The sequence below is a fragment of the Panthera tigris genome, chromosome B4 (genome assembly GCF_018350195.1).
Source record: "Panthera tigris isolate Pti1 chromosome B4, P.tigris_Pti1_mat1.1, whole genome shotgun sequence".
In the NCBI taxonomy this organism is placed as follows: Eukaryota; Metazoa; Chordata; class Mammalia; order Carnivora; family Felidae; genus Panthera; species Panthera tigris.
In genome coordinates, this window is record NC_056666.1 from 37,104,900 (window position 1) to 37,174,677 (window position 69,778).

At 48.8% G+C, this 69,778-nt stretch overlaps 2 protein-coding genes and 1 long non-coding RNA gene across 9 annotated transcripts in view; 2 read left to right on the plus strand and 1 right to left on the minus strand.

The window, feature by feature from the left end:
- Window positions 1–2,585: 2,585 nt before the first annotated feature.
- Window positions 2,586–10,991, minus strand: LOC122240275. Its single transcript, XR_006219748.1, has 2 exons — window positions 10,906–10,991; window positions 2,586–2,772 (listed from the first exon to the last, which is right to left on the minus strand). It is a non-coding gene; the product is annotated as an uncharacterized LOC122240275 (long non-coding RNA).
- Window positions 7,565–41,433, plus strand: SLC6A13 (solute carrier family 6 member 13). 7 transcript variants are annotated; one of them, XM_042991543.1, is made up of 16 exons: window positions 10,932–11,011; window positions 12,632–12,792; window positions 13,081–13,199; window positions 19,572–19,706; window positions 22,339–22,479; window positions 26,464–26,548; window positions 27,229–27,361; window positions 28,264–28,398; window positions 34,920–35,023; window positions 35,922–36,046; window positions 37,528–37,640; window positions 37,966–38,103; window positions 38,875–38,977; window positions 39,427–39,527; window positions 40,516–40,686; window positions 40,982–41,433. In XM_042991543.1, the coding sequence occupies exons 5-16, from the start codon at window positions 22,359–22,361 to the stop codon at window positions 41,102–41,104; spliced, it is 1,452 nt and encodes a 483-aa protein (XP_042847477.1). In that variant the 5' UTR covers window positions 10,932–11,011; window positions 12,632–12,792; window positions 13,081–13,199; window positions 19,572–19,706; window positions 22,339–22,358; the 3' UTR covers window positions 41,105–41,433. The 7 variants fall into 7 exon arrangements, with proteins under 7 accessions (XP_042847474.1, XP_042847475.1, XP_042847477.1 ...); XM_042991545.1 differs by having other exon boundaries at window positions 10,947–11,011; window positions 12,637–12,792; XM_042991542.1 differs by lacking the exon at window positions 10,932–11,011 and adding an exon at window positions 11,146–11,406.
- A 6,413-nt stretch (window positions 41,434–47,846) lies between these two features.
- Window positions 47,847–69,778, plus strand: part of SLC6A12 (solute carrier family 6 member 12) — a 25,832-nt gene continuing 3,900 nt past the window's right edge. Inside the window, exons 1-13 of the mRNA XM_007092839.3 lie at window positions 47,847–48,253; window positions 49,194–49,278; window positions 51,328–51,602; window positions 57,581–57,715; window positions 60,750–60,890; window positions 61,713–61,800; window positions 62,777–62,909; window positions 64,363–64,497; window positions 66,242–66,345; window positions 66,661–66,785; window positions 67,169–67,281; window positions 67,743–67,880; window positions 68,593–68,695. Of these exons, the coding sequence (XP_007092901.2) occupies window positions 51,389–51,602; window positions 57,581–57,715; window positions 60,750–60,890; window positions 61,713–61,800; window positions 62,777–62,909; window positions 64,363–64,497; window positions 66,242–66,345; window positions 66,661–66,785; window positions 67,169–67,281; window positions 67,743–67,880; window positions 68,593–68,695 (1,429 nt within the window). The 5' untranslated portion in view covers window positions 47,847–48,253; window positions 49,194–49,278; window positions 51,328–51,388. The remainder of the gene's footprint in view (window positions 48,254–49,193; window positions 49,279–51,327; window positions 51,603–57,580; window positions 57,716–60,749; window positions 60,891–61,712; window positions 61,801–62,776; window positions 62,910–64,362; window positions 64,498–66,241; window positions 66,346–66,660; window positions 66,786–67,168; window positions 67,282–67,742; window positions 67,881–68,592; window positions 68,696–69,778) is intronic.

Sequence of the window (69,778 nt, forward strand, 5' to 3'; positions counted from 1 at the left end):
CACAGCCATCCACCTTAGTTTTAAACACTCTAACAGAGCAGGCAGCCTCCTGAGCTGCTGAGATCTTAGTGTAAAAAACAAGGGTTAGCGACACCTCAGGGAGGTCATGCTCTCATAATCCTTGCTTTCCTAGTTGCTCCAAGGCCCACGGAAGCAAGGTTTTCTCCAGACTCCATGTTCACGCATTGTGATTTCATATTCTGAAAAATTTACATATTAATCTGATAGAAGAGTTGAGAGGAGAATGGCCAGATGATGTCTATGTATTCTAGGAAATTTTTCTTTCCTTTTTTAATGGAAGAAAGAGGAGAAAGATGCAACAAGAGTGAAGAATGTTGGGGTAGGGCTTCCTTCGAAGGCCAGAGAATTCCAGGAAATGGCAATGGAGAAGCTGTGGCCAAGGCCTTTGAGAGGAAGGTGGGTTTCCTCCTCTCCGCAGAGTTACCAGCTCCCGCTGTGTCATTTCAGCTCTGCGAGGCTCTGCGTGTGGCTACCAGTGAGAAAAGAACCCCTGTGACAGCTAAGACCTGCATTAGCACTGCCAGAACCTTGGCGTGGCTAGGCCTTGACACCCACAGTTGGGCCCCATGTTCTCCTGTTGAACATAAGTCATTTCCCACATCATCATCAGACAAGGCCACTTTGTGATCATGATGGAAAAGACAAAAATAAGACCACTCTGTGATCATCTCTGAAAAGAGACAAAAACATGAACGTTATCCAAATCACAAAAAATGGCCAAACGTCTCCCTATGCTGGCTAACACAAATGGCCACTGCTTCCCTACAAATTCCCATTTTTAGCTTTGCTTCATTCTTCCTGGTTTCTAGATAAAATTTAGCAAGAAATCCGGTCAGAAAATTATCTCTGCTTCCTAATAGCAACCAATCCACAGCAAAGCTCTGCTTCCCGAACCATCCTCAAAATCACCTAACACAAATTCATTTTATAATCAATCCTCTCTAACACCCTCTTACTGAGATCTCCCACAGTCCTGATGGAGCACATTCTCCCTTGTTGCAATGAGTAATCAACCTGTTTCACTACTGGTGTGTGCCTGGTGTCTTTGGCTGGTTGGCATTGCTACAACACAGTTTGGGTGTGGGCCCTATTCTTTTCTAGTTTGGGAGAATAAGGATGGAGGAGACCCATATAGTCACACTCCTTTTTGGGGCCCCTTCTCCCTCTCTGGACTAAGGAAAGAGTCATCAGCAGTGACACATGAGATTATAGGCAGTACCTTGAGTTCCATATCCTCCAGCTAAGTGATCAGTGCATCAATATATGTTCTTGCCTATCGTAAATAAACTCCTGTGGTGGTATTTAAAAATGGTTAGCCTAAAAGACTGTCCAAAGGTTGAAACTGTCGTTTTAACACGTTGCCACTCTGCCCTCTCTCACCGTAGCTCTGGGCTGTAGTGTCAGGGTGTGGAATCTATGTTGAGAATTTCTCCATTCACTCAGAGCCGCTTATCGCTCTCGGTTAATCAGCCAAGAGTTTCCTGCTGAGACTAGTTAGTTACATAAATGTTGCAAACTCTCCTCTCTATTCTGAGAATGAGACAAGAAAATCAGGGGAACAGAGATCAGAAGAAACTGCATACAAGTAGAAAAGGACTACAATTAATTTTCTGGAGTTAAAGAGAAAAGTTATGATTTTCCTTCCTTGGTAGGGAAGGTAGAGTAGTGGGGCAGGATTGTCAACACGTCGGGATAGGAGACAGCCTCTAATTAGATTGTTAAAATATTCTTCAGGACTGATGAAATTTTCAGTGAAAGCAACAACTTTTCTTGTCATTTCATTATTCACCTCTTTCCTAAGAAAGCTATGTTTAATCCCATGGGCTAGCAACAGCCCAAATAAACACAGTGCTACAGCTGTGCTTGGTAGCCTTTTTCGTGTCTTTTTTTCCCCACCCCTCCTGGAGTTAAAGTGTAGCATGGTATTTATAAGCAGTGGACTTTGAAATCTTGCAAGCCTGAGTTCAAATTCTGCCCTACCATTTCTAGGTACGTGACCTTGAGTAAGTTATTTACTTCTCCCTAAGCCTATGTGTTCTCATTTTTAAGAAGTCGAAATAGCAGTTTCTCCCCCAAATGTGGGGCAACCCGATGGGTGGAAGCTTGCAGCACGGGAGGTGAAAGAATTCACCCGAGGCAGAACAAGGGAGATAGAAGTTTGTTGAATGCACTGGAAGGGAGCTGCATGCAGGACAGCAGAGCAGAGACTGTTATGAGGCAGGGGTGTGGGCTGTATTTTAAGGGGAGGAGGAGGAGGTGTGGGAATATATGTAATTTTCCTTTTTTGTTACCTGTGTCCGGGTTTATGTAACCCATTGGTCAGCTAGGGATTATGGATACTTTGAGGTGGGTCACCTGATGGCCCTGTCTGTATTCAGCCAAGAGGCTGGGGTCACCTCACTCAGGCTTGCATCGGTCAAGCCTGTTGCCCAAAAGGGGCCTCTACATCTGTTTCATAGGCTTTCTCTGGGGGTAAAATGAGATGGTGCACGAATAGCACTTACACGGTGCCTGGCACACTGGAAGTGCCTGATACAACTAGTAATGGTGATGATTGACATTAATATTCTTTGTCATTAGTTTTATTTCTTTAAGACCTTGGGCTGACAGAAGTTAGGCTATCCCATGTGGAATCGAACACAGCATAGTGAAGAGTCATCAACATTTTCAGTATCACCTGTGTTACCAGGGCTTTTCACAACAGGGTCAATCAAGTACTTGAAAAGCAGTAGTCAGGGAGCAAACGACAGTCTTTGGGGAAAAAAAACAAAACAAGCTTTTTATATAAATTAGTTTTAGACTTAAAGAAACATTGCAAAAATAGTCCGGTTTCCCTTCACCCAGCTTTCTCTAATGTTAACATCTTACCAAACCGTAGCACGATTGCCAGAATCGGGGACGTAACATCGGCAGAGCACATTCAAAACTAAGTCCTTCTTCATATGCCACCAGTGTTTACACTAATGTCCCTTTTCTGTTCTAGCATCCTACCTAGGATCCTATGTGGAATCCCAGGTTACATTTAGTTATTATTTCCTTCAGTCTCCTGCGGCCTAAGACAGTTCCTCATTTTCCTTGTCTTTCGCGACTTCAATGCTTTTAAAGAGTAGTAGTCAGTTATTTCGTCCAGTGTCCCCCACTCTGGGGTTGTCTTATGTTTTTTCGTGACCAGACTCAATCTTTGGTGAGGATACCACAGAAATGTTGTGTTTTTCTTAGTACATCATCTCCTGTGGTTCGTGATGTGGGTATTGATAGGTCTTATTATGGGAGATGTTGACCTTGGTCACTTGGTTATGATGGTTTCTGTCTGATTTCTCCACCATGAAGTTACTGCCTCTTAGTAGTTAATAAATACCTTGGAGGAGATACTTTGAGACTATGTAAACTCTGTTCCTCCTCAAATTCTCACCCACTAATTTTAGCATTCATTGGTGGATCTTTTCTCCAATTATTACAGTGGTATTTGCCTAATGGTGAGTTTCTATTTCTTGCTTTCCTTCTACTTTTATTAATTGGAATTCTACTCTATAGGAGAGCTCTCCTTTCTCCCCCATTCATTTACTTCATTGATTATATACTTATATTAGCATGGACTTGTGAATATATTTTTTCCTTTGGGTTAAAACCCATTATTATCCTTATTCATATTGTTGCTTGAATTGTTCCAGTTTTAAAAAAAACATAATTCGTTGTCTAGTTTATTCACTACTTCCTTTCTTCCCTTTCAGGGTGATATTTGAAGAGATCAAAGAGGTCAAACAGTTCCTCACCCCTGTGGTTAAACAGAACTAACTATGCCTATTAATTTAAAGATTTCCAGAGGAACCCACCACTTCTCTCACCAACCAATTCCAGTGTTGACACTGGAGTTGCTCAGAAATATTCTTTCTGAAATGAATCATGCTCCTTCTAAAATTTATTTGCCCTTGTGTCACTCCTAGTAGAGACAAAAAATTGCTGGGGGAGTATATCATAGCATATTGGCATTTAAATATGCCCAGGGTCAATTGGATAGAAGCCAAGACCTCCCAGGCCCACTTTCTCCATCGTTCACTTTATTTCATGCATCCTGTTTGGGGAGCACATCCTCCCATTATCCTCACTAACAGGCCTGAGTGAGTCTTAGAACTTACGCAGACTCTTGAGTGAGAATTCTGGAGTACTGGTTCTAGTGTTACCTTTTCCCAGATTCCCTGACCCAGGAGACAAAAGGATAATGGCAATGTGAAGGAGATGCAAAGATAGTCCTGCCTGATTTGTGCTTAACCCCAAACAGGGAGTTATGAAGAATTGTCATGAACACTCATTTACCAGTGGTTTTCAAACTTTTTAAAACTTTGGTCAACCTAAACAAGGCAAATGACCTACAGCATTGGGGCGCCTGGTGACTCAGTTGGTTGAGTGTCTGACTCTTGATTTCAGCTCAGGTTGTGATCCCAGGGTTATGGGATTGAGCCCTGCGTGGGGCTCTGCACGGAGTGTGGGGTTTGCTTAAGATTCTCTCTCTCCCTCTCCATCTGTCCCTCTCCCTTGAGTGTATTCTCTCTTTCTCTCTCTTAAAAAAAAAAAGACCTACCACATCAATTCCTACTTTATGGAAAAAAAAAAAGAAAGAAATTGAGGGTAACAAAGATTTGGAGAGGAATAAAATAGCAAAAGAGCAATCAAAATGGTAATATGTGGGGCGCCTGGCTGGCTTAGTCAGTGGAGCATGTGACTTTTGATCTCAGGGTTGTAAGTTCAAGCCCCACATTGAGTGTAGAGATTATTTAAAAATAAAATTTAAAAAAGTGGTAATATGCAAGTGGTTATGTAAAAACAATAGGATCAACCAGCAAAACAAAACATTCCTTAACATGAGAGCAGCAACTCAAAACTAGCTCAGCCTGATCTTAATGATGCCCTGATCCCTGACAGTCTTTCCTGGAAACTGGGAACCCCGATTTTTACACATAGAGGACATAGGAGGGGCTGTGCAACATTGCTAAAGGCTGTATGGTATCTTTATATATGTGATGTGTATATATATATACATATATATATATCTGAGGCCTCAGTAAACTCAAGTTATCTGGTCTTTTTTTTTTCTTTTAATTTAGAGAGAGTGTGAGTGAGGGAGAGGGGCAGAGGGAGAGAGAGAATCTTCAGCAGGCTCCACGCTCAGCACGGAGCCCATGTGGGGTTGGACCCTCTGGGACCATGACCTGAGCTGAAATCAAGAGTCAGACGCTCAACCCACTGAGCCACCCAGGCGCCCCTATCTGGTCATTTTTGAATACAGATACCAGAGTTTCCAACCTAACAGTTCAGTTACAAGGTTATTAGTAAGTACCACTCAATGGTAAATAAAAATAGAAGTTAACAGTGTTGGCTTTGAAGACAGACTTTTTTGCAACCTCTCTCAGAGAAGATATTTGGTCTCTTGTTTTACAGTTAAGTAAGATGGAGGGATGGTTAGAAGGGGAGAGGAGACGGAGCTGCTGAAATACAGGAATAATAATCTCTGTGAGGCTCCTTGGGTATTGTCATAACGCGCTGCCGTGCCCCTTGCTGCCATCCCTGGAGGGGATGTCGCAGATGAGACAGAAGAGAAATAGAAACTGTGTTAGAACCTCGGATTTACCTTCTTTTCTACTCCTCTGTGTCCTTTCAGGCACATTTTTTTTGTTTTTAATCCCATTCAGTCATCCACCCCCACCGCATGACTATTTCTTACTGTCTGGCCTGACATTCAAGGCTTGCTCTGTATTAGGCCCTTTACATATGCCCATTTTCTCCCGAAACCTCAACTCAACCCTGCAAGGTAAGCACCTTTTCATAGATTTCTTGAAAACAAGGTTCGAGCAACACGGCCACAAACTGGAAAGTGATGGAGGCAGGACTCAGCCCTGGACCTCGGCGCCTAGGCGGTGTCCTAGCACTGCACTGCGCCCCAGCCGGTGGCTCTGGGGGGCTCTGCTGGCCAAAGACGAAGCCTGCCTTCACCACAGCCGGGCCCTGGGCTGCTCCTGCCCCGACACTGAGTGCCCGGGACAGCGCCCGCCCCCTCTTCGCAGCCGGCTCTTTCACTTAGGAGGACTTTAGGGCTTTGCTTTGTTGGAAAGTTTGGCACTTTCTTTTCTTATTGGTTTAAAGAGTTATTTCAAAAAATCAATTCTAGCACGTTATTGAAACATTCAAACCGACCCCAAAGCTTAAAAATTTAAGCAGAAGTGGAAAATGTCCCTTACTTCATTTTTCATTTCCTGACCCCAACCCCTTCTCTCCAGATAGAGCTACTATTAATTGTTTAGTGAATGCTTTTTCTGACTTTTCTTTTTTCTTTTTTTTAAGATTACTTATTTTGAGAGAGAGAGAGAGAGAGAGAGAGAACAAGTGGGGGAGGAGCAGAGAGAAGGAGAGACAGAATCCCAAGCAGGCCACCACACCACTGGCGCAGAGCTTGATGCGGGGCTTGAACTCACGAACCAGGAGATCATGACCTCACCTGAAATCAAGAGTCAGACGCTGAACCGACTGAGCCACCCAGACACTCCCAGCTTTTCTATATGTATATAAATGTGTGTGTGTGCATGTATGTGTGTTGAGGAAGTTTTCCTGGCTTCTCAGTTGTCTGTAATCTATATATCTTTACTTTTTTGTTTTTTAATGAAAGTTTTCTTTTATTGAACTTTATGCATATAATTTTGCCAGTAAAACAAAAAGTACAAAATAAAAAATAGATAATATGGTACAACTTTCAATGATCGATAGTTTTTTCATTCCATCAATGTATTTTTTTTAATTGAGGTGTAGTTGATTCACAGTATTACATTAGTTTCAGGTGTACATATGTATCTTTATTCTAATCACGGTCTACACCAAATCAGAACCTATAGAGGCATAAGAGAAATGTACACTAAAATTTTTTTCAATGGTTTGTTTGTTTTTTTTTTTTTTTTGAGAGAGAGAGAGAGAGAGACAGAGTGCCAACGGGGAAGGGACAGAGAGAGAGGGAGACAGAATTCCAAGCAGGCTCCAGGCTCTGTACTGTCAGCACAGAGTCTGATGTGGGGCTTGAACTCACGAACCATGAGATCATGACCTGGCCAACTGAGCCACCCAGGTGCCCTGAGAAATGTACGTTTAATCTGCACAGCACCCAACCCAAGGGACACCTATTCCTGATGTGTGTATAGGAGTACAGGAGCGCTGGGGCTGGAGAAAGGGTGGAAGGTGGGATCCCTCTAGGGTGACCCTGAGGTTGCCGGTGGTGGGGGGGGGGGGGCAAGAGCACATGAGCTCTGGGGGGAAGACTAGCTGCCCAGCCTCACAAGCAACTGGCCTGACCTGCCAGGGTGTACTCGCACTCCCCAGGCTGTGAAATGACTCCGGTGTGTAAGTCTGCTGCTCAGGGGGAGGGAAAGTGGGGTGGGGAGGCAGGAGGAGGAATGTGGGCAGGGCCAAGTTTAGAATTACAAGTGCAAGTGCCGCAGAGGAGTTGGAACCACACTTTAAATAGCCAGCACCTTCCCCTTCCCCCTTAGATAATTCTTCTCCCCCTGACTGGACCTCTGGCAGCAGCTGCACTAAGGTTCGTAATATGTTCTCTCTCTCTCTCTCTCTCTCCCTCCCTCCTTCTCTCATTTTTCTGTTTCTGGGTCTCAGACTATAGGATGGGATCATAGGACTTACAACCAAAGGATTTTTTGATCCTCCTAGAATATATGTTCCTGACATTCATGTGTGTACATGCAAAGCCTAGATGCTATATTCTTGGCTTTCTGAAACTGCAGTGGCTGTTGACTTAAGGGACAATGCGATTTAGAGAAAGAGAGCCCTAGATTGAGCAGAAAGGAAAGCTTTTTTCTCTGTGAAATGAGACAATGAGCAACTCTTTGACAGGATTGAAAGAAACTACAAATTTGAGTGCCTGTTATTCTGCTAAGTCCTTTACTTTATATGCATAACCTCATCTAATCCTCCCCACTTTTACAGATGAGTGAACGAAGGCTCAGAGTAATTAATTAACTTCTCTGAAGTTGGGCAGCGAGTGGTACAGCACAGACCTAAGATTTGTACCCGGCTTGTCTGACTCTACAACTCATAACCTTTTTGCTGCACCACACAACCTCTGAGAAACAGTACCCTAATGAAGGGACCCAGGATAGGGCTACTGTTTCTTCTAGGGTCTGAGAAGATGAAGGAGTGGAGGGAGATGGCATGCCATCATCGGAAGACACCCATCGGATGGTAAAGGGAGGCTGAGAAGCGGCACAAGACGTTAGACAACCTTCTCAAAAGGACTGAGGAAGCTTGCTTCTTGGGACCAGCTGCTTGGATTTCTCCTTCTCAGTGCACACTCTTTGGAGCCTATTCCCTGATTTATCAAATAAGCAAAGATCCCTACTGTTCCTTGACTTTCTGTCTAACTTTTTGAATCCTGAAGGTAGCCCCCGCTGGGGAAACTGAACCATAGGAGAGTCTGGCCAGATGGGGCTCCCAATGAGAAAGTTCTGTTAACATGAATTTTTCTTGAGGGGCACAAAAATGTCCATCTGCTTACTTCTCTGGAAAAGGGGCCACTGTGAAAAATCAGGGAGAGTCATTAGAAGATGCTTATTTAGACATGCTGAGAGACGCCTGGGTGGCTCAGCTAGTTGAGCATCTGACTTGATTTCACCTCAGGTCATGATCCCAGGGTCATGGGATCAAGCCCCATGTAAGGCTCTGCACTGATCGTGGAGCCTGCTTGCGATTCTCATTCTCTCTCTCTCTCTCCCTCCCTCTGCCCCTCTTCCCTGCTCATGCTTTCTCTGTCTCTCTAAAATAATTAAAAAAAAAAAAAAAAGACATGCTGATAAACCTGGGCAGCCAATTAAATCGAGAGATTTAATTGAAAGAGCAGGGACAGAGTGGGTTCAAGTCCCACTTGTACAAAATTTACTCGCTATATGACCACAGATATGTCATTTAACCTCTCTGAGCTGCCCCTTCCTTATTTACAAAGCAGAACTAATACTGCTTACGTTTCAGGGTGGTTGTGTGGATTAAGTGAAATAAGTATATGTAAAGTGCTTTGTAGTAGTTACTCTTTACGTGTGAGCCATAGCAGATCTTATCTTCAATCTCAGTAAGAGTCTAGAATAGGGCAGGGGGGCGTTTGGAACTGTAGCCCTTTATTCATTTCATGTTGTCTTCTCTACTGAAATAGATTCCCACATGTTTCATCACCAACAAAGAAAAAGAGCCCATAGTTCATCTTTCTCTTATGTTGACTTCAGAGAGAGGTAGAAAGATAGCTGGGAAGGTCAGTCCATCTTAATTCAGAATTCCAGGGCCCACTCAGCTTCTCCCATTCCTTTGGAAGGATTTCTTTTCTTTTTTTTTTTTTTTTTTTGAAAGAGAGCAAGAGTGCACTTGAGGCGGGGGCAGAGACAGAGAGAGAGAGAATCCCAAGCAGGCTCCTTGCTGACAATAAAGAGCCCGACTCAGGGCTCAAACTCACAAACTGTGCGATCATGACCTGAGCTGAAATTAAGAGTTGGACACTTAACTGACTGAGCCGCCAGGAGCCCCTGGAAAGAGTTTTTAAAAACTTGCTTTTATTTTAATGTTACAAAATAAATCATGTTCTTTGATGAAAACATAGAAAATAGAAATAAGGAAAATATTCCTATAATCCAACCACTGAGCGAGAAACATTTTGGTGGGTATCCTAGTCTTTTGATGCATACACTTTATAAAATGTTTTCCAAGCATGATCATATCATATGTGCTATTTTATAATTTTTCACTCCACATATCGTGAACACTTTCATTTCATTACACTTTCTTCTGCAACACAATTTTTCATGATTATATATTAGTCTGTTGTATGTATGGGCCATAATTTCTTAACCTGTGTGTGTTTTCTAATTTTTTGCTGCTGTAAACAATGAACATCCTCAGTGCCAAATCTTTATCCACAGTCACAATTATTTCCCTGGAGTAAATTCCTGCATGGGAGATTGGTGGGTTTGAGGATCTTTTCCGCTGTCCCCATACAGAATACAGACACTGGAGCACGTGCTAACACAGACAAAGCTGGTTGTAGGATGGCGTGGAGAACTTAGCCCAGGGGCCATGTGAACTCTTCCATGTCCACAAGCCCCAACCCAAGAGGCCCTCCCTAGTGGAAAGAATATCTATACTTCAGCATCAATGCTTTCTTCCTGAACAGTAAAGGAATATACATTCTTAGCAGGTGTTACCCAGGCTTTACCAATACGAGATGGTAAGGAGGACGTGGGTCTATAGGCAAGGGGGTAGGAATTTACTTTCTCCTCGTGCACTTATTCCCTCGGGAGTTTGCTGGTGAAGGAAGGGGAAGGATTTCCTCCCAAGGTTCCCAGCAGTAATAGAACACTCTGCTTGTTTTTCAGGTGGGATGGATAGCAGGATCTCGAGCACAGCCAGCAATGGGGAAACAAAACCAGTGTACCCTGTCATGGAAAAGACGAAGGAAGATGGTACCCTGGAACGGGGGCACTGGAACAACAAGATGGAGTTTGTGCTGTCAGTAGCCGGGGAGATCATTGGCCTAGGCAACGTCTGGAGGTTTCCCTATCTCTGCTACAAAAATGGGGGAGGTGAGAGCTACTGTGCCACCCCACCCATCCCTGGAAGGAGGATGTCTCCATCTCCTGTAATTATTGCCCCTCTGGGGACTCCCATGGGTGCATAGAATGCTGGAGTTGGACAGCCCCTTACAAGTCAGTAAGGACACTGCAGGAGACTGAGACCTAGAGAGATTATGTAACTCTCCCAGGGGTCTTTCTAGAATGCTATGGCATCATAGACATATGAACATAGGTTTGGAACCAGATGTATCAGAATTTGGATTCTGGCTCTGCTACTTACTCTCTGTGTAGTCTTGGGCAAGTTATTGAGGCCCTCAGAGCCTCAGCTGCTGTTCCTGTAAATTCAGATAGTAGTACCTGCCTTTAAGTTGCTGTAAGGATGAGAGGTAATGTGTGTAAAGTGCTTAATAAATGGCAGCTATGTTGAAGATGATGTTGATACTGAACTGTCCTGTGGTCTTGAGACTCCTTAGTCTTTGTGTTTTCCCTTTCTCTGCTGGCATTGTGACATTCTCTAAGCCAGTCATTACCCAACCCTTACCAGTGTCATAACCTTTGATACTAGTGGCTCTACCTTCAGAATTTCCCACTGAAAGTTTGTGTGTATGCAGTATTAACTCTAACTCTTTCCTAGGGCTTTTTTGGCTTCTCATTCCTCCTATCCCTTCCAGCCTCCTAGAATAACTTTGCTACCCCACAGCAGTGGTGGTAATTTTCCAACCAGTAACTCACTTTCAGGGAATCCCAGACCTCTGTGGGACGCCCTGGAGGGATTTCTCAGGTACTGAAGTGTTCTGGCTGAGCAGTGGGTTACGAACATCTCCTTGTTGATGGGTAAAGCTTATAGGTGTTGGGGCTCCCAGATCTGGTTTGGAAGTGAGGTTGCAGCCTGGGCTGCGGGAGGGGAAGTGCAGAGGTAGGATAACGCGGAGGAAATGCTGAGGGCAGTGGTTACTCTGGGGCCATGAGGATTGGAGGGTACCCTAATGTGACACCCAGCCTCGTGCAGGGGAGTCGGAGCCTCCAAATGCATTGAGCTCAGTCTCCGGGTGGTTTCGGACAGTGGAGGTGGGAGGGCCGTGGTTTCGGACAGTGGAAGTGGGAGGGCCGGAGAGGAGGGTACAGAGATCCTCTGAGCCCATGGAACCTATTCTCAGTATTGTGGCAATTGGAGGATTGGCCGTGGAGTTGGAAGTTAATTTGTATGTTTCCAGAGGGGTGGGGTATGGGCTGATGCGTCCTTTCTCCCCAGGGATTTCTGGCCAGCAACCTGAAATCACAGGACTTTGTTCCGTGTGCCCTGTGAGGGAAGGAAGGAGGTCTTTCCACTTTGAACCTAGTCCTGGACACTCCACACGCTTCCCTTCAGAGAACTGGGTGGAGGGACGAGGCTGGTCCAGGGAGGAGGAGGAATCTGGGGGCTAAAGCTGGCCACTGGGACTCTATATCTGGAGCCTAGTAACCAGCTTAGCTCCTCACATGGCAGGAAGATTAGGAGGTGAGCGGCTTTCCCCAAGCCTCTCTGGAATTGGGTAAAGGTTGGCCTGGGAATTAGCAGGAGTGGCACGAAGAGGTGGGAGGGAGTGATATCCAGGTCTGGCGCAAAACCGCTGGGCTGAGAAAGGTGAAGCGAAGGGAACCGTAATAGGAGCAGTGGGGGGTGTGGGCTCACCCTGTTGAGGGAGCTTGTCTGGCAGTGTTTGGATCTGAGCTCTGCCTTTGGACTCTGTGGTGAGTCTGTGTAGGCCTGGGAGTGTGTGACATTGTCTCCAGGGGAAATGCAGGCCCAAGAGGAGAAAAGAATCGGGGGCCCTTGGTTCTTGCTATGGGCTTGTGAGGGAAGAGGGTGGGTATGATGGCTGTGGCTGCTTCCTTCCTGTAGAGAGCCTGCCTTCCAGCATGCTGATTCCAATTGAGAGTGGAGACATTTTCAGGGGTCCCGGATCCAGTCAAACTCTCGGTTTAATCCCTAACACTGCCACCTACAATCTCTTCCCTTGATCAAGTGCAGGGTCTTAGGACTCCTCTTTTCCTTGATGGACGACAGCAGCTGGAGGGAAGTGTTCTGAGGGGCTTTGGAGCTAGAGACTGATGCCCAGGTTTGCTCTGAAGGGCATGAGTCACCCAGGGCCACCGGGGGAATTAATGGAAAGCCTCTTTTGCCAAGGTAAGGGGGACTAACCGAGGAGATGTGTGCTCATGAGAGGGACCTAGATATGCCTGGGTTTTGGGGTTCCCAGCAGCTTAACCTTTCTGTCACCACTCAGCCCCCTTCATCTCCCAGGAAAACAAAGCTCCCACAGAGAATGGGTCCCCACACTTCCTCTTCTCACCCCCTTGTCTGTCAAGGAACAAACTGATGCCTCTTTCTGACCCTTTGCTACCAGTATGGGGAAGGAAGGTGAGGAGAATGGAGACCACTTACATTGATTTGACCCTTTTCCTCCTGCTTTAGTGATTTTATTTAAACCCATGGTCCTCCAACTGGGACCTGGACTCCCAGGGGATGAGAGGAATGTTCTGAGCAAGTTCTGGAGAAGGATGCTGGGGTCCTCTGGGGTGTATCATGCTCAGGTAATGGACCCTATCGGCCTGCTTCTGGGCTTCTGGGCCCTTTCTTCAACTTCCTAGCTTTAAACAGCCACTTTTGTGCTTGGGGCAGGAGGGGAAGATAAGCTTGGCCTTTTATTATTATCAATATTTGTCTAGTGGTGAGGTCAGAGATTAAAAAAGTCCCTAAAATATAATTTTAGTTTTCCAAACTTAAGAAATACAAATGATGTCTTCTTGGGTTCCTTCTAGCCTTAACATTTGGTAGATCCAATTTGAAGTGAGTTCCAGAGCAGAGAAAGGGCTGAAGCAAGAAGATGATAGAAAAGCAGGTAAACTAGTTAAACACTAGAGTTGAAAACCAGAGAAACTGAGACAGTGATTTAAAGAAGCCCATCTAAAATCAGAAGAAACTGGTAGGCTTGTCAGAGAGATGGATGAGCGAGATGCCTGCCTCAATCATCTCCTAGCTGAGCACAATCCCTGCTGTCCGGGACCTGTGGCCAATCCACCCCCAGATATCTTTTTGGAGTCTCCAGTCTCAGCCAGTTGCCCCAGCACACAGCCCACCAAGCCCCGACCCTGCCTGAGTCATTCAACAGCAGTTACAGGGTACAAACCATCTGCCTAGAGTTATTCTAAGCTGTTGGGCTACATCTACAAACAGAACAGAACAATTCCCTGTCTTTGTGGGGCTTACATTCTTGAAGAGGGAGCCAGACAATAAACAATAAATGTAGTAAATAAGAAAATTATATAGCATATCAGAAGTTAATGGGTGCTGTGGAAAATGACCAAGTAGAGCTGGGAAAAGAGGATCAGGAGTGTGTGTGTGTGGAGGGGGCACATCGAGAACATTTGAGCAAGGTTTGCCAGGAGTGAGAGGGCTGGTCATGTGGATATCGAGGGTAAAAGTGCTCCAAGCAGAGGACACAAAAGATTTAACAGTAGTAAAGCAAGAGGCTGACTGGCTTATTTGAGGAGTTGCAAGGAGGGGAGTAAATAGAAGCTGAGGTCAGAGAAGTAAATAGGACGAGGGTGGCAGATCATGTAGGTCCTTGTCAGCTATTGTAAGACTTTGGCTTTTGCTCTAGTGACATGGGGAGACAGGGCAGGGTTTTAAGCAGGAGCGGCATGATCTTACATTTTAAAATAATCTCTTTGGCTGCCGTTGAGAACTGATTGTACACGAGTCAGGGCAGAAGCAGACCAGTTACGAGGCTAAATATTTCGGAGTCATCCTTGAGTCCTTCCCTCCCGCTCCCAGACTGTTAGATCTACCTAATTACCCAGATTCTGGGGGCTTCAGAGCTTGAGTCTTCAGCTGGAACCTCTCCAGCTCCCTGGACTCTGGCTGCCAACAGACTTGAGGAACCCAGAGTGCCTGGGACTGGAGACCCCACATGATGTATGCAGAATCTGACACCTCTTGTCACTTCCACTGCTGCTGCCTGGGCTTAGCGGTCCAAGGATTGCAGACTGAGCACTGCGAAGGAAGGAGTTGCCATTTACTGTGATGTGGAAGGCCATAAGAGGAGCAGGTTTTAAGAAGAAAATAAGGAGTTGACTTTGGGGAACACTGAGTGGAGATATCTGTTAGATATCAAGTGGAGATGTCGACTAGGCAGTAAAACATATGAGTCTGGAGTCTGTGAGAGAGATGTGGATGGGAGATGTAAATTTGAGAGTGATTAGAATTTTGATGGTGATAAAAGAGAGCAAGGACTGGGGGGAAGGGGAAGGACCATTAGGAGACAGAGAAGGAGAAACCAGTGAAGAAAGATGATACCAGGATGATGAAGTGTTTTGGGAGGCAAGCATCAAATGCCACAGATAGGTTAAGAAAGATATGGAGTGAGAATGAAGTGTTGGCTTTGGTGGAATGGATGCCTTTGGTGACCTTGTAGGAGCAGTCCCAGTGGTATGGCAGGGCAAAGACCGCTTGCAGTGGGTTCAAGATAATGGGGAAAGAAAATGATTAGAAATAGGAAATATGGGTGATTTGGGCAAAACTTGGGAGTGGGCAAAGTACATTTCTGCTGTCTGTGTTCTCCCTCCTGGGGAGGGATAAGCCAATATGAGTGCCGCGTAGTAGTGACAGTGTGCCCGTATGTCTGGCGGTGGTGGGGATGGGTCTCCTGACTGGCGAAGTGGCCAAAGAACTATTTCTCAAGCTCTCCAGCCTCAGTTCCCTGGAGGGAAAAGCAAACATGACCTTCCACCAGGGCCTATCCCTTAAAGTTCTAGCCATGCAGATGAAAAGTCTCTGGATAACTCAAAAGGCATGATGTTGGGGAAAGGTGGTAGGAGAGGGTTTTGGCAAGAGAATTCAACTCTACCACAAGGGAATTTAAGTTACTTGCCTGCCAATCTCAGCCCAGACAAAAAGACCATCTGCCAAACATTTTATGCTTAATTCCTTTTCTTTTTAAAGATTTTATTTTTAAGTAATCTCTACATTCAACATGAGGCTCAAACTCACAACCCCAAGATCAAGGGTCTCATAAGCCAGGCGTCCTTATACTTAATTTCATTTTCTTAAAGTAGGCTCCACACCGGCTGTGGAACCCAACACGGGGCTGAACTCACAACCCTGAGATCAAGACCTGAGCTGAGAGCAAGAGTCAGACACTTAATCTACTGAGCCACCTAGGCACCCTCACCCCCCACACTTAATTTCTAAGTCCAGGTTGCTGAAAACCAGGGGCAGAGGTCACTTGTGCTAAGAATCGTGGGTTTTTGCTAGTCATAGAACAGCAGCTGGAGATCAGTTACCTTATGCGAGGACAGGTGCTTCCTTCTTCCTTGTACCCTGCCTCCCCCCAGGCCCTCTCTGCTTCTGATCTTCAGTCCCCAGACACCCAGATCCTGGTGGCTTCAGAACATGGGCCTTCTGCTAGGATCTCTCTAGCTCCCTAGACCTGGCTGCCAGCAGACTGAGTTTCTCAACACCTGGGATGCCTGGAGACTGCATGTGAGGCTACAGCAGAATGTCCCGCAACTGGATCTCTAGGAATGGGGATCTTAGAGGAGCAGGCTGTGGGGGAAGGGCAGCTCTAGACCATAGGGAGATGAAGGCAAAGAGGATTAAATGGTACCTGGCCTCAGGGAGAACTGGTCACCTTGCTGTTGCTTGTCAGTACGTAAGAACAGAGAGAAGAGAAGAACACTTTTTTCCTCCATGTAACAGTAATAGCTATTTTAGTAGTGTGTGATGATTTGTTACCATTTTCAGTTAATTACTCACCCCCCCAGGAGTGGTCAGATTAGTGGTGACTGCAGCACATAACTGTTCATGTATGCTCACTGCTGTGTTGCTCATGTGGAATCTCATCTGTTTATGTTTTAAAATATTAGCTGGAACGTTACAGATGACACCACAGAGTGTGCTGCTTTTGTGAAGGGTGGCCTACAGAATGATTCCCCTCTAGGTTGGGCATGTGGCCTCTCCATCTCATGGGGGAACAGGCCAGGACCTTTTAGAATTTGGAGAAGGAGACTAACCCACAGGAATAGGGAACAGGTAACTGAACTCCATCCTCCACCTCTAGGACTAGCTCCATCTTTTAATGGTGGTGACTGGGGCTGTGGGGAAAGAGGCAGAGTGCCCTCATAGGACTCCCCAATCTGCACCTGGCTCCCTCTGGGTCCCATCCCTCTCCTACCCCTTCCCTTTGTAAGACTAGTGGCTCTGCTTATTGAGTGTGAACCTTGCCCCTTGTGGCCAGCTGCCCACGTGCTCAAAGAGGCAGAGGAGGAGAGGCATAGAGCTGACCATGGAACCTACTGCAGTTAAACATTGGCTTGGTTTATTGGGAAAGAGCAGGTAGCATAAAGATAGGGAGGTGGGGCTTGAGCTGGGCAAAAATTCTCTTTCTCTCGGTCTTTCTGTCTCTCCCTCTTCTCTCTCTTTTTTCTGCCATGCTTCCAACTCTGAGCAGTAACTGTCCATATCAGCTACTAAGTTCTGTCTTCCCTTATTTTCCTTTCCTACTCAACAAGTCTTGGGTTGACTTATGGACTTATTAGGCTGAGGTGTTTATGATCTTTATTTCTTTGCCCTTCTGGTAATCAGGTGCCTTCCTCGGTGCCTGACTTATGGATGTGTAGACTACAGGCCAGAGATTTGAAAGGTGAAGGACTGGAGAGCTCTATTCCCCATTAACTTTCATTTTAAACCGTTTCATTTCCCCCATCCCCAGGTCTTTGGCAACCACCATTCTACCCTTTAATTCCACAGATTTGGCTTTTTAATTTTTATTTTAAGTTTGTTTGTTGTTTTAGTAATCTCTACACCCAACGTGGGGGTCGAACTCACAACTCCAAGATCAAGAGTCACATGCTCTTCTGACTGAGCCAGCCAGGCACTCCAAATTTGGCTTTTTTAGATTCCATATATGAGAACAATCAGTATTTGTTATTCTCTCTCTGAAAATGTAATGTCTTCGAGGTCTATTCACGTAATCTCAAAAGGCAGGATTTCCTTTTCATGTGTTGATATTTAAAGTGCATTTTTTTTAAGCAACATGTAGCTGAACCTTGTTTTTATTTTGAAGCCAATCTGACAATCTTTGCCATTTATTTGGGACATTTAGACTATTTACATTTAAAGCAATTATTCATACAGTTAAGTTTAAATAAAATTATCTTGCTTTTTGTTTCCTACTTGTCTTATCAGTTCTTTGTTCCCCTTTTCCTATCCTTCTGCTTTCTTTTGAATTAATTGAATATTTTTTATTATTCCATTGTTGGCTTTCTTCCTTTGATGACTTGTTAGCCATAAGCCTTTGTTATGTTAGTTGAATGATTGTTTTAGGTTTTGTAGCATACATTGGGTTTTTTTTTTAATGTTTATTTTTGAGGGAGAGAGAATGGGAGTTGGGGAGGGGCAGAGAGAGAGAGAGAGAGAGAGAGAAAGAGAGAATCTGAAGCAGGCTCTGCGGTGACAGCACAGAACCTGATGCAGGACTTGAATTCATGAACTGAGAGATCATGACCTGAGCTCAAGTCAACCAACTGGGCCACCCAGGTGCCCCTGTAGCATACATCTTCAATTTATCACAATTCACCTTCAAGTAATATTATACCACTTTACATATAAGAACCCTACAATAATACATTTCCATCTCTCTCCTCCTGACTTTTGTGCTCTTGTTGTTACACGTTTTACTTTTTCATCTGTTATAAACTCCACCTTACATTGTGTAACCAGTCAGTTAACTTTTCAAAGAGATTTGGGTGATAAGAAAAAAATTCTTATATGTTTACTTGTGTATGTAACATTTCTAACATTCTTCGTTCCTTTGTGTAGATTCATATATCTCTCTGGCATCATTTCCCTCTGGCTGAAGGTTTTTCTCTAACATTGCTTGTAGTACAGATCTTTTGGTGATGGATTCTTTCAAGTTTTGCTTGTCTTAAGAAGCATTACTTCACTTTCATTTCTGAACAGTATTTTTATTGGGATTTTTATATTTCTATAAAAATTCTTGAGCTTTTCTCAGGACCAGTGAAGTTATTTGATACTTTTGGGTTTTGCTTCTAAGATTTGTTAGGGAGAACCAGAGCTGTGCTCAATCTAGGGCTAATCATTCCCCACTTCTGAGGAAATACCTTCTCTTCCCAATGCCTTGAGAATTCTGGGACTATCCAGTCTGGCTAGTGGGAGCCAGCACTCTTCCCAGCCCTGTGTGAGCACCATTACTCTCAATCTTTCTGAATGGTTCTTTCCCTTAGTTCGGGTCATTTCCTCCTATGTAGATGCTAAGCGGCACTCAGTTGAAAGCTAGAAGGGGACTCTCCGCAGATATTTGGATCTCCTTCTGTGTGCAGTTCTCTCTTCCCTGGTACTCTGTGAACTGCCCTATCTACCTTGCCAACAGATAGAGGTCCACAGTGGAGAAAATGCCAGCATTTCCAGATCAGTACACTTGTCTCAGCCAATAATTATGAAAAACAGAAGGAAAAAGGATTACTAAAGGGAAATCTGATTTCAGTCTGCTAAAAGTCTCTCTCTACCATTAAAAGCAGTCATTTCCTTGGAAAGAATTATAGTCTGTGGGCTGTGTTAATGCTCCTGGATGTCCATTATTCAATGAGCGCCTTGCTGTGGCCACAAGTTTTGTGTAATTAAAGTAATAATTGATGTTCGATGGGGAGCAAGCCTTGGTAGGTATAGATTGAAACTTTCAGTGATAAAAAGGGCTCGTTAGGTAACTTGGTGACTCTTGATTTCTGCTATGGTTCCAGATATCTGGACAGATGTCCCCTGCATTTTGCATGTCCTGCACCCCTGGGGATTCTGACTGGCAACATGGGGTGGTGATGGGAGGAGATGAATGTGGACTATGAGGAGGGTGGTGCCAGGTAATGGAAAGCCTGTTTCCCACCCCACAGGTGCCTTTTTCATCCCCTACCTCATCTTCCTCTTTACCTGTGGCATTCCTGTCTTCCTCTTGGAGACAGCACTGGGCCAGTACACTAGCCAGGGAGGCATCACAGCCTGGAGGAAGATTTGCCCCATCTTTGAGGGTGAGTAGCCCTGTGCCTGATTCCAGGATATCTGCATACATGGTTATAAACCTTATTTGGAATGACTGGATTTAGTAGCCGTGCTACTAACTTGGGATATATTAGAAATCTGCCAAGTAGGTCATGGAAATCTTGGGTCAAAGATCAGAGTGAAAATTCATCAGAATGGCAGGCAAAATGTCACAGACTTAAAGACTTTGTGTCTTTATGTTAAACCCCCCACTTGTGGATTTAGGGCTGAGCTAATCCCCTGGTCTCTGAGAGAATGGAGAAGATGGGGGTGAAGAAGGGAAAAAAGGCTTTAGATTAAATAAGTAGAGTGCAAATCTTTCTTAGCTATATAGTTTACACATGCATAACAATGATTTTGTATTTTTCAAAGCATATTTAATTAATTACAAAACAAATAAAGAGAATTTTAAATGGCAAAAAATATCATTAATAATTCTTCTGTCTTGACACAATTGCTATTTAGACTTGAGGGTGTTTTATTTCAATATTTCTCTTTCTATAGGACTTTCTTTAAGTGTCTATTTTGAAATAATATATAGTCACAGAAAGTTGCAAAAATAGTATGGGGAGGTCATATGTACCCTTCACCCAACTTTCCCCAAGAGGTTAAGATGTTACTTAACTATTAAAAAATATCAGGACCTGGAAGTTAACATTGGTACTATCCACAGACCTTATTCAGATTTCCCCAATTTTCCAAGCACTCATTTATGTGTGTGTGTGTGTGTGTGTGTGTGCGCGCGCGCGCGTGTGTATAATTCTGTGTTATCTTATCACATACGTAGATTTGTGTGACCATCACTACAATCAATATACATACTCTTCCATTATCACAAAGATCTCTGTCATGCTACTCCTATGTAGTTACACCTACCCCTTCCTGCCCCATCCTTAGCCCCTGGCAACCACTAATTTGTTCTCTATATCTATAATTTTGTCATTTTGGGAATGTTATATAAATAGAATTGTGCAGTCTATAGTCTTTTGAGATTAGCTTTTTTACTCAGCATGATGCCCTTGAGATCCATCCCAGTTCTTGTATAAAGAGTTCGTTTATTCTTTTTTAATGCTGAATAGTATTCCATGGTATGGATGTACCACAGTTCAGTTAACCATCACCCACTGAAGAACATTTGTGTTGTTTCCAGTTTGGGGGGTTTATTTCATTCTTTCTGTCTCTCTGAATAGAGCTAACATATCTGTTAATCTGGAACATACACGGTTTATGTTTCCACTTTTCAATTTTTTCATCCTCTACCCAACAATTATTTTATTTTATTTTATTTTATTTTATTTTATTTTATTTTATTATTTTAGAGAGAGAAAGCACATGAGTGAGGGATACAGGAAGAGGTTGAGAGAGAGAGAGAGACAGAGAGAGAGAGAGAGAGAGAGAGAGAGAGAGAGGGAGAGAATGACAAGCAGGCTCCACGCTCAGCATGAAGCCTGATGCAGGGCTTGATATCACAACCCTGGAATCATGACTTGTGCTGAAACCAAGAATCAGACACTCAATCAACTGAGCCACCCAGACGCCCCAACACAATAATAATTTAATGATTGCATAAACTTCAGTTGAGTGGGTATATCATAATGAACAGTTCTCTGTTTGGGGCTTTTTACTTATTTTCAATTACTTATAACATTTTTATATTCTGCTATCATGTGTATTTGTTTAGATAGCTTTATGCCTCTTTTGGGGGAATTATTTCTTTGGGATAAATTTCCAGGATGAGGATTGCTGGATCAAATGGACAATCAAGTTGATGTCCCTTGGTCTAGCTTATTAAATTGTTCTATGGAAATGTTATATTGACTTGCCATGTCATTAGATATGAGTAAGCATCTTTCCCCCTTATCTTTAATGACTCCAAGGTATTTGTGGTTCCCAAACTTGTCTTCAAGTTGGAATCACCTGGGGATCTTCAAAACATCTTGAGACCTGTATCCCATCTCCAGAGATCATGATTTAATTGGTCTGGAGTCTGGTCTAGACTTTGAAATTTTAAAAATATTCTCAGGTATTTCTAATATGTGGACAAATTTGGAAATCACTGAGTTACATCATTTGTAACAAATTTCATTACATCTGGCTATACAGAAAGGTACCTCATCATTGTTTCCTTTTGCATACCTGCAATTATTAGGAAAGATCTATTTGTATTTCTTCTTATGTGAATTGTCTATTCCTGCTCTTTTTTTTTTCCCAAGTAGGCTCTACACTCAATTTGGGGCTTGAACTCATGACCCTGAGATCAAGAGTCTCATGGTCTATGAGCTGAGCTCAGCCAGATGCCCCTGTTTCTGCTCTTAACATGTGTTTTTATATTTCAGAAATATATCAGCCTAACTCCAGGGAACATTAACTATTGAAAATCAGGGAATTTTCAGAACCAGCCAAGAAGAAAATTCACAGGAATCCAGGGCACAGCAATGGAAGGCAGAGAGAAAAGTCCCTCCTCACCTGCTGGGGAGATTGAGGAGAGAGTCAATGAGCCTGCACCCAGCAATGTTTTAGGGCCCTGACAGTGGAGTACAAACCCCCTCCTAAACTGGGAGGGGTGGCTTATGAGAAATCTGTCCACTGTCCTTAGCCCAATTCTGCAGTTTTCCCCTCCAGGCATCGGCTATGCCTCCCAGATGATTGTCATCCTCCTCAACATCTACTACATCATTGTCCTGGCCTGGGCCCTCTTCTACCTCTTTAGCAGCTTCACCATCGACCTTCCCTGGGGAAGTTGCCACCATGAGTGGAACACAGGTAAGGTCATCTCTAGAGAGTCCATTTCTAAACAGCACATTAACCAAGACTGAGATTATCCTTATGTCCTGAGTATCCCCAACCCTAACTTGGCACATACTAGAAGTCTGCCAAGTAGGTCATGGAAATCTTGGATCAAAAGTCAGAGTGAGAACAGCATCACAGGAAAAATGTCACAGACTTAAAAAAAAATTGTGTGTCAACTATACTCAAATTAAAAAAATAATAATGGGGGCACCTGGGTGGCTCAGTTGGTTAAGCGTCCGACTTCGGCTCAGGTCATGATCTCGCGGTTCACGAGTTCGAGCCCTGCGTCAGGCTCTGTGCTGATGCCTCGGAGCCTGGAGCCTGCTTCGGATTCTGTGTCTCCCTCTCTCTCTGCCCCTCCCCTGCTCATGCTCTGTCTCTGTCTCTAAAAAATAAATAAATGTTAAAAAAATTTTTTAAAAAATAATGCATTCAACTCATGTATTATGAAAGCATGTGTTATGCAAATAGAATTGATTCCTTTCTATGTAGTTTAGCCATTTACTTATTTCAATTTGAAGTATGATTACTTAGGTGTATATATGTATTGTTTGTCCATTAGTTTTCTTTTTCATGGCTTCTTTCTGATACTATCCTAGGTCTTTCTAACTCACAGTTCATCTGGACTTAACCAGAGAATAAACTGTTTTGTATGTCTTCATTACAATTTGTAGTAACAATTAATTTCTCCCGTGCTTATAAGATTGCATGCGACTCTCTCGTAAGACAACAAGAACCACCTATGGCCATAGAACTGCTGAGTCTATTTGACTGAAAGTAACAACAATTAAAAATCCCTAGTGCCGTCCAAGAGAACTTATCAGTGATAATGACAGTGTTCTCTGTACTATCCAGCGTGGTGGGTGCTAGCTACGTGCAGTTATTGAGGACTTGAAATGTGCCTAGTGTGTGTGAGGAACCAAATTTTAAAACTTGTATTTAATTTTAATGAACTTAAACGCGAACATCCACATGTAGCTGGAAAATACCCTATTGGACAGCACAGATGGAGAGCTGTCCTGCTTGGACCCTCAGCACTACAACTCTCAGTGCTGATACGTCACCAAGGCCCTATATGTGCCATGATTAATTTTTTGTTGTTATTCAGGTAAGGTAGTCAGTTCCGAACTGGAGTCTGAGTCTTTCTTGCCAGGGAGGCACATTTTGCAATGTTTAGCAAGGCCCCTCTTGTCCTCAAACTTTTGATCCCTTCCTAGGCATTCTTTTGCTGATCTCTGCCACCTTCATTCCACCATTTTGCAAGTGAAGAGTCAAATCTTGGAGCTTCCTCCCCTGATGCCCCAAGATTCAATAGGTTTCCTTTCTTCTTGGTCTTTAAAGTTAATTTATTTTTGAGAGAGAGAGACAGCAAGCGAGAAAGGGGCAGAGCAAGGAGGGGCTTGAATGAATCCAAGCAGGCTCTATGCTGTGAGTCAGACCCAGACACCAGGCTCGAACTCATGAACCATGAGATCATGACCTGAGTGGAAATCAAGAGTTGGCTGCCCAACCGACTGAGCCACGCAGGCACCCCCTGTTCTTAAATACATGTAGTATTACCTGCACTGAGCCCTGACTCTACTGTGGCACTTGCCTTACTTTTGGGCTGTTGGTCTGGTTTTCCCACAGGTCAGCAAGATCTTGAGGACAGAAAAGGTATCTTTATCTCTGTATCCTTTGTGACTAGCACAGTGCTGCCTACCTCATAAGCACTTGAAAAAATATTCGTCAGATCACTCCAATTTTATTTTTTAAAGTTTATTTACTTATTTTGAGAGAGAGAGAGAGAGAGAGAGAGAGAGAGAGTGAGGTAGGGGCAGAGAGAGAAGGAGAGAATCCTAAGCAGGCTCCAAATTGTCAGTGCAGAGCCTGATGTGGGGCTCAAACTCACAAATGGCAAGATCATGACCTGAGCTGAAATCAAGAGCTGGACCCTTAACCAAATGAGCCACCCAGGTGGCTGGATGAGTCCAATTTTAAAAACCTGTTTTATTCTAATATTTTCTTTATCATATATTTTTTCTTTCTTTCTTTCTTCCCTCCTCCCTTCTTTCCTTCAACCCTCATTCATTCATTCATATATTCTAATGACGCTGAAATCATCCTTGACAACCAGCTTGTCAGACAGTGATTTGATCCAGATTTCAGGGGAGTTCCTTTTGTAAAAATGTTGCAAATTTTTGGTGGCCTAGGGCTTTTGCTTCAGGGCACTTTTAGGCCTATATACCTTTGGGTTGACTGGAGGATCTCTGAGACAATTCTGAGGAAAATTCAATTCCTGAGCCTTTTGCTTGGCATTTTTGACATTTCTCCTAGTGAGTCTGGTTTTACTCAGAGCCTAGCATCTTTCATTTACAGGACATCTTGTCCTGTCAAGATGAAACAATACTTTTCTGAGTGTGCTGAAGCTTCAAGGAGAGAGAAAGGGTTTAGTGAAAAGAATGTTTGATTTACATTCATTCAACAGATATTTAATAGAGCTCCTACTATGTGCCAGGCTCTGTTCTAAGCAGTGGGGTTACGAAAATGCACAAAAACAAAGCTCCCTGCCCTCATGGAATTTTTGTTCTAGTGGCAAGACACATACTATAAACAAAATAAATGATTAATATGTATTATGTTCAAAGAAGTGCTAGGGAGAAAAGTAAAACAGGGAGGAGGGATTGGGAGTTTTAGGGTTGGGAGTTGTCATTTTAAATAGAGTCATCAGGGAAGGTCATACTGAGAGGACATAGGACTAATGCTCTGAAGGAGGTGGGGGAATCAGCCACTCAGATTTCAGGGGCAAACACTAAGTAGAAGGACCAACCAGTGCAAAGGCCCTGAGGTGGCCCTGTGCCTATAGCATCCAGGGAACAGCAAGGGGGTCGGTGTAGCTGGAGCATTTGACTGGGGGATCACTGGGAAAGGAGGACAGAAGTGATGGAGGTAGATTGAAAAGGGCCTTGGAGGCGATTATAGGGGTTATAGCTTTTTTCTCTGTATGGGATGAGAAGCTCATTGGAGAGCTTTAAAGTGAGACATGACATAAAGCCACTTAAATTTTAACAAAATCATTATGGCTGCTGTGTGGAGATTTGGCTAAGGAGGCAGGAGTAGAAACTGAAGGCCAGTCTAGGAGCCAGGGAAGGATGAAAACCTGCACTAGGGTGCTGGTAGTGGTAATGAAAAAGGTCAGATTCTAGGTAAGATTTTGAAGGTAAAACATACAATTTGCTGAGCTGGATTCTAGTCCTTGCTTCGTCATTTATGAGCTGGAACCGGCCATTTCTAAGAAGATTCACTTTCTTCATGTGTATGATGGGGGAAACACTATCTGTCTTAATATCTCTAGGATTATTATACTAACACAATGTATAAAAGAATGTGAGCCCCGTTGTGAGACTCCAATGTCAGATGCAGATAGTTAAGAACCACTACTTACTGGGCACTTTGCACTCGTATTTTCATTTAGTCCCCTGTCAATCCCACAACTGGATATCACTACATGCATTCTAGAATTGAGGGAAGCGAAGTTAGAGAGCCACATGGCAAATAACCAGAGGGTCAGGATTCAAGCCAGAACTTTCTAACTTGTGTCTGTGCTCTTGGCCACTCTGCTCCATCTTTTCCCTAGAAAGCACTTTTATGATCCCTCAAAGGTTGTACTTTACACAAGACAGTGACCTAGAAATATTTGTATACTTTGAAGAAGATGTCATGTGGAATATCTTTCCTGATGCCATCTGATCATGCTTTAGTAAGAATATGTACCCAAACATTTAGAAGCCCACACGTACAGTCCTGTGGGGGAAGGTGAAGTAAGCTTGTTGAGTTCGTCTTGTGTTTGAGGATGTTTTGTTTGGACAACTTCAGCCTGGTTCATTCCAAAGACCTTACCTTCCCCATGACTCTCTCTAGTCATGCCAAATATTCAATGATCTTTTTCTTGCTTCCTTCCCTGGGACCCACGGGTAGAATCCTGTGTAGAGTTCCAGAGGACCAATGGCTCCCTGAATGTGACCTCTGAGAATGCCACGTCTCCTGTCATCGAGTTCTGGGAGTAAGTGAGGCCCCTCTCCCCATCCCAGTGTGGGTTGTGTTCAAAAGAAGGGCACAGGGATGGGCTCATGCAGGGCTGACCCTCAGGGGACCACAAGAGAAGAATTTCCACGTCCTTCTTTGGTGGCCTAAGTGTTCACCTAAGTGGCCTTTTTTCTGGTGTGCTTGTATTTGTGGTTAATGCAGAATTGGTTTCAGAGATGAGAATTTTGCAACTCTCCTCAGGCTGTGCCTGCCTCTCCTCTCCCATGCGCCCATGTGCATGTTAGCACACATGCATGTGTGTGCACACTCCTAACCCCTCCTCCCTTCTGCTGCATGCATATTGCCTCTTAGCCCCCCTCTCTCCCCTCCCTAATGTTGATAATGACCTAGGACATGATTCCTAATATCAAAACATCCTGAAACCCTGGTTGAGAAGATATGTGTTTGCACCTCCCTCTCTAGGTTAAATTGGTACTCAGCCTCCCAGAGCAAACTTACCTGGGAACAGTTTATATTTGCCTCCCTTTATATCTACCCCCACCTCTGGGCAAAGGAGAGCCTCATGGATCTGAGTGAAAAGAGCTGACAAGCCTTTGGACAAGAGCCTGGAGGCATGGCTCCACTGCCTGAGACACACGGGCTACAAAACTGAGGCTGGCAGCAAAAGTGGAGCCCGGCTCAACCTTCTCTCCCCAGGAGGCGGGTCCTGAAGATCTCTGATGGCATCCAACACCTGGGGGCCCTGCGTTGGGAGCTGGCCTTATGCCTCCTGCTCGCCTGGGTCATCTGCTACTTCTGCATCTGGAAGGGGGTCAAGTCCACGGGCAAGGTCCGTGCTGGAGAGCTCCTGGCCCCTCTCATCCCAGGACTCCCTGTCCTCCCTGGGGGCCTGGTCACCCAGGAGTTCTCCTAAGCTGTAACCTGGTCAGGGATGGGAGGGAATGATCTCGCCAAGATTTTGTGTGGCTCCCTTCCTTGATTCTGTGTCTCTCCTTGATTCAATCCTGTGGACTCTGGTACATGGGGAAATGGAGTGGAAAGGAGGGGGAGAGGAAGGCAGGAAGGACACTTCCAGATCTGTGGAATGTGATCTTGCAATACACCACGTGCGAGGGGACATTGCAAACTGGACACAGTTCGTGGCTCTTGTTTCATCCAACAGTTCTTGGGAGAAAGAATCTGCCCGAGACTGTTAATCTCAAAATGATTCTCAACCACCCTGAGAACCTGGGGTGGGGGGCACTCTTTGCCTTGGGTGTACAAGGTATGAGAGGGCTTTCTGAGTTCTTCTGGACTCTTGCCCTGGAGGCCTCCAACAAGGCTTCCTTCGTAATCTGGCTGCCCGGGTGTGCTAAGCTCGTAAGCTCTGTGAGGATAGGGATCATGTGTTACAGAGTTTTCATACCTGACAACCCTTGCCGTAATTCTAAGCACACTTGGTGGGAGAATGCCTGAGTTCATTCAGTCACTCGACAAGTATTTACTGGGTATGTGTCAGGAGGAGGGTGGGTGCTTTAAGTGGGAGGGAGAAAGGGATAAGGGAGGTTGCGGCTTAAGGCAGAGGGCAGATGGAGCTGAACAGCTGCAGGGGTTGGGTGGGGGAGGAGAGAAACTCTCTTGACCTCTTCTGTGGGTGTGGGGGAGCTCCGGCCTCCTGACTCTGCTGCTGGATCGCCAGGCCCTTCCTTCCAAACTCACAGGTTCCTTGTGTTTCATCTGCCCTCTGGCCAGGTGGTGTACTTCACAGCCACATTCCCTTACCTCATGCTGGTGGTCCTGTTAATTCGAGGGGTGACGCTGCCTGGGGCAGCCCAAGGAATTCAGTTTTACCTGTACCCAAACCTCACGCGTCTGTGGGATCCCCAGGTAAGAAGCCACAGACAAGGGCCATCACGTGGCCCTGGAGGGTGTTTCCGTGCACTGTGGTCCGGAATCCCTGCTCCTGGCCCAAACCCCAAGGCATCCATGGTGGCGTAGGGGGGCTCCAGACATGTGTCAACAGCTGTTTGTGGTCCCTGCTTGGCTCACACCTCTCAGGGCTGCCTGAGACGTGTCCCTCGGGGCCTTTTACTCACAGGTGGCGGCCCTTTCCCCACCGTCTACCCCGTCCCCTTTTTGCACTTTTTTTCTCTTGGTGATCTTTCACACTGAGCTTCCTCTCTATTTCTTCACCCTCCACCAGCTCCTCTGGTTCCCTCCCTGTGGCCACGTGGCCCATTCTGAGGTGTCCCGGGCCCCTCCCAGCCAGCTGGGCTGGTATTGAGTTTCCTGTCAGTTGTCAAGAGGCCCCTGCCTCTTCCCTCCCCTTTGGCCCTTCCTTTGTGCCCACACTCTGTCTGCTTCAGCCAGCTTCCTCGTGGCTTGGCGCAGGGAGGGGGGTGGTGCTGCTTGCTGACTGGAGGGGTTTGTAAAGCAGGGCCTGAAATAAGAAGCCACTGCCTCTGACGGGTTTCTTATCTTCTCATGTTTGGCAGCCATTTTGAAAGCTGGCAAAGCCAGGAGGTGTCGAGGGCCGGAGGGGAGCGTGGGTAAGCTCCACCCCAGAGCCCCTAAAATGTGTTGCCCAGCTACATGCCCTGCCTCTGCCTCCCTGGCACAGAGGTCGCCCTCCCTGGGGAGCATGTACAATTTAGAGATCCTCCCCTTGGGTCCTGGAGGAGTTCTCTGAGTTTGGAAAGGGGCCCTAAGGAGACATAGGGCGGGAGGCTCCCAGCACAGAAAAGACTAACCGTTGGATGGCTTTGCAAACATCATAAATAATGCGGTACCAGCACATTCCCTGAAACTGCCCAGGGGGAATAAGAGCAAAGGGAACGGCACACAGTTCCACGCTTTCCTCTGGGGCTGGGCGCTCAGAAGCATGCAGAAGCGATGGGTCCCCATGATACAGAATTTTGGGTGATCCAGCAGCTGAATTTTTCTTAGGCCTTCCAGCCACCCCAGCCGAGTTAAGTTCTCCCATCCCAAGTTCTACCAGGCCTGCTGTGGCTCCCAGAAGTAGCCAGAGCACTTGCATTCAAAACCTCCCCCAAGGAATCCATAGCCTTGCGTCCTAGGTATTGCTCAGTGACCTGGGGGGATATGGGCTTATCCCACCCTCCCCCATTTCTTAAACATAGTGGAGGTGCAGATTGCTGTGGCGTCAGCTTCACGTGAGGCACAAAGGCTGTAGTCAGGCTTTGGAACAAACCATAAAACTGTAGGTGTTGGCGCTAAAACGACCCCAGAGATCATCTAGTGCAAACTCCTCATTGAACAGATGAGCAAACAAGGCCCAAGGTCACACAGCAAGTAAGTGGCTGGCCAAACAAAGTGTATTTTTATTTTGTGAATCATAAGTACTTTGACTTATCTGGGACCAAAGTGTTGTGGTGGAGAGTCCACAGCGAACAGGAGGTCGTGGGGGCAGAGTTGAAGGACAGCTTTGAAGGCCAAGGGTAGACTCTGGCTTGGGTCTGTTGTGCAGGAGAGCTCCGTTGTCGTTCTGGAGCAGCAGAGGTGTGAACCAGTCGTGAAACCTCACAGTCTGCCTTTGTTGGGAGGTCAGGGTGGGAAGGAAGGGCTGTGTTCAGGCGGGGAGACAGGCAGGTAGGCTGACACAGAACTAACTAGGAGAGAGGGGTCTGGGATTTCTGGAATGGATTTATGGCTTCTGTGATCAGTGCCTCATTTGTCCTGATCAGCTATTTATAGCCAACAACTATTGAGTGCTAACTATATCCCTGTCATTGTTAAGAGGCTTACATCCATTATTACAGCTTATCCTCACAACAGATCAATGAAGTATCCTCATTTCATAGATAGGAAATGAAGGCTTAGAGAGTTTAATGAATTTTCCATCCTCGTGTCTGCAACTGGAAGCTGGGCCCGAATGCCGACAAATCCCATATACTTTATGATCTCTCTTTAAAAAAAAAAAATTGTTAATGTTTACTTATTTTTGAGAGAGACAGAGTGCAAGCAAGGGAGGGGCAGAGAGAGAGGGGGACACAGAATCCAAAGTGGGCTCCAGGCTCCAAGCTGTCAGCACAGAGTGGGGCTAGAACCCACAAACCGCGAGATCATGACCTGAGCGGAAGTCATACGCTTAACCGACTGAGCCACCCAGGCGCCCCTACTTTAGGATCTCTTGAAAGCAAAGTCCCGTCTGCACATCTTGGTTTTTCTCATAGCTCATTCATTCAGCAAAAATTTCTTGAACATTCATCATGCAGCAGGTCTGTTCTAGGTGTAGCGTTTGTTGTAGAGTAGCTTCTAGCAAACATGAAGAAGGTGGACCAGATAGCCTTCAACTCTGAGCATTAATAAAGCCACGACTCCGGGTCTGGGTTACCGCAGGGAATAAAACCTCTTTTAATCTGCCCTCTGGGATATTACCCTTCCAACCCCAGCCAGCTGTAGGCTGTGCAGATAGCATGTGTCTTCCTGGTCCTCTGAAGCCATGAGGAGGGAGATGTTTGAAGAGCCAGGCTTGGTCTGGGCTTCCCAGCAGCCTCACTGGCAGCCAGGTCCTGGTCTCATGCTGCAGGAAGCCTTTGTTGTCAGTGAACAGAGCAGCGGCCTGCAGGTGTGATGCTCCTGCCAGAGCCCTAATTGAATGTAGTTGGCACTCCCCAGGAAGTGCGATAATTCCAACTGGCATTTGCCTGGCACTTGAGAACGGTGCAAAATTCCTGCTAGCCAACACAAAGACCAAAGACATCTCTCTCTGCCAAGCAGTTGGTCTGGGAGTGGGGAGGCAGGCAGAGACAATGCTGGGTTGATCTGGCTTTCTCCTCTCTTTCTGCCAGGCTTGCTGTGTGTCAGGCAGGTCACGGACTCTCCTCGTGTTTCCTGGGGCTTGTCTCTTTCACGTTGTGGAGTAGATCCTGGAAACTCAGGACCCTACTGGGTGCTTGTTTCTTTCCCTCGTCTGGCCCTCTGTCCTGCTGCACTTCCATAGATGGATGGGGCAGCAGGCTGAGGGTACAGTGTCCAAAGAGCCCTTGTGGAGCCTTTTAAAGCCCTATGTTAAGCTATTCTAATGAAGGGTCTGTTAAGGGAAGAGGTTGGGTCCATTGATTAGAGTCTTTTTATTTTGACATCGTACATTGAAATCTATGGGACCTCATCATTACTGAAAGGCGAGTTGCCTTTTTAAAACAACAACAACAACAACAACAACAACAACAAACAGCAGCAACAGCTAACACATTTATTATGTGCTTACTGTTTGCCAGGCACGTAACTGGTTACATGACACAGGGTGGTCCCCACACAACCCTGCGAGTTTGCCGTTAGCTTCATTTTGCCGAAGAAGAAATGGAAGCTTAGAAAACTTAACAAATTTGCCCTAACCCACAAAACTAGCACATGGGGGAGCCTGGGTTTCATTCCAGGTACTCTAGAAGTCTGCTGTGTTGATGACCATGATATAAATCATCCAAAGAATATGAATTTGAGAGTTTTAAGGGATGCTTTTATTATTCCAGAAGGTGGGATAGGGAATCAATATTTATGTGTTAGGTATTTCATATATATTATTTTATTTGTTGTTTTACCCATTGCCCTGATGAGAAAAGCAAGGTTCAGGGAGGTTAAGTGACTTGCCCAAGATCACATAGCTAGTAATGAATAGAGTTAAGAATTGAACCCAGTTCAATTTGACTCCAAAGCCCAGGCTTTTTCCATTGCACGCTATTGCCTTCCTAAAAATACTGAATATAATAGTCCTTGGGATTGAACTCAAAGTTGGAAACGTCTCTCCTGGATCTTCTAGAGGTCTCTGTCTTTCTCTGCTCCCCCAAAGACCTCTTTTTTGCCCACATTCCACCAGGTGTTTTTCACACTTGTCTTATTCTCGATCGGACCTCTATTTCAACCAAAGACACACTGGGGCTTTGCTTTAGAAGCCAGGGCTGCTGGCGTGGTCAGGGAGTGGGTCGCCTGTGGCGGGGAACAGGACAGCTTGCTCTACTTGTCCCTGTGGCCCTTCCTCTGACCCCACTGCTCTCCCCATCCCAGCAGGCCTGTCAGGCTGCAGCTGGGCCAAGAGCAGGGGGCTTGCCAAGCTCCCCAGGAGGGGGCTTTTGTCAGAGGCACCGGGTCTGCCCCTTGCCCTCCGAACTCTCAGCCCTCCTGCTGCATTTTTTTCTGTGTTCTCATTAACCTCTGTTCCCACCCCAGTCTTAGTCTGTCCCCCTCAGGGCAGGGTGAACTGCCAAGGCACAATTTTTCTTATTTTTTTCTTCCCGAACCCAAGTTCGCGAAACCTCATCACCATGGGATCTGCAGCCCGTGCCTGTGTGTGGGCAGCCGCAGAATGTCTCTGAGGGCACTGGAGGGTTTCCCTGGTAACTTGTGGGTCAGTCTGCACGCTGTGCACTGCCAGGCACAGGGAACAAACTTGGAAGATCTGACACTGGGCAGGCTCTTGGGCCATATCCTGGATGACCTGATGGGGAGAGATCGCGGGGGTCCGTGGCTGTGAGCCCCCGGGTAGATCAGGGCGTCTCCCAGCCCTCCATGTCTGTGCCTGGGTCAGGCCTCTCCCCACAGGCTCAGAGCCTCTTGCTGCAAGGCGCTGCGAATGACCTGCTGAGTGAACAGGAACGAAATAGAACAGAGCGACCTCCGGTCACTGAGTTTTCCTGCGGTGACCATTCTCACAGGCTCTGTGGGGCACTTTTAGAAGAAAAAGCTTTGAGACATCTCAAAGGAGCAAATGGAGGACCCAAGGCACCCCCTCAAATGTCCGTGGCATCACACCGAATTTTGTGAGCCCCTCCTTCTCATCCTCAGTTTCATTCCTAACTTTTCCTTCTCTAGCTTCTGAAATAAATCCCGAAACTTGCCCCTCCTTTTCCCATTATAATTTGCCGTCAGGTTTAAAAAAGTTTTCCTGGTGTTTCCATCTTTGTGTGCTATTTCCTTGTTAGCCAGGGACCCTTCTGGATCTTCGACTGTGCTGCTTGCTGCTGACGCCTTTTCCCTGGTGGCAACTCCCACCTCGCGGAATACCTTGGGGACAGGGTTCACAGAGAGCAGAAGGGGCAGGAGACTGGAGATGGTCTCCCTTTTTCTTCACCAGCTTTCCCTGTGCTGTCCTGCTTCCCACAGAAATGGGACTATAACCAGAGGACTGAGTGCCCTGGATGGGTCCCTGATGCCAGTTCTCAGGGGCAGTGATTCCCACATCTGGCTGACATTAGGATCATTCAGGAAGCTCTGAAAATAATACAGATTTCTGAGTTCTCCTTCAGTCCTAGAGATCCAGTATCTCAACTGGGGCTTGCCAAGGGGTCCCTGAGACCCACCATGATGCTGAGGAAAATGGGCACTTGGGTGGGAGCGAGTGTGACCAGAAAGCAAGGGAGGTTGGGGGCCGCGGAGATGGTTAGTGAGGCAGGGAGAGGTAGGTGAGGGACTGAGGAGCTTTGGACAGACAGAAGCTGAGGTTCTGGTGGATGTGGGCATTGGGAGCTTGACATGGAGGTAAGGAGAGCAGGGGCCTACTTGGGAGCTGCTAGGGCAGGGCTGGGCAGAGACCGGAAATGGCAAACACAGAGATGGTAGGACACCTGCCTGGTGATTTCTGTGCCCGTAACTTAGTGCTCCTTTGTGGTGCTCACATCCTCTGAAGACGGGAGGTGCCTGGGGAGGGTCTGTGGCCCCAGGACCCCACCTCCTGCAGATCTGCAGAGTTGCCTAGTTCTGTTTGCCTTGATGTTCTTTCTCTTTGGGATGTTATTGTAGCTGTTGAATCTAAATCATAACATGCCGGGGCTGGGTCAGCCAGCTGAGACAACAGTAACAACCATGCCCTATGTTTAGCCACAGAGCTCCTTCCCCCCACCCCCCACCCCCCACCCCCCGAGGAGTACAAAGCCCTTACAGATGCATTTCTATTCATCCTCAACTTTGTCAGCTACGGACTACTTTCTGTTTTTCAGATAGCAGATTTTGAGGCACACAGGGGCAAAGCCATATCTCATGTTGGCATTGATATTAAGGGCCTATATCTGTCCCTGGATTCCTTCTGAACTGGTCACACTGCCAGGAGGGGCAAGGATAGGGGGGAAGTGCAGGCAGAACCCAGGGCTGTATTTCTGTTATACAAAAGTTGGTGCTGGGTCTAGCCTAGTCCTAGGGCTCCCTCCCAGCCTCCTCCATCAAGTCCATTAGTCTTTTCCAATGCCCAATGCCCATGCCATCCTGGTAGTGCCCAAGAAACTCCATCTAGGGGCCCAGGAAGTAGAGCCCATTGGGACAGCAGGGTCACAGGCTGAGAGCAGGGTTCTCACCATTGCTAGCCAGTGCCTGGCTCAGCCATGGGCCTGTGTGCCCCCATGGAGCCCAGATGGCCTGGCTCTCCTGGTGTGCAACTTTCTTGCCTTTTCCCCGTGTAGGTATGGATGGACGCAGGCACCCAGATTTTCTTCTCCTTCGCCATCTGTCTAGGGTGCCTGACAGCCCTGGGCAGCTACAACAAGTACCACAACAACTGCTACAGGTGACTGGGGGCAGTGGGGCCCAGGCCACCAATCTGCCTCTCTCAACTGCCCCCCTCCAACATGCTAGATCAAGGGTGATTTGGAGGGTGCACCAGCTCATGGATTCACCTTCCCCCTACTCGTCTTCACCCCATTTTCCAATGCCCCAGGGCCGCAAGTTGCTGAAAGGAGCCAACCGCAGCACGGGCAGGGGGATTGCTTCCAAAGGCTGGGATAGTTGCAGTTGGCTGGGAAACCACAGTGAGGGCCCAACCCTCCGACTAATGGAGACGTTGGTGGGCTGAAGCCTGAGGAGTAATTCATCATACACAGTGGAACCTTGGCCTGGCCTGCTTTGTATATTTGCCCCAACAAACACTGAATCCTTACCTATTTTTACCTCACTGCTCCCCTTCCCATGTCCCCCTCCCTCTGGTTCCCAACTTGGTTCATATCAGAGCATTCATGCTAATTTCAATCTTAGCTAAAAAAAAAAAAAATCATGTCATGAATTGCGAAATCAAATTTGAGGGATGGGAGTTATTTGTTGCTTGGGATTGTCTATGTCCATACCCTCCATATTAGTACGCCAAACTGAATTGTGTCTGAGTGGTAGCGTCCCAAGTGGTGTGGTGGCAATATGGCAGGGAGGGAAGGCCGTGTGGCAGTTTGTAGTTTTTAGACTAGCATTTTACTTCCTTAGAGCCTTATTCTTTCATGACTACCTTGACTGACTCCAAGTCTCAGCTAATGGAGTGGGCAGGGGGAGGGCAGAACCTAATCCTGGCGGGCAGCCCCTCTCTGGCCTGCGTGAAGGGCTGGGGTGAGTGTCTGCCTGTCTGAGGGGCAGTGCTCCCAGTTCCTGTTGGCAACCCCTCTCTGACCCTGCCTGTCTCCGCCTTCCCACCTGCCCCACAGGGACTGCATCGCCCTCTGCTTCCTCAACAGCGGCACCAGCTTTGTGGCCGGATTTGCCATCTTCTCTGTCCTGGGCTTCATGTCTCAGGAGCAAGGGGTGCCCATCTCTGAGGTGGCCGAGTCTGGTGAGTGTTGTGGGGAAGGGTGCCAAGGGTGGCTTCTGTGAGTTTTGCTTGAACCTTCGCCAACCGGGATCTGTACACGTTTCTATTGTCGCCTACACTGGGGGTGAGCCATAGTCATCTTTCGGTGGACGTGTCCTAGGAAGACCTGGGGAGCACCCTCACCCCAGCTTCAAAGGGTAGAGGCATAGACAGTGAGCATTTCCCACAGCTGGCCTCCACGTCCTTGCCCTGGAGGCAACCAAGGTGATGAGGTTCATGTTTCTCCTTCCAGAAACAGTTTAGGCATATATGAGTAAAAAGTGCACGCGTGCACACACACACACACACACACACACACACACATAAACATTCATACATGCCTAGCACATATTACTACTGCTATTTCTTACTCCCTTCAAAAAGCTAATTGATAATATACTATATACAGCTGGTATACAGCTGGGCTTTTTGTTTTACTCACTTTACTTTTTTTTAAGTTTATTTATTTATTTGGAGAGAGACAGAGACAGTGCAACGGAGGAGGGGCAGAGAGAGAGAGGGAGAGAATCCCAAGCAGGCTCCTCACTGTCAGCAGGGAGCACAAGGCTCGAACTCATGAACCATGAGATCATGACCTGAGCTGAAATCAGGAATTGGATGCATAACTGACTGAGCCACCCAGCTGCCCCTTGTTTTGCTCATCTTAAACTGTATCTCGAAGATAAGTTTATGGTGGCACATAGTTTCCTCCTTTTCACCATGCAGTGCTATTGTTGCTTTTAAACAAAATCAAGGATTGGTCCCCTCCCTGGGTAAGCTGTAAATGTCCCTTGCCCTTCCCCTATTCTTGAGGGCCACCGTCGTGCACTCACTAGCAAGGCAGTGTTTTATTATAACGTTCCCACAGCACATCCTGTTACACAGAGTACCAAGCACTGGGATCCCACTGAGTCTTATTAAAAATCATAGCGTTTCACTTTTATTAAACATTTACTAAATGCCAGGCACTGTGTGAAGCATTTTGCCCGCACCATGCAGTGGAAAGCTTTGAGGCAGGTGCTAGAATTATCTCCCTCTCACCAGTGTGTGACACTGGGTCAGCTGCACGAATGTACCTGGCCTGCCCAACCCCTTGGCTCTTAAGTTTGAAACCTCTGGTTTGGGGCAAGAGATCCTGAGAGTGAGCCTGAGGATTCAGGGTGGAGCTTGCAGAAACGCAGGTGATATGCCTCCTTTCCATTTTCCAAAGCCCTTCACACCCACAGTGTCTAGGTTCCATCCCTGCCAGTGAGAATACAGCGGGTGGTGCCTTGGAAATTTGGGACCCAGGTAGAGGTTTAGGTGGCTTCTCCTGGGTGAGTTTGGGGGTGATGATGGTAACTTTGGGGTCAAGTTTCCTCTGGCTCCTGTGATTCCATGGCCCCCGCTGGGAAGCCTTGGGATCAAACACGGCCTGGAGCCAGCCCAGGCACTGCGCTGTGTTCCTCTGCTTCTTGCTGTAGGCCCTGGCCTGGCTTTCATCGCCTACCCCCGGGCTGTGGCGATGCTGCCCTTCTCTCCTCTCTGGGCTTGCTGCTTCTTCTTCATGGTCGTCCTCCTGGGACTGGACAGCCAGGTACCAAGAACTGGCCGAGCAGAGCCTGAGAGATGGGTGGGTGTGTGGGGGCTGGAGAAGGGGGAGCAGGGGAAACGAGGCTGAGCCTGATGTCCCGAGGGGCCTTAAAAGAGCCGGGGGCTGGGCGAATGTCAGAAGTGGATGCCCTTCTAGGGACCAACACGAGCTCTGAAGGGGAGGTCCAGACTTAAGTGTACAGGACAGCTTCGGGGACGTGAGACAGGGATGCTGCAGGGCTGATGCTGGGAGCCAGAAGCCAGAGCTAGTTGGTGCAGCGTGTTTTGGGAGCTCTCTTTCCCTCCAATTCTTTTGCCCTCTCATCCAGTTTGTGTGCGTAGAAAGCCTGGTGACGGCGCTGGTGGACATGTACCCCCGTGTATTCCGCAAGAAGAACCGGAGGGAGCTTCTCATTCTCGGCGTGTCTGTCGTCTCCTTCTTTGTTGGGCTGGTCATGCTCACAGAGGTGAGGGTCTGGGAGGCTTGGAGGTGCGGACCGGGTGAGGAGGAGAAGCCAAGCTGGACGCTGCCACCTGTCAGGCGGAGCAGGCTGTGTGGGTTCAGGTCGCGGGGCAGGCCTTCCGGGTTTCAGGGCCCTGGGACGCCCTCCTTTCCCAGCCACAGGAAGCACAAAGCAGGCGGCGCCTTCCTCTGACCTTTGGACACTGGCCACCTACCTTTGGGGGTGGCCAAGGGGTCATTTGGATCCAGGTAAGCTAAGAGGTGTGAAAAGATGGTCAGAAAGTCCTGGATTAGGACTGCCTCTCCAGCAAGCTCCTGTGATTTCCCAGGCAACTGAACCAAGTTCCAGGGACAAACTTCAAAGGAATAAAGGGAGCCCTGGGGAGGGGTGATATTTTCTGTTTTGTCTCAAGGGAGACGGAAGGAGATGGAGCTTGCCAGCTTGACAGTATCGAGGACAGCCCCTGTCGAGCGTTTGCCAAAAAAGTACACGCTTTTTCTTAGACTTCCGGGTCAATCCCTAAATGTTCTCAGGGATGAGCTAACAACAGCTGTCTGTTTTACCTTCCTTCCAAAAATCATAATAAAAAATAATTACTGTCTCATATCTGCCTAGTGCCTTAGAGCTTACAGACTATGTTGTTTTAATATCTGTCTCCCATGATCCTCACCAGGTCTGCTCTGTGTCTGAGGGTGTGAGGCCAGAGGCCATGGGCCAATCTGTTTCCTCTGGATACATTTCATTTTTTTCTTTTTTTAATCTCTTCCTGGGCAGGGCGGTATGTACGTGTTTCAGCTCTTTGACTACTACGCAGCCAGTGGCATGTGTCTCCTGTTTGTGGCCATCTTTGAGTCCCTCTGCGTGGCTTGGGTCTATGGTGAGTGACTCTTCCCCCAGGTTCCAACCCCAGTACTCATCGTCACCTCAGGGCCTGAGAGCAAAAGACAGTCATCTGCTCACACCCACCTTTTCCTGGGGCACCTCCCCTACTCAGCCTCAAAAATCTTCTGGTTGCTATTGCTACCATTGTCACTCTCCTGGTTATGACTGTACCCAGACCACCCCAAGTGGGTCCAAATCCTGTCCTATCCAAACCTTTTCAGCCCTTAACAGCCTTGGTAATCAGAAAGTTATTATCTTTGCCTAAGCTGAGTTCTGCCCACTGCCGTGCATGCCTATGAATTTCAGGGAAGAGAGTCTCCCAGCAGCGATTTGGAAAGACAACCATGGTAGCTTCTGTTCATTGGCCTTTGCCCATCCTGCCTCTGCCTTCGATGCTAAAGAATGTCCTTTCTCCCCCTTCCTTCCTTCTCTTCTGCACGGTAGGAGCCGGGCGCTTCTACGACAACATTGAAGATATGATTGGGTACAGGCCATGGCCTCTTATCAAATATTGTTGGCTTTTCCTCACACCAGCCGTATGCACAGTAAGATAACCCTCAGGGGGCAAAACTACAGGAAGGCAAAGAAGGACGGTGGCCGTAGGAGGGTAGATAGGCTGTTAGCCCTGGAAAGGATGTGTCCATGAGGATTGAGAATCACTTTAGATTTTCACTCGTCCTCCTCTTGGATTCTAGAAAACGATTAGCGAGATAGATTCTTCTTTTCCATTTCACAGAAGGACAGACTGAGGTTCAGAGCTGTCAGATGGCTTGAACCCACACCACAGAGTGAGTCGAATGTCACAGGGCAGGAGCAAAACCCAAGTGTCCTGGGTTGCTCATAATAATACTATTAACCACAGCAATTATAATAGCACCGTCACAGGGCACTTACTTCACATTAGGCATAGAGCGTGGTACACATTTTAGCCCACGTTATCTGCACAAGAACCCCATGAAGCAAGAATTACCGTTAGATTCATTTTATAGGTGAAGCTGAAGCCAGAGAAGTGAAGCCATTTGCCCAAGTGAGAAAGTGGCCGTGAGCTACTTTGGCAGCTTGGCTTCAGATCCTGAACCATAAACCACTAAGTGCTGCTTCCTTGGGCTCTATCTTGTGTGTCAGCAGTCCCCCCACACGCCCACTATAGGCAGGGCATAAATGAGGCCCAGGGGGAAGGAGGCATGACCCTTGCCCTTGAGGCCCTGGCAGCCCCTCCTGACGGTGCAGGAGACTTAAGCAGCCGAAAACACCAGCAGCCATGTGACCATGTCCTAGCTGAGGGCCGGCCATGTGTATGGGTGCCCGGGGGTGCGGGGACCCTGCAGGAACAAGGTAGGTGCCCTGGAAATACTACTGGGGGTGTGGACTTTGAGTAGAATGTGGATGGGGATTGGGGGTTGATTGACCCAGTTGAGCCTGGAGGCAAATCCAGTCTTGCAAGGCGACTGGTCTCTGCCAGCTCTCCCAGGGGGGCCGAGGGCACAAGGCCCCTGCTCTCCCAGCCCCTTTCTCTTCTCCTCTCATCCTCAGGCCACCTTCCTCTTCTCCCTGATCAAGTACACGCCACTGACCTACAACAAGAAGTACACATACCCGTGGTGGGGTGACGCCCTGGGCTGGCTCCTGGCTCTGTCCTCCATGGTCTGCATTCCTGCCTGGGGCTTCTACAAGCTCAGCACCCTCAAGGGCTCCTTCAGAGAGGTAGAGAGTCAGTAGGGCGGGTAGGAGCCCTAGAGGGTGAGGTAGGGCCCCCATGATGATACACAGATGCCTGCCAGCAAAGGAGCCTGGTGAAGGTGCTGGGGAGGCACTGAGTGAGTGCTTCCGAGTCTCAGAAAAAGACTGGAAGCCTCCAAGTCACAGGCGGTGATGACAGGGCCGGCACCTGGAGGGCGCGTTTGCCTGTGGGGGCGGCAGGCAGACGCTGGTAGTGAGGGAAGCTGGGACATATGCCCCTGACTCCAGCTCACCACCGCCACCTCCACATTCCTTGCAGAGAATTCGCCAGCTCCTGTGCCCAGCTGAGGACCTGCCTGGATGGAACCGAGCAGAACCCTCTGCCCCCGCCACACCCAGGACATCACTGCTCATACTCACAGAAGTGGAGTCCCACTGCTAGGTCCGCAAGGCCTCGGATCATGCCCGTGGGCCTGGCTGTGGGGACAGCTGCAGAAGGGGAGGGCAGAAGCAGCCCCGCTGTGCTTCTCTGCCTCCTCCCGGGGCAGATGAGAAGGAGGGTTTGGAATCCACCTTGGGTTGGGCGCCTGCCACTGGAACGTCTCTGCTCCAGGGGTGGCTGTACAGGTGTGAGATGCTGGTATCGAGGGCACCCCTTTCGCAACAGGCCTTGGGAAGCCGGGTGAGGGCCAGTGGGTGGAGTGACAGCCCCGTCCCTCTTACCCTTCATTCCATTAAATCCATGTTCTTCCCACCGACTGCCAGAGGCTCTGCCTGGTTCCTGCCCCTCTGCCTTGTGGCCTTGGCCACTTCCTCACTTTACAGCTGTGGCCTTAGCGACCCCTCCCTCCTCTCTGTCTCTCCCTGCCTCATTGAGTACTTGTGGACCATGAGCAGAGGGGACTGCGGTGGTGAGAAGGGCAGTGGGGCCCAGCTGAGACCCTCCATCCTCAGACACTCACACCAGAGGGGTCTGTCACATTCTGTCCATGCGTCCCCCACAGCCCCTTCCCTCCCTCCTTCGCTCGGTGGAATAAGCAGGGCAATGGAGGGAGAAACGAGGGCGGCCTGAGCCTTAGCTAGAGGAAGGCAGAGGAAAGTGTGGTTGGGCTTCTTCCCGCCCACATTCCCCTTACCATGTCCCTCCCTGACCCCACCTGCCAAACTTGTGAGTGCGAGCGCGGGTGCCTGCGGGGGGACGCGAGGGAGACAGCCAGGGACTGCAGCAGACCTGAGGCCGCAGGCATGAGAAGCCCGGACAGAACGGGCACTACCCCAGTTCAGCCAGCAGAGGGCGCCCACCTCCTGAGGACACCTCGCTTTTCTGCTCAGCGGACAGATGCCAGGCGCGGCACCGCCGGACGTGGCCACCAGGGGGTGGCACTGCCATGACCACAGCTCGCGGTCAGGGCTGGAGCTGCGCAGATGAGCTCTTGGGGTCAGGCTGCAAAGAGAATGCAAGTGGAAGAAGGCAAAGCCTGTCCTACCTCGGGGTCAGTGGCGTGGCCTGGTCCCCAAGTTCTACCACAGGTGTCTGCAGCCTATACGTGTGGAGCTGCGTGGAGCTGGGGTGCACTTATCTCTCGGTGTGTGTGTGTGTGTGTGTAAGTGCCTGAACACACACAGCTGCATTTCTCCCTGAACATGTGGAGGCTTTGGGGTCGGCCGGTGTCCCCACCTCTGTTCAGATGGTCCTTCTGGCGTTGTTCTGGGGGAGTGCCTGGGATTCTTGGAGCTGCAGACTGAGGGCACACAGCGTCCCCTGGGTGATTTTCCTAGTTTGTTTTACAGGTCAGTTAGTGGGAAAATGCACCGGAATCTTTGCCAATCTTCAGTTTTTTATTTGTTTGTGGCTGTTGGGAGAACTCGTAAAAGTTGGTGTCGTGGCCCTCCTGTTGGTCGGTGTTGGCTGCTTCTTCCCGGACAATGACTGGTTGGGCCTCCCTCAGGTGTGCCAGGTGGGAGAAGTCAGTCTGCTAGAGAAACATGCTGCAGCTGGAGACACCACACCCCTGGCATCTTGCCCATCTGACGATATTTCCAGAACACCTACTATGTGGCTCTGTGCTATACTCGTGACACATGACACAGTGTCTTCAATAAGAACTTGTGACAGATGCTGTTTTTTTGAAGGAAAAGCAAACTGGGGTCTGGGAAGGAACTCGCTGGTTTAGATGGGGTGGGTTGCGAACCCCGTGCTGACAGTGTGACAGCTGTCTCTCCATCCATCCATGTGATCACAGCTGCAAGCATCTGAGGGAAGGGTGCCAGTGTTTCAGTAATGGCGATTTGAATCCTAGTTAGGAGATTCATTAGTGGTGGAATATGGTGTGAAAATAATCCGTTGGCCTGAGCATCAGGAGATGTGGGGTCCAGTCCTGACCTGCTTCTAACTTGTCTTTGTGGAACTTATCCGAGATCCAATTTTAGTATATGTGCTGCCAAAGTGAGCACAGGAACTTACTTGGGATTCAGATCTTCATGTTTTTCAGACGGAAGTAATACTGTGCACCCGCATGCACGCAGTCTTATTGTAGGGCTCAAATGATGTCACGGGTGTGAGAGCCCTTTCAGTCCTCAGTGCCAAATGGTGTGAGGTCATTAAGCCAGTTGGGGGGACGGATGAGGGGGATATGCTCTAATAACCCAGGGCATTGACAGGCAAAGACATGAGAGAAAAGCCACTTGCTTGCGTCGGGGCCAGGAACAGGAGCAGGAACTCCTGAACGTCGCTTTAGCCGAGACGGTGGGGCAGGGCCTGCTGTCTGTCCCATCTGCTTTCTCTCCCTGCAAGGCCAGATACCTGATCCTGCAGTTCTCCAAGGAAAAAGACACAAAAAGAAGGGGACCCCTCTTGTCTAGCAGCCACACCTGTTAGGGAAGAAAGACAGGCGTGGGGAGCCCTGGGCAAGTGATGGCTGAATGGGGAGAGAGGAAGCCCAGCTCACTGGAGTTGTAAGCGGGGCCCTTACAGGCGGGGAAGCTGAGCCCACCAGGCTGCCTTGGAGCCTTGGATCCCACACCTCAGACCTGGCGCATGTCCCAGATCCATCCGTGTGCACACAGACACCTAGTCCTCTGTTACCCTCAGATAAGTGTGCCCGAGATACACCACAGTCAGCCCAGTATAGTCCCTCCCAGAGGCTTGCAGTCCCTGCTGGGGTCTGAGCCTTCTTACTTACCAGCTCTGTGACCTTGGGCCGGTTCACCATTCTGGACCCTCACTTTCTCCTCTGTAAAATGGAAATAAGAATACCTAGATCAATGTGTTGTTAGAGTCCAGTGAAGGGTGTAAGGGAGAGCTGCCCTGGGGACACATTCAAGCAAATTCATCCTCTTTCCCGTGGCTCCAGCCCCACGACACTAGGCCAGGAAGAGTTCAGAGGCGTCTTTGCTGTCCCCACCGCCTCTCCAGCCGCAGGCATCAAGTCATACTGGGCCCAGAAAAAGGCTACACATTTATGGGGCTAGGCGTTTTGCAAGGGTGCGAGGGAGAGGTAGCCCTAGAAGAACTCTGCATCCCGTGGCCCCAGAGTCGGGTTTGGCACTAGCTGTATTGTTCAGGAAAAGCGGGACCTGAGTCCTTCAAGCCCTAATCTATCCCCTGGTTCCAGGAGAGCAATGGTTTTCCAGAAAATGGAAAACTGGGATGGATTTTTCCCTCAGCTTGCATCCATCCATCCATCCATCCATCCAATGAACACTGAGTGTCTGCTCTGAGCCAGCACTCCATTAAATGCTGGAGGCAAAAACAAGGAATTATGAAGCAGTCCCCACCCTTTAGATATTTATGCCCTAGGAAACAACACACTGCAGGAACAAAAGTTACATGCTCACACAGTAGGTGCCATGGCAGGCCTTCTAAAAGCACGCATGGGGTTAGATGAAGGTGGTGAGGAGAACATTTTATGGGGTTCACAGTTCTCACTGCAGCAAGATGACTGAGTCATTTAACTGTATTTCATCTTGTCTCTGGACCCTCCCCAGTGTGGACACAGTCTTAGGTAGGCTTTCCAAGTAATTTCAGGATTCCTACCTTTTGTAAAGATTGGGGTCTCTGGCCTCTGGGAGCTTACTAATTGGTCTGAATACCCAGTGGGGGTTGGAAGCTGCAGGGGCCAGGGTGGGCTTGAGTAAGGATGGGCTCAAAGTGAGAAGGAGGCCAGAGCAAACAAGGCAGCTGTTCTACAAGTTGAAGGTAAGGTAGTAAGACTGCCTGTCCGTGCATAGCCCCAGGTCCCTGCAGAAAGCCTGACACATTGTAGGTATGAAATAAAAAAAATTTTTTTTAATTTAAAAATTTTGTTAATGTTTATTTTTGAGAGAGAGAGACAGAGACAGAGAGAGACACAGAGAGAGACAGAGCATGAGCTGGGGAGGGGCAGCGAGAGAGGGAGACACAGAATCCGAAGGAGGCTCCAGGTTCTGAGCTGTCAGCACAGAGTCCGATGTGGGGCTCGAACCCATGAACCGTGAGATCATGACCTGAGCTGAAGTCAGATGCTTAACCAACTGATCCACCCAGGCGCCCCCCAATTTTTTAAGTTTATTTAGTTATTTTGAGAGAGAGAGAGAGAAAGAGAGAGAGAGAGAGCAGGAGCAGGGGAGGGGCAGAGAGAGGGAGAGAGAATCTCAAGCAGACTCCGCTGTCAGCACAGAGCCCGATGTGGGGCTCGAACTCACCAACTGTGAGATCGTGACCTGAGCTGAAATCAAGAGTCGGCTGCTTAACCAACTAAGCCACCCAGGTGCCCCTGAAATAAAATTTTTGAATGAATGAATGAGCTAGGGAATCTAACCCCTGCCTCGTCTGATTCTCTTTCCTCTCGCTTCCGTTCATGGAGAGGCTGGGTATTTTGTTCTGGGACGGCTGTCGCCACTGTTCTGTAATCTCATGGACTTTGGTGTCCCTCTGCACTACGGTGGACCCAACACGCAGGGACAGGGCAGATGCAGCAATGCAGGTCACACCGTCCCAGCTGAGCCCAGGAGTAACAGGGGTGTGAATTCTGGTTGAGGCCGTGTGGCTCTGCCAGAGCCAACCTTCCGGTTTCACAGAGGCTAAGAGTCTGAGGCCGGAGACTCGCTCTGGCTTTCTCTTGCTGGGGGATCCCCGCAGGACATGCTGAGAGGGGCCTGAGAGACACCGAGTGGGGCTGCTTGATGGAAAACTACAGACCGAGATTCTCACTTCACACCCCAGCCCTGCTGGGAAGTTCTAAAATATGAAGGGGAAGTTCATGCAAAGGGAAATTTCCCTTGCTCCCCACAACTTCCCCTCCCTCCTCAGCACCTGGGGCTGAAAAAGCACCTTCACTGTCTTGAAAGAGACACTGGCTGTTCTGAATGAATGACCGACCAGGGGACGGTCCTGTACCCAGCACCACGAGGGCATGCTCAGGAATAATGATAAGGACCCCGTTCTGGATGAACTCACTCATGGCGGGGGGCATACACATTTATTCAACAAATACCAATTCACCACTGACAGCTGCCAGGCTGTCTCAGCTGTGTGCCTTAGTGCTGAGAGGTCACCAGAACATAATTACTGCTGCCTGGGCCCAGACACCCATCATCCCAGCCCCTGTGTCCCGAGGACACACAACAAACACCAATGACCGCCCCCACCCCCACTCGCCTTTAAGCACCTACAATATCCTAAGCAATTTACCATATTGTCTTTAACCCTGAAAAGTAGGTAGACATTGTTTTGTACCCTTTACAGATTGAAAGACTGAGGCTCAGATCCTTGCCTAGCTGCCCTGACTGGTAGAACAGAGGAGGGGTTCAAACTCAGGTCCGTCTGACTGTAAACCTGTGTCCTTTCTAGATTAGGTTTCTTGAAGTATGCTGTGGGCACTTTCTCTAGGAAAATCCCAGGGAATAGGGTAGTGGTTGTGAAGGTCCAGAGCCTTGCCTTGAAACCACAGAGGGCAGGTACTTGGTGGAAAACTCCAGTGCGTGATTCACCCTCCTCCTGAGCCCTCGTCACTGAGGCCAACTCCCCTCCTAAGGTTGTCAGTTTCCACCGTGGGGTTGGTGGCTCCCATCCTACTCCTCTGGTGAGAGAAGGCTGCTCCCTGACCTGTACATCCTCATTTCTTCCCTCAGAAGTTGCTGGTGCTGGAGGGGCACGGTGAGAAAGGGGAAGGCGGGAGGGACGAAAGAAAGGAGGGAGATGAGATCGGGTATGAGTCTCTGAGCTGGTCTGGAGGGACCGTCTTGGGACAGCACCCACTAGGAGGGCTGGGGGGGGGCAGCCCACAGCAGGAGAGAGATGGGGGTGGGGGGCTGGGGACAGAGGACTTGGCTTCCTGAAGTCAGATGTTGTAATCCTGGTGCACAAACTTTTGGCTTCAGTCCCTCCTGTTGCTTGTGGTATTTCTCTGTCCCTTCACTTCCCAATACACTGGTGTGTGTGAGCGTGCGCGCGCGCGCACACACACACACACACACACACGCAGAGCTGCTTTCTGTCTGGGAGTCCCAGGACAACAACTTGGACGGGATTCTGAGCTGGGAGGAAAAGGGAAGGAGAAGAGGTGGACAGTTTCCCTCTCAGGTCCCGTCTTTCTGGGTATTCTTGCAAGCCGCTTCCCCGGGACTGTCCTGGGGACCCAAGGCATGGAGCTGAGCTGACCACGGGAGCGGAGATCAGGACTGAGGTGAGCAGGAAGTGGAGGACTGGATGTGCCTTCGCAGTGCCTGAGAGGTGCCTCAGAGGGGCTGGAGGGCTGAGTCCCAGGTGGCAAAGCTTTGCAGAAGTGTGTGTGTCTGTGGTACAAAAACCTGGGACCAGAGGAAAGTCTGATGCTTGGGACTCAGGACAAGGGGCATCACCCCAGCTTCCCCAAACCATGCTCAGGGACCATCCTGGGAAAGTACAGAGATCGGGGGCTGGCCCCAGACAAGCAGGGAAAGAGGGGTGGTCACCTGACTGACAGGGAGGGGAAGCAGACAGTGCCCAGTGATGTGGTAAGGGAGAGCAGACAGGAGAAAGCTTGGGCATTCCTGAGGGCCCATGACCTGCAATTAGCCACGCAGATGAGGGGTTTCTGCCCTCCCCCACAGGTGGGGCAGGGCAAGCAGGGAGCCAACTGTCTCCCAGAAGGAGGAAGCAGCCTCAGCTCAGGGTGCCGGGGAGGCATGAGCATGCTTGTGCCAGGGAAGGGCAACGAGGGAGCCGCTGGGAGGTGCAGGCGGCCACCAGCTGAAGTGAGCAGCCCACAGGGTGTGAAGGACTAGACGGAGTCAGGTTTTGGTGCCATGCACACAGGTATGTGTGTGCAAAGGGACGTGACGGGAACGGCACCAGTGTGTGTACGGAAAAAGGAACTGGTATGTGGGTGTGGGCTGCAGCAGGGGCTGGGGCATCCCATTCGCCCCCGTAACCGGGGCTGGCCCGGGAGGGTGATGGGCTGCACTGGGATCCCGGCGGCACACGGGGGGCGGCATTTCCCCACCTGTCTGCTCCTCCGCTAGCCCCCGGCCAGGCCTCCGTCTTCATGCCCAGCTCCTGAACACGGCTAATTCCGGACTTGATAGGCCTCTTGAAGATTTCCTCGATGGGCAGACTGAGCCCAGTGTGGGTGTAGGTGTCTTTGCTTCTGGAGGGCATGGATGTGCGGTGAGCTCCAGTCTGTGCCCTGTGCCCTGCTCCAGCTTAGCGGGGGTGGGAAGGTGGTGCGAGCGGCTGGAGAGCTGAGCGAGACAGGTGGACCCTTGGGAAGGGGGGGATCTCTGGAAGGCATCTCAACTGTGGATGACACCGTTGTTTATTCCTAGCACACGGGGTTGGGGAGAGTAGAAGGGTACCGTGGGGACGGGGTGAGGGAGGCGGAAAGGTGGGGCGTGCCATCCTCTTGGCTTCTTAAAAGTCACCCCAGAAGGAGAGCTCTGTACGGCTTGTTTTTGTGTCTGACATCCTCCTGGACACTTCTTCCCTGAGTCTAACTTGAATCGCACTTGCTGCACTGTCAGCCTGTTTCCCCTTGGCTTTGCCGTGGCTCTAGGCCAGCTTTCCTTCTCGCATGCTCTTGCTTTCATTCTGCCATTCCGGTTTTTCATTCTAACACACAAATTATGATCTTCCCAGTAACCTTTAAACATTAAAAAAAAAATGTCATTATCAGCTCATCAATGTATGTTCTCTTGTCTCCCTTCCCCCATCCCGATACAACCCAAACCCTGTGCCCGAGCGGGGCTCTCAGATTTGCTTCCTCATCCTGCACTCGCCTCTGGTTTTCCCTCCGTTTACTCCTTTGCCCCAGCAGGTCTCCCCTCCTTCAACTGTCCAGGACAGCTGGGCCCTGGAACAGCCGCTTTTGGTCTGCGAAGTAAGGCTTGTCCCTTGACCACCCCCTTGGTGACCTGTGTGCTCGGGCTCACCCTGAGCTGAGCTACACTATAGCTCTTGGTACTTGGTACTTGGTCAGGCAAAGGCAAAAATCTCTCCTTGTCTTTCATGGATCTTATTTTTACCCCCCACCCTCCCAATGCCCTTGTTGAACAGGGATCATTCTCTCTTCCAGGGAGACTTAAAGCCCAGAGAGGAGGTGTGATTTGCCTAAGGTCACACAGCAAGTTAGAGACTCAGCTCCACCACTTAGTGTATTGGTAAGTTTATTCAAATCATTCAAAAATAGTTTTCCTGAACACCTGGTGGGTGTCAAGTCCTGTTCCTTAGCCTCTCTGAGCTTCAATTCCTCATTTATAAAATGGAGTTAAGAGTAATACCTACGTCAAAGATTTTAATGAAGATGAAATTTAGTAACGTACACAAAGAAGTGTATGTTTTTGGCACAACGTTAATTTTGTTAATATTATTATTGGCTAGGTCTGGACTAGAACTTGGGTTTCATGTCTGGTGCTTTTCCATTAACATTTTTGAATTCATTCATTTATTCCTCCACTCATCCATTCATTTGTTTGATAATGAATTGGGGGCCATTGGTCAGGGTGCCCTAACCCCAGTTATGTAACAACATCTACAGCTCATTCGGGTACCCGCCAACTTTTCCCCCTGGGGCCAGACTGCACTGTTTTTCCAACCTGACACTCTGGCTCTCAAAGCACCCCCCCCCCCCCACCTGAGGTCTGACAGTCTCCTCTGAACCTGGGAACTTTCTTCCCCTCCTCCCTCTCCTCCTCCTCCCTTCCTTCTTCCTCCCTTCCCTCCTCCCTGACACCAGAGGCCCAAGACCTCTGATTTCCACTGGGTGCTTCTCCTCATCTCCTGTCCTGGGCTGCGATTGCAGTGGAACCCTCTGAGTCCCCATACCAGAATTTCCCCCTGCCAGGCTTTCCCATTCCTGGGATAACCTGTACCCTCGAAGTCACCTTCAAAAATTTCCATAACCTCGAATGGCTCCTGCCACGCCTTTCTAACTGACTTGGGCTTGGGCTGTTGCCTGGGTTAAAAGGACCAACAAATAAACACAGACACTTCTTTTAGTAAAAAGAATCCCTTGTGTTTGTCTAGAGCCTTGGAGAAGCATGGAGCACTTGGTAGCTTCTGGTCACTTTGATTCCCCCAGCGCCCCTGGAGGTGAGGGGCAGTGGGTGGGCGCTTCCCTCTGGAGCCCGGGCACCTCCTCCTGGCAGCTCACTGGGAGCCAAGGCGGAGGTGGCCTCAGGGCAGCTGTGTGTAGGGGAGGGAGGGGAAGGCAAACACGGATTCCAGGACAACACCGCAGTGCTGCAATTTATCTCCCGGGGGTTGACAAACGGATGATGACAGGCACAGAGTAAAGCTGAGAACGACCACGTCATTTTTCTGGCAGTTCAGGGAGCTTTGGGCTCTTTAGGGGAGCAGGGACTGAGGAAGAGCAGTGACCCGCTGTCATGGGCAGCCACTTCTGGGTCTCCCACGAGGGGACCACCTTGACCTGGAGATGACCACTACCCAAGTGAGTCTCGCCCTGGGATCTACCACCAGGACCCCTTGCGTGTTCTCAGGACAGAGGTATGCCGGAGAGAAAAGGAGCCAGGTTTCCCTCGAAGGCCGTAGGTACTTGGTTCTGGTGCCGATTCTGGGTCTCACCTGGCCTTGCTCAGAGGCCCCACCTTCTCCTTCCCTCCCAATCAGACACCCAGGGCTAGCTGGCTCCCATGTTTACCCTGAGCCGATCAATGACCTGGCACGGGAGTGAGCACACAACCGCTAGGGGAAGACCATGCAGTCACCTAAGCCACACCTGCCCTTTGACCTCCTATCACCCCTGGCAGGCTTCGATCCCTCCTGGGCTGGAGGCCGGAGGCTGGGCTGGCGCCACTCAGTGGACCCTGTGGAGCTGGGCAGATGGGCCCAGCGCGCATGGTGGCTGGCTGTAAAGCTCAAAAGGGACTCGGAATAAAAGACCCCGAGCCCTTTCCTCCCAGTCCACTCCTGCGTGGTCTTCATCTCTCGAGGCCTGGGTTTTTCCATCTGCAAAATGGACAAACTAATATTTGGTCTCTGAGTTATGAGAGCAAAGTGTAACTTCAGGTGTAAAAGTCCTTGAGAGTTCGGGAAGAAAATCAACAGTCCGACAATATTAAACAATATTGCAACCATATGAGATATTACAGCAATGTTATACGGATGACAAAAGACGAGGATGGAGAAAGCAGGGGTGGCGGGGCACGCACTGGGGTTGCACGGCTCACCCCTTGTCCTCCCACCAGGCGCCTGTCTCCCCATCCTGCCCACTCCCGGCTCGGCGGCCCCCCCATCTACCCCGTGGCTATGGACAGAAAAATGGAAGTCCCCGAGGACGGGCCTCCTGTGGTCTCCTGGCTCCCTGAGGAGGGAGAGAAGCTGGACCAGGAAGGCGAGGACCAGGTGAAGGATCGGGGCCAATGGACCAACAAGATGGAGTTTGTGCTGTCAGTGGCCGGGGAGATCATTGGGCTGGGCAATGTCTGGAGGTTTCCCTATCTCTGCTACAAAAATGGAGGTGGTGAGTTCACTTTGAGGTAGGCGTGGTGGGGAGAGCAGTGCCTTGACTGCCAGGCAGGGCCCACCTGGGCGCCTCCTGCCTGGCGATGTGGTAAACCAGAAGGAGGCTGGAATGCAGTTTGGAGGGCTTGGGTCTGAGTTCTAGTTCCGCCTCAGGGTCTTCCTCTGTGAAATAGGGATGGTGCCTCCCAGGGCTCCAGTGAAGTTTAATCGAGGTAATGGGCAGGACCAAGGAATCTGAGTGTTTAGTAAGATACACTACTAATAATGCTTCATTATTCTGGACAGTGTCAGTGGCTGATAGGATTCGTTCATTCGACCTGTGTTACTGTGGACCTATCCTGGGCCAGGCAGTGTTCTAGACACAAAACAGAACATATTCCTAGTGCAAGGTGGCAGATGACAGACAAACAAGTAAAATGCGTGGTATGTTGAATGGCGAGTTGTGCAATGGTGAGAAGCAAAGCAGGGAAGGGGTGGGGGAAGGCTGGGTCATCGGTGGGGGGGGGGGTTGAAAATGTGGAGCAAGGTGAGCTGCAAAGCTTTAGCTGAGGAGGTCACATTTGAGGAAAGACTTGAAGGAGGTAAAGGAGTGAATCGTATGGACAGTTCTCAGGTGAAGAACATTCCAAACAGAGCAAACAGTGAGTGCAAAGGTCCTGAGGTGAAAGTGCATCTGGCATGTTTGAAGAGGAGGGCAGAGACAGATGGGGGCAAGAATAGGGGAAGGGATCAGAGAGGTAACAGGGCCCACATCTTGTAGCCTCTGCTCTGAGTGAGATGGGAACTGTAGAAGAATTTGATCAGAGAGGTGATATTACCTTGTTTATGATTTTTTTAATTGAAGGAACATTAATTTTATTATTTTTCAGCACTGGTAGTAAAAATGAGTAGGGGCATGGTGGGAAGGGGCCAACTTAATCTTTTTACGTGTACAGTTAAATGGTTTTAGCCTATTCACAGAATTGTGCAACCATCACCACAATTGATTTTAGAACATTTTCATCATTCCAGAAAGAAGCCCCGAAGCCATAGGCAGTCACTGTATTCCATGTCCCTGCCAACCCTTGGTGACAACTAATCTACTTTCTGTGGCTATAGATTTACCTACTTGGAATTTTCATACAAATGGAAGAATTCATTTATATGAATTTATTTGTGACTGGAGAGATTCTTTTTTTTTTAAGTTTTTAATTTTTATTTATTTTGAAAGAGAGATCGAGAGTGAGTGGGGGAAGGGGCAGAGAGAGAGGGAGACAGAGAATCCCAAGCAGGAACTGTGCTACCAGCACAGAGCCTGATTCAGGGCTCAAACGCATGAACTGTGAGATCATGACCTGAGCTGAAATCAAGAGTTGGACACTTAGCCGACTGAGCCACCCAGGCGCCCCTGTGACTGGACAGATTCATCTTTCCCTTTTGAAAATATCTCTATTCTTCTTGTGCAAATCGCATATGTATATTGTGAAATTAGAAACATTCCAGAAAGGTAAAAAGAAGAAACATTCCTATTTAAAGATAATCGTTGTTTAGAAAATCCTTCTAAACACGATTCGTATTTAATTTGACAAGTATTTACTGAGTATCTACTATGTAACTTGTTCTGTGTTTCAAAACTTACAGTTATTATTACAAGCTGCTTGAACTAATGGCTCCAAAGAAATAGTGTTGGGGTTTCCTGGCAGGTCAGGGCTATGGAGCCAGGCCTGGGAGTGGGGGATGAATCCTGGCCAGAGATCAGGGGAAGCAAGAAGAACTTGTTTCTTTTCTTTTCTTTTTTTTAATGTTTATTTTTGAGAGAGAAAAAGAGAGAGGGAGCGAGCCAGAGAAAGAGAGAGAGAGCATGAGCAGGGGCGGGGCAGGGAGAGAGTGGGCCAGAGGATCTAAAGCTAGCTCTGCGGTGACAGCAGAGAACCGGATGTGGGGCTTGAACTCACGAACTGAACCGTCCTAGGCCAGTTTCACGGACACACAGGGCGTTAATGCTCCAGCTAAAGAGGACTTAGGCTGAGCGCTCATCTCATAGAGCACGTGGAGGCTCAGAATGTTTAGCGATTTGCCCAAGACCGTAGAACCGGCTGGTAGCTGGTAGCCTGCTTCGCAGGCTCCCTCATCCTCTCCCTGCCGTCTGAAAAGGAGACAGGTTTTCAGGTTCCAGGGCCCACGCTGCCTCGTCCCACCTGGTGGCTGCACTGTGGCTGTGGCCTCTGTACTGTGGGGCGGCCTGGGGAGACAAGCACCTGTGCCAGTGTGCAGTGATGCTGGGCTGAGCCTGGGTCATCTGCGAAGAGGCAGAACCAGACTGCATTTCCTGGCCAGGGTCTGTGTTCATTTCTGTCCCTTGTGTCCTCACTTGAGCTCTGCCCCAACCTAAGTACCTGGAGGAGGCACACTGCCCACCCCCCTGCCGGCCCTGGCGTGTTTCCCTCACCTTTAACAAGAGACGCTGAGCCAGATCAAGGGTCCCAATCTGAGGTCACTGGTGTGTGGGGGTTTAGGAAAGTAGTAACACATGTTTCCTCATTGCAGACAACTTGATAATGAATCTGTGTGGGGGATATGACTTCACGGACCAACTCAAATGTCAACTCATTGTTTTAGGCTTTTACAATTGTACTAACTCATTGCGATAATAGGGTTTATCTCAAACTGACCATAATTCTCAGTCAGCAGTTAAGTATAGTTTTTACTGATAAATGAATCAATTATTATTGCTTAATAAATAATTATTATTAGTTAATAAATAGTTTTGTAGAGAAAAATCTTTCCAAAGGGATAAAAAACAATGTTATTGGTATAATAATGTCTTTGGTCACAAGAAAGCAGGAAGTCACTAAACTAGATCATCTTCAAAAAATGGTTCACTTGGAGAGAGAATTTTATGAATTCTGAGTTTCCAGATGACAATGGAAACTCAGTGGTTCAGGAGTGTGTGCTTGGCAGAGGTAATAAGGCCTACCTTAGAGCAGAGGGAGGGAGATTATAAACACGTCTCAAGTTACCCTGTCTTCACAGATCCCTGTGGGGCATCTTCAGGCCTCTGGTGCCCAGAGTCTGGGCAGATGCCAAGAGAAATGTGGGCCAGGGCAATCTCCCCAGGTGAGGATTCTCAGAAGTTCATTAGAGGGGAGTGTGTTTGCAGTGATAGTGCATTGGAAACCCAGGGAGAAAGCCAAGGATGGAGGAACCATCCAGGCGATCCAGGACCAACCTCCTCACACTGCTGCCCATGGCCCAGGCCCTCACTGCCCTTCTGGGGTGGACTCAGGCTGACAGCGGCCCATCTCCAGGCCTCCTGAGCTCTCCCTAGTTTCCGTGGGGCTGAAGTCTACATGCCTAGGGTAGAGCTGAGACTGTCTCCTTCAGTAGAGAGAAGGGCCTCCACACAAGCCAGCAGAAGGGGTCCATGGGTCACAGGCCGCCACAGACCAGACTTTGGGAAAGTGCCCTCTGGGAGAGCCCCCAGCCCAAACACTTCTGAACGCTGCCCCTCAGCCACCTAAGCCACATAAACTGGAGTCAGTGATGGTACTGGCACTGGGTTGAGGAATGTTCTAGCAGTACTCAGGATGTACCGGCAAACCTGGGGTTAAAAAGGACATCAGGACTCGCAGAGTTACTGGCTGTTATGGTTCTGTAGGGCCCAGAAGACTCACAAATCCTTCTGTCTCACTCTCACATATCGCTACTGGCAGTGCAGATTGGTATGAGAGTCTGGGAAGGCGATTTGGAAATGCACGTCAAAGACCTTAAAAAAATGTTCAAACCCCAAAGGTGGAAATCCACCCAAATGTCCCTCAATGGACAAATAGACAAACATGTGGTATATACACAAAAGGGAATACTGTTCAGCCTTAAAATGGCATGGATAAACCTTGAGGGCATAAGCACTGTATGATCCCTCTTTATGAGGTGTCTAGAATAGCAATTCACAGAGAAAAAGTAGAATCGTGGTTACCAGGGGCTGGGGAGAGGCAGAGAACAAGGAGTTCCTATTTAACGGCTACAGAATTTCAGATTGGGTTGGGTAAGAAGGTTCTGGAAATTGATGGTGGTGATGGTTGGATAATAATGTGAATGTACTTAATGCCACGAAACTGTACACTTAAAAATGGTTAAAAAGTAAAATTCATGTTATATATATTTTACCACAAAAAAAGCCAAAAAAAAATATGCATACCCTCTGACCTACAAATTTGTCTACTGGAAACTTATACTGAGGAGCAAATTAGGCAAGTGCACAAGGCTGTGGACAACGGATCACAGCAGAGTTTCCAATAAAACAACCAAAAATGCCAGTGGGAGTACTGATGGAAAAAACTAGGGTAGATGCATAAGGCAGAATACTATATAGCCATTAAAATTATGACATATGTATTTATTGATATAATAGGTTCTTGATGTGTTTTTAAATGGTTATCAAGTAATTATAGTAGGTTCTCACTTTTGCAAAAAAGGAAGTATGTATGTGTTTGTGTGTGTGTGTGTGTGTGTGTGTGTGTACAAAAAACTGAAAAGGTGTACAATGTTTTTTCCCTTTGCACTTTCTATTTTGTCTACAAAGTAAAGTGAATTACTTGAGAGGTCTTATGATGCAGTGGTTAAAAGCTCAGGCTCGGGGTGCCTGGGTGGCTCAGTCGGTTGAGTGTCTGACTCTCGATTTCAGCTCAGGCCATGATCCCAGGGTTGTGGGATTGAGCTTCTCATTGGGCTCCATGCTGATTGTGGAGCCTGCTTGAAATTCTCTCTCTCTCTCTCTCTCTCTCTCTCTTTCTCTCTCTCTCTCTGCTCCTCTCCCCTGCTCATACTTGAGCTCCCCCACCCTCTTCCCCTCTCCACTGCTCACACTTGAGCTCTTTCTCTCTCTCTTTCTCTTAAAAAAAAAAAAAAAAAGAGCACAGACTCAGGATCAGACCAGCTGGGTTTGTGTCTCAGTTTCCTCATCTGTGTCTTAGTTTTCCCATCTGTAAAATGGGGATAACAATAGTACCTACCCCACAGGAGGTGGTTTTGTCAAGGATTTTGATGCTGGTGAGGCATTTACAAGAATGCCTTACAAAGACACCTGGGTGCCTCAGTTGGTTGGGCATCCAACGTCGGCTCAGGTCATGATCTCATGGATTGTGAGTTCACGCTGACAGCTCAGAGCCTGGAGGCTGCTTTGGATTCTGTGTCTCCCTTCCTCTCTGCCGCTCCTCTGCTCACATTCTGTCTCTTTTTCTCTCTCTCTCAAAAATAAATAAACATTAAAAAATTAAAAAAAAAGAATGCCTTATATACAGTAAGCAGCAAATAGGTGCTAAGTGTTATTATTGTACAGTAAACAATATTCCATTTACCCATGGATACACTTCTGAGGTGAGGTCACTATCTTAGTGACTGAAGTGGGCACTGATGGCTTAGGGTTGTCTTCAAATTCCATAATTTATCAGATGCTTTTTAGGCCTGGCCTCCTGTGGGGGCCTGTAGGTCAGTGCTTTATCACATGGCTACTGAAACCCCAGTGCCCGGAACCTGCCTGAGCAGAGGAAGGGCCTTGTCTGCTAAGACCCCAGTTCAAACCAGAGCCTGGTGGAGGGGAAAAAAAACCCTCTGAAAATTATTAGAGGGAAAATAATTTTTCCAAGGTGTTTTTGTTTGTTTTTCTCTAACATGTAACAAACTTGATAATTTAATAAGCATATCAAATTATACAGAACACATGTTTTTGTTCCAAAAATAATAAACTGACTGAGTTTGTGAAGCACACTGAGAAAATAAATAGTGCGTCTGTTAGGATTTCCACCTAAATTTTTACTCATTTTTCTTCAAAGGTCTTTCCTATCCTGAGTGGGGCTCAGACTGGAAAATTTCTGCCTGTCCCTGCCGGCAGATGGGAGGAAGCCGACTTGGGCCCCTGGGAGGGTGAGGAGGGTGACGAGCACTGGGGCATAGGTCTCCGAGGACTGAGGGCTCAGCTCCTGCCTCCTTCTTCCACAGGAGCCTTCTTCATCCCCTACTTCATCTTCTTCTTTACCTGTGGCATCCCAGTGTTCTTCTTGGAGGTGGCATTGGGCCAGTACACCAGCCAAGGGAGCGTGACAGCCTGGAGGAAGATCTGCCCCCTTCTCCAGGGTGAGTGTTCCCTTTTTCCCTCCTACCAGGGCCCCCAAGGGCCTCTATCCCTCCGTCACCCCATTCCCCTTCCTTCGGGGCCATCGCTTCCTAGTCATCTCCTCTCATCCCGTGCTAAGTGCTGTGGATGACCCAGGAAGTGTCGCCAGACTTTGTGGGGCCCAAAGCTTATAGATGCTGGGGAAGAAGGCATTCCTCAAGAAAGACAGCACAAAATTGCAAGTGAAACTTCAGATGAGGAGCCTTGGAAGGGGTCCTTGCAAGTGAGGAATCCTGAGCTTCATCTTCCTTGGCTTCCTGGAAAGCTGTTCCTGGGTACATGGCGTGGTCCCAGAGTACATAACAATAGTCATGATGATGATGATGATGTCGTCTAACATCTGCTCAGCCCTGCTATGTGTTAGGGTTCATGTAAGCACTTTACATGCATTTCCTCATTGAATCCTCCAGTAATAACTCTCTTAGTTATTTGTATATGAGAAAATGAGGTCATTCGCTAAGGATTTGAACCCAGGCCTCCCTGAGCTGAAAATTCATGCTATTTCTTGTGTTCGGGATTATGTTAGGGACAGTTCCTGTTCCCTCTATGGAGTTGCTGGCACTAGTGTGAGCAGTTTGGAGTGTCCTTCCCTGACCCCATCTTTAATTGATTGGACCAGTCCCCTGGGGGCCAGTGGGAAACCCAATCCTGGTCTCCGAGAGGTTTCTTGCATATTTGAAATGAGGAGAGGACTCTTTCCCTCATGTCAGTCCCTAAGGGAGCCCAGGGACTAGGCTATCTGGGGTTGCTGCCCAGCTTGGTAGGCTGGACAGGGGTGGGCATGGTAGAGAAACACTGGTTCCTGAGCAGGCCGGATCCCTGACCACTGACTGGGGGTTTGGTTGGGGTACAAGGCTGGTCTGGTACTGATCCCTCTTGGGGCATCCATGGGGCCCCTGTAGCAGCAGCAGTGAGTGGCTGGGGCAGGGGGAAGCTTGGCCCACATGCATTTCTTCTCATGAGTTCTGGCTGCTCCAGGAGTGCTGTGGCCTCAGCCGGAGCACAGAGTTTCTCAGTGCTCTGCTCCAGACCCCAGAGCAGCCTACTGTCCCAGCCAGTTGGGCTCTATCCCAAGGTCCAAGCGAGCCCCTGGGTGTCCAAAACAGGGGCCGGCCTCTCTGGCACGCATGTACTAACTCTCCAAGGGAGTCACCACAGATAGGGGGAGCAGACTAAGCATTGCATGGGGGTTGTGGGGAGCGATTGCTGCTCCTTCTGTCTTTTCCAAGCTGAAGAGACTCCAAGGCCTGGGGTCTCAGGGAAAGGCTCACTCAAGGTGTGTGCACCTATGTTGGTGGGAGGGTCTAGGCTGCTTACTGCCTGCCCACCACCTGCCTAACTGCGCCCAGCCCACAGTTCACCTCCCAGGGAGCCTGGGCACACCCTGTGCTCGCCCACCCTCCCTCTTCAATTTGCACACAGGCACAAGCTTCCTCCTCTCAGAGAAGGGGCACCTCCCCTCCCCAGCCTGGCACCCTGCCTCCTCCAGGGTCAGGTCGGTGTTTACGGGGCGGGCGGTGGGAGCACAGTGCGTTCCGGCGGGTGAGTGGCGGCACAGTGGCCGCTTGTTTGGGTGTGTGGGCGTCTGTGTGCGCGCTCTGAATATCCCCGCCACCGGCTCCCCCGGGGGACCCTCCTCACCATCAGCAGCCCCAGCCACCGCCCCTCCCGAGGACCAAGTTGCCCTGGCCACGGCCACTTTAGGGCTCCTGTCCCCCAATGCCTGGATGCTCTGCAGGGACCCAGATGCAGGAAAACACGGATGGCCTCTGGTCGAGTTTGCCAGGCCAGCAGGAATAGACAATCGGGGTGGGCTCACCTGGCCAAGGGGTGGTTTTGTTGACAGTCAGCATTGATTCTCCGACCTGCCCTGGGGCTGAGCTGGCCTTCCTTAAGTCGTTCTTGAGCCCGGGCGAGGACTCAGGACTCAGGACAAACAGGCCTGTGATCCGTCCTCTGCCCAGCTTTCACACCTCGGGACTAAGAGCCTCCCTGGCAACGTGCTACTTTTAAAATTACTGTGGCAAAGATCCCACGTTTGCAGGAGCAGATGGGCTGGGTGGGGGTGACTGTGCCTGCCCTTTGGTACCTCCCCCCCTGATAGGGAGCCACAGCCAGCCTCCAGGCTGCTCCTGGGTGTGAGAACGCCTCTGCCAACACTCTGGCCCCGCGCTCTGCAGCGAGGTGGCGTGTGGAGACTGACTCACGCTCCAGAGTTCTTGACAGTCAGCGACCACTTCTCCTTTCTTTTTTCCTTGCTGGTTTCTTTTGGTTTTTGCACTTATCTTGAGGCTGATTCTTACCAACGCTTCCCAATTACTTTGTTCTTCCAGTCCCTTTTCATTTTACAAGTAATGCATGATTGTCACAGAAAAACTAGAAAATGCAGATGGACAAAAGGTAAAAAACAAACAAACTTTAAAACATGAGCCGAAATCCTATCACCTAGATAGACAACCACCGTTAACTTTTGGATGACAATCCTTCCAGACTTTATCTCATTAGAAAAAAAAAAAAGTATACATTTAAATATATAATGCAAAAGTGGAAGAATGCCTGAGATGGTATTCTGTAACCTGCTTTTCTTAGAAAAATATGCTGTGGGCATCTGGGTGTCCCAGGAGGTTGAGCATCTGACTTCGGCTCAGGTCATGATCTCATGGTTCGTGAGTTCGAGCCCCGCATGGGGCTGTGCTGACAGCTCAGAGCCTGGAGCCTGCTTCAGATTCTGTGTCTCTCTCTGCCCCTTCCCTTCTCATGCTCTGTCTTTCTCTCAAAAATAAATTAAAAAACATTAAAAAATAAAAATAAATTTAAAAAGAAAAATATGCTGTAAATGGCTTCTGAGGCCAACAAGCAAACCACGGGTGTTCTGTTCGTTTAGTACCCAATGTCCTTCTAGCCACAGCTGGCAGCTTCTATGTGACTTTGTTGGGCTAACATTGATCTCTTGGATTCTGTTTGTTGCTCCCCATGCCTGCCCTACTCCCGAAGGCATTGGTCTGGCGTCAGTGGTCATTGAGTCCTACCTGAACATCTACTACATCATCATCCTCGCCTGGGCTCTCTTCTACCTGTTCAGCTCCTTTACCTCTGAGCTGCCCTGGACAACCTGTACCAATACCTGGAACACAGGTATCCATCATTTCAGCCCCCGGGAGGGGGTCTCTCCTTAGGGGCTGGGCCTGTGGTGGCTGGTGATGGCGAACAATGACAGAGCACATGGTATAACTTGCCTCAAAGCCAAGCTCTGTGGCCTCTGGTGCAGTTTTGTGGGAGCCTAGACTAGGTTCCCACTAGGAGAACCAAAAATCCAACAAGACTGTGAATGTTTTATATAACTGCAGGGGGTTATCCTCACTCCCTCTGTGCCAGGTGCTAGAGATCCAAGGGTGAGCACTGGCAACATGGCCCCAGCCCTCCTTGAATGTGTGGTCTAGTGATAGAGACAAGTTAATAAAACAATCACATATTGCAATGGGTGAAAGAAACATTGCAGAAACTATACAGCAGTGGGAGGGAAAGAGCTAGCTGAGGCCTAAAGGATGAGAAGGATCCAAAATGTGAACAGCATAAGCCATGTGGGGGGAAGAGCAAGCCCAAGGACTCAGTCCATTCATCTGCTGAGTGGAGAGAGGGTGAGCAAGTTATAGGGGCAGAGGGGATCCGAGGTCTGTGTCAGAGGTTGGTGGGTGGGGTGGCCAGAGAAACAGCCAGATTCACTGGAACAAGAGCAGTGTGAGGCACATGAGGAGGGAGGCACATGGTCTCATGAACCACCTGAGTGGCTAACTCCTGGGAAATGGGGGCTCCAGGGGAAGCTCTTGGGACTGGGAATTATGGGGACTGCTGGGCTGCAAGGTCAGAGGGTTGGAGGGACTAAGATGTGAGGGTATCTCTCCCCATCTGGTCCCCAGCTGATGCACAGCCCCCCGCCCCACCCCTTGTTCCCAACAGAGCATTGCGTGGACTTTATGAACCGTTCAGGAGCCCGCACAGTGACCTCGTCTGAGAACTTCACTTCACCTGTCATGGAATTCTGGGAGTAGGTGCTGGGCTTGGATGCCATGTGCTAAGGGGCCCCAAGCAGGAAATTTGGATGTCTGAGGTCTGGGACTTGGAGTACAAGTTCAAGCCTTTCTGTGCATGCTCTTCAGCACTTACCCACCTCCCACCCCCACCTGGCACATCACTGAGCCATGAGGGAACACTCACATCAACCCACACGTGTCCACAGGTGCACGGCAAATAGTCTGTCCCAGCTAAGGAGAGCTGGTTGTGCACATCGCTCCCCAGCTTTGTGTTCAGTGATGTCATGTTGGTGGCTTGAAACTGGGCAAGGAGGAAGCATTTGTACTGCAAAAACTGGCAAACACTATACTCACACCTCCACCCTTCCCCTGACTACACCCTTACATCTGCCCATGCCCACGTGTCCACCTTCGTTCTGACACAAGTGTACCTGTACCCTCACCCTTACCTAAAACCCACACTTATTTACCAACACTCACATGTGCCTACCTACACCCTCACACATTTACGACCCCATGTCACCCAAACCTCACACATGTCCACCAACGCTTACGCACACACATTTCCACTACTCCCTACACCCTTTAGGTACTAAAACACATTCAGCCCCTCTGTTTGATACCCATGTAGTTGTGCATCAACCTGAATATCTACTCTCCATCTACTTATCCATTTATTATTTACCACCCTCACTCTCTCTCTCTCTCTCTCTCTCTCTATCTCTATCTCTCTGTACAACAGAGAAAGCTGGATGGTTAGAAAGACAAAGATACCTATGGGATTACGTGATTTGGTCTTCTAACGGCCAGGGGCATACAGACTACAGGTGGGAACATGGCATGGCCATAGGGGAGGTGCAGGGGGATGGGGTGGGGAAGCCTGGAACCTGAGATGTGTGGGGTCAGCTCTAAGAATCAAGAGACTTGAAGACAAAGGCGATTTGTGCCCCTGTAGCCTTTCACCTGGTTATTCATTTTTTCCATCCTCAGGAGACGTGTTTTGGGCATCACCTCAGGCATCCATGACCTGGGGGCCCTGCGTTGGGAGCTGGCCCTGTGCCTCCTGCTTGCCTGGGTCATCTGCTACTTCTGCATCTGGAAAGGGGTCAAGTCCACTGGCAAGGTGAGGTGTTCTGGCTCCTGGTAAGCTCTCTGCAGCCCCCAGAATCCATGGAGACACTCACAGAGTCCCTCTGGAGAACTGAAAGAGTAGTTTAGGGGAGAGGCATGGTGAGAGCAGGGGAAAATGGTAGGAAGAGTTTAGCTCAGCACAAGGAAGGACTTTCTCTTTCAATATTACTTTAAAAGACCTGTTTACATAAGAAACATGCAGAGCAAAATGAGAAGCATAAAAGTCCCCCTAATCACTGTTGGAGCCAGCATGGTGGCAGTTTGGATCTACTAATCCCTGTTAATGTTTTGCTGTATTGCCTTCTAGTTTCCTTTTGAAGTATGCTTGTGTATATCTGTATCTATTATGTGTGTATATTACACAATTAGGATCATACACTTTTACGACTTGCTGTTTGCACCTAACAACACAACAAGACAATGTTTGGTAAGAACTAGCACACAGAACTATCTTTGAGGTGGTGAGTTTCCAATAATCACGGGGGTTTAAGCCAAGAATGGACAAGAGTGGCTTATTGTATGTGTTGAGAGAGTTCAGACTTGAACACTTATTTTCAACCCAGGGAATCTGAGGTGGATGCCTCATGCTTTTTAAAGCCAGGAGTAGACGGGATGCTGACTTCTCTGATTAGCCTGTTCTTGGGGGGCAGCCTTGCCTTTCCGCGGATTGTTGTAATTATAATAAAACTAGAAATAGTGATAATAACACAGATATTGCCATCCCCGTGGGTCAAGGAGCTAAACTTGGTCAGGGGCCGAGTAGACCCATCTGAGTGTCTCCATGTCCCAGAGCTCAGGCCACTGCTGCTTGCCCAACCCTAAGCCTGGAAAAGTGCAGTCTAAATTTTGCCACAGGTCATTGCGGCGATCTGCTCCCCCTCCCTCACCACGTCCCACACTCACCAGGGGCATAGGGAGACCAGCTAGGGTGAGGGATTAAGGGAGAACAGATTCTGGATTCTATTTTTTTTCTACATTTATTTATTTTTGAGACAAACAGAGAGAGTGAGTGGGGGAGGGACAGGGGTGGGTGATGGACAGAGGTTCGCGCCCGATGTGGGGCGCGAACTCACGAACTGGGAGATAGTGACCTGAGCTGAAGTCAGATGCTCAACCGACTGAGCCACCCAGGCGCCCCTGAATTCTAAAATAGTCTTCGAAATGTTATGGCTGGAAGCTTGTACCCCTCCCTGTCTTTGTTCCCTCTTTGCCCTGCTGATGTATATCTCACAGTCTGCCTGCCAGGGCACCTAAGACCCACTGGAATGTGTAAAGGAAGACAGGTGCTCACACACTCTCAGCATCTCTAAGAAGGTGTGGGACCCTGAGCTAGGTGTGACTCATGCTGCCTGAGGAGGGGTGACAGGAGGACTACCGCAGACTCCCTGGTACCTCCTGGCAGCTGTGTCCCCAACAGCAGTGACCTGGCCCCGTTTCCCCTCCAGGTTGTTTATTTCACAGCCACATTTCCCTACCTGATGCTGATCATCCTACTGATCCGAGGCATCACCCTTCCGGGAGCCTATGAGGGTGTCATCTATTACCTGAAGCCAGATTTGCTTCGCCTCAAGGACCCCCAGGTAGGGGTTGTGCTGGGGACTCTTTCCCAGATGCCTCTCACCCCAAACCAGAGCTGTACTTTTGAAAATCTGTAGTTGCTTTTCTCTTGGTTTAAAGGCAATATATTCCCTCCTGCAAAAAAATTAAAAAGGGGCGCCTGGGTGGCTCAGTCGGTTGAGCGTCTGACTTCAGCTCAGGTCATGATCTCGCAGTGAGTTTGAGCCCCGCAGCAGGCTTTGTGCTGACAGCTCGGAGCCTGGAGCCTGCTTGGGATTCTGTGTCTCCCTCTCTCTCTGCCCCTCCCCCACTCATGCTCTGTCTCTCTCTCTCTGTCAAAAATAAATAAACATTTAAAAAAAAGATTAAAGGCAATATATCCCCACTGGAGAAAAATTAGATAAAGTTGTCTTGTAATCCTACCACTCAGGTATCATCTCTATGAGCATTTTAGTATATTTCCTTCCAACTCTTTTTCTAGTTGGTGTTGTGTATCTTTGTTTTAATGTATTTGAGATATTTATATACAGAGAGATGCATCTTTTTTCATTTAAATTCCATTGTAAGCATTTTTCATGCTATCACATTCATTCGTAGAAGTCATTTTAAATCCTTGCATAATATGTCCTCCATCCATCATCCATTCGGTCACTCATTCACCCAAAATGTACTGAGGACTCTTTCAGTGCCAGGTGGCGCTCTGACCATGGAGTGGGGCAGTGGGCAAAGCAGACAAGGCCCCGTGTCCTCTGAACGCTCACCCCTGGGGTGGGGGTCCTCACTTTCTCAATCTCTGATTCTTGGACATTTAAGGTCATGTAGTTTTTTATGATCGTATATACAGCTGCATTGGACACCCCATATTTAAATCTCTTGCCACCTCTCTGATTATTTCCTGATGGCAGTCAGCCCTGGAATCACTAAGTCAAAGAGCATGTGCCTTTAAGGTTCTTGAAATGTACTGGCTTTAGAGAAATGTGGACTTTTTCCCCCAGTATTGGAGGGTACCCTTTTTTCTGCAGGGCCCATGAGAGATTCGATAATAATTTAACCTTTGGTAATTTGATAGATCAAAATAGTATCATTTTGTTGTCTTAATTTTTTTTTTTTATTTTTTACTGCTGTGAGGCTGGACATTTTCCCACAGATTTGCTGGCCATTTGTATTTCCTCCTCTAGGACTTGTCTGAGCGCATTCTTTGCACCCCCTCCCCGTGGAGTCCTGGTGGTGTTTTTCTTTATATTTTAATGAAGTGGCCTGTGGCACTTGTTGAATGAGCAGGTGCTCTCAGTTCTGCCCTGCAGGTAGGCTTTGCCTTCTCTGGGCACCGCCACTCCACCTGAGAAATTCAAGTACTTGGTGCCTATGAAGTGCCCCCAGAGGCAAATTTACTTAAAAAAAAATTTTTTTTAATGTTTATTTATTTTTGAGAGAGAGACAGAGAGTTGGGGAGGGGCAGAGAGAGAAGGAGACACAGAATCTAAAGCAGGCTCTAAGCTATCAGCACAGAGCCAGATGTGGGCCTCGAACTCAGGAACCATGAGATTATGACCTGAGCTGAAGTTGGATGCTCAACCGACTGAGCCACCCAGGTGCCTCTCCCCCAAAAGAGGCAAATTTAAACCTGGCCTGCCAGTGAAGAGATTGTGAGCAGAGAGTGGGGAATAAGCGACTCTGAGGGCACACCCAGGAGGGCCCGCTGGGGCTGAGGGGTGACGGGCGGGCACCCTCCCACTCCCTCTGCCACTTTCTTGGGGTCTCACGTAGGTGTGGATGGACGCGGGCACCCAGATCTTCTTCTCCTTCGCCATCTGCCAGGGGTGCCTGACAGCCCTGGGCAGCTACAACAAGTACCACAACAACTGCTACAGGTAGGGCTGGGCGGCCGGGACACTGCGGGACCCCAGGGCGCCAGACCTGCCTGCAGTGAGGTCGGGGAATCAGCTTCATCTTGCAGACTCAGTGTCTTCCTTCCCTCCTCTTCTTTCTTCCTCACGTTCTTCTCTCACCTTCCACCACATGACCGTGGTCTTTCGCCCATTCTCTCTTCCATTTCTCTCCTCTCGCATATTTTGCCTTCCTGTTCCCTCCCCTCTCCCCGCTTGCTGTCTTTGGATCTCCCCTCCCTTGATGGATTTCTTCCTCATTTTCCTTCCTGGTTCCTCTGCATTGGCCCCGCCCCGCAGGGACTGCATCGCCCTCTGCTTCCTCAACAGCGCCACCAGCTTTGCGGCCGGGTTCGTGGTCTTCTCCATCCTGGGCTTCATGGCCCAGGAGCAGGGGATGCCCATCTCCGAAGTGGCCGAGTCTGGTAGGTACCACTTTGCTGTCTGGGCCCTGAGGGGAAGGGGGGTCAGGGAACACAGATCCCTCCTACAGGGTCCCAGGCAGGAGTCCCAGCAGCTGGCTTATGAGAACCTTTCAGCATCTGGGGGCAGAACTTGGGCCTTCTCATGGGAGGGAGGGAGGTGGAGGAGGGCACTGAGGGCGGGTAGCCCCACAGTTGTGTGCAGGGATGGATAAATGGATGAACCAATGCACAGCCAACTCCCCAGAACCAGAGAGCAGAGTAAGGGGTGAAACTACCCTGATCTCTTGAACCACTCCCCTTGAACCACACAGTGCCTTGGGAGAAGGCTCTTCACCAGGGCAGTGAGAGCCAGGAGCTCTCCTGACTGTGCTGTGTGCCTGCAGGTCCTGGTCTAGCCTTCATCGCGTTCCCCAAGGCGGTGACTATGATGCCCTTATCCCAGCTGTGGTCCTGCCTTTTCTTCATCATGCTCATCTTCCTAGGGCTGGACAGCCAGGTTCGTCACCCCACCCCAACCCTCCCTGCCCTGGTGACCCTCTTGCCAGCTTCTGAGGTTCTGGGCTTTCCCTCCCCACCCCCCCCCCAACTCCTTTTCCCCTGACCTACGTTCCAAGCCCCACTCCACTTTCCAGGGTTTGTCCTTGCAGTTGGTTGGGTGACCCTTGGCCTCAAGACCTTCTTCTATGAGGGGGGCCACCTGCTTTCTCCCCCCACAGCCCCGCCCCCATCTTGGGGACGGAACATATCTCCCCCTCCAACCCTCACTGCTGGGACCCTCGGTCGTAGAGATACGGCCGAGGGCAGGGCTGGCCACCCTGTTTCTGCCCCTGTGCCCCTTCCTGCGCTCCTGTGCATCAGCACGGGTGAGTGGGGTGCGAGGCGGCCAGGGCAAGGCCACGCCAGGCAAGGCCCAAGGGCAGGCGGTGCCTCTCACCCTGGCTTCCCTCCTGCCTGCAGTTTGTCTGTGTGGAGTGCCTGGTGACAGCCTCTGTGGACATGTTCCCCGGTCAGCTCCGGAAGAGCGGGAGGCGAGAACTTCTCATTCTCACCATTGCCATCGTGTGCTACCTGCTAGGGCTCTTCCTGGTCACGGAGGTGAGCAGAGGGGTTGGCCTGCAGGCGGGGCTCCAGGCTGAGGGAGCCGTGGGGTGCACTGGTGACCCTTCTCAGAGCCCACCTTCCTCACAGCAAGGTTGTGGGGACCACGAGGCAGAATCTACCTGTGTTAGTTAGCTGTCTTTCCGTGTTGGGTGATAGACACCAAATGCAAGCTAGCTTAAGCAGAAAAGGGAGCCTTGGGGGAGCCAGGAAACTGCAAAGTCTAGGGATATTTGGTTTCAGGCATGGTTGGATCCAGCTGGTCTAATGACATTGTCAGGAATGCCCTTCTTAGCCAGATTCCCCTCCTCATATTAAAGAAGGTGGGTGCAGCTTCAGGCTTACCTTCTGCCACCCACCCAACCCCACAGGAAAGAGAGGGACCTTTTCCTAAGAACATGGTAAATGTCTGGCCCTGGCTGTCCTTCGGGCCTGGAGAGGGGAGCGGAGCACTCTCAGAGTGAGGTGGGGCCAACTTCTAGGAGATACGATCCCGGGCAGACAGTTCCCAGTGTCCCTGTAGCTGTCAGGTTGTTGTCCCGATGTTAAATGCAGGGCCTGCCTTGCCTGGCCAAACCGCCTTCAGATGCAAGGAACAATTTCCCATGGGCCGAGCAGGATGTGTGCCCAGAGGGGTGTGCGCCCTGTCCCTGAGGAGCGGGTTCCCTCCCCCATTGGCCAAGGCCCAGCTCTCCCTGCCTCTCTGCAGGGCGGGATGTATATCTTCCAGCTGTTTGATTATTACGCTTCCAGTGGCATATGCCTGCTCTTCTTGGCAGTGTTTGAAGTGATCTGCATCAGCTGGGTGTATGGTAAGTGGAGGGGGGAGGCGGGGAGAGCCTACCCCTAAGGTTGTGAGAGGCCGGGTGTGCCAGCCCTCTGGTTTCTATAGGTCTTGGTGTTGCTGCCCTGGTTCTTTTCTCTGGGAACTTTGTCCGCCTCTGGGAACCCAGGCATTTCTCATTGTGGCAGACAGAGCTGCGGTAAGGACAAAACTGATTTCCTGCGCTAGTGAGAGGAATCAGAAACAACAGTGTGCCGTTTTCTTGATGCGGAAACTGCTGGAGGCACTTCATCAGTGGGAGTCCTAGTCAGAAGAGATCTTCAGGGCCACGTAGTCTGAGCCTCCACACATTTCCACACTCCCTTTCTAGGTTACCACCCAGACCTTGCTTGAATACTTCCAGGAACAGAAAACTCGTTCCCACGTTTTTGAGGTAGCTTTTTTTGTTGTGGCTGTTATGCATTTCTTTCTTAAACTAAAGTGAGTTCTGCCTTCCATTGACTGCCCTCAACCTCCCTGACCCCCCTCAGTGCTGGGGCAACTGGCCAGTGGTGCTGAGTGCTGTGACATCCATGCCATTGTTGTGCCTGATGACAATAGAGGAGAAATCTTTATGCATGGAGTCCGTGCACTGCTGAATGCCAAGCAACGTGATGAGTGTATCATACATTCTCTCTCAACCCACACAACAGCCTGTGCAGGGGAGGTGAGGCTCAGAGAGGTAGGTTTCTTGCCTGAGCTCACACAGAGAGTAAGTGGGGGAGGCATCATCATACCCAAACCATCTGACTCCACTGCACCAGGTTGGGGGGGAACACATTGCTAGTGTAACAAGGCTCAGGGCAGAGAGGGTAGGTGGGTGCCGTGTAGTGGGCATAGGTAGGAAAGCCACGAGAAGGTTTTTATTTTGCTACCCCGGGCCTTCTTTTTTGGTGTCCTTTCCTTTCCTGGGACAGGTCACCTGTCTTCTCACCTCAAGCATCTGATGTCTTTCTGATTTTCCCCTACTGCTCCTCAGAACTTGTTCTCAAAGAAGATCTGATAAACTCAATCACAGAAAGGTATAAGTAGCTGAGAAACCTTAGTATGTTACCCCTTCCTAGTAACATCT

Excerpts from the sequence above, each read along its gene's own strand:
- SLC6A13 (XM_042991540.1), top strand. The coding sequence starts at position 10,433 with ATGGATAGCAGGATCTCGAGCACAGCCAGCAATGGGGAAACAAAACCA. Across the intron at positions 27,362-28,263 it reads GGGTCAAGTCCACGGGCAAG|GTGGTGTACTTCACAGCCAC; the intron begins GTCCGTGCTGGA and ends CCCTCTGGCCAG. Across the intron at positions 38,978-39,426 it reads CTGCGTGGCTTGGGTCTATG|GAGCCGGGCGCTTCTACGAC; the intron begins GTGAGTGACTCT and ends TCTGCACGGTAG.